The following is a 72,089-nucleotide window of genomic DNA, read 5'->3' on the forward strand; positions in this document are numbered from 1 at the left end:
TTAGACGAGTATAAATATTGGTTACTAGCAACCAATTCAATAAGCTCAATAGTCTCCTTCGGTGTCTTCTTCTTATGCAATGAACCTCCTGCAGAATTATCTAGGCACATCTTGGATATTTCACCCAAGCCTTCATAAAAGATGTCTAGTTGAGTCCATTTGGAGAATATGTCCAAAGGGCATTGCCTAGTCAGTAGCTTGTATCTCTCCCAAGCTTCATACAGAGTCTCACCATCCTTCTGCCTGAAGGTCTGAACCTCCATCCTAAGCTTAGTCAGCTTCTTTGGTGGGAAAAATTTTGTGAGAAACTCAGTAATCACCTTGTTCCAAGTATCCAGACTTTCCTTGGGTTGGGAATCTAGCCATAGCTTTGCTCCATCCCTCAGAGCAAACGGGAAGAGCATGAGTTTGACACATCTGGGTTTACTCTATTTGTCTTCACAGTATCACAAATTTGCAAAAAACTAGAAATAAACTGATTTGGATCTTCGTGGGGAAGACCATGATACTGGCAGTTTTGTTGCACTAGAGTGACCAGTTGGGGCTTCAACTCCAAGTTGTTCGCAGTAATAGGAGGCACCACGATGCTCTTTCCATAGAGATCTGCAGTAGGAGAAGAGTAAGAGCCAAGTACTCTCCTTTGTTGTTCATTTTCATTCGGATTTGCTGCGTTGGCATTCTCAATATTAGTCGGATCCATAGTGGATTCTGTAGCCTTGTAAAGTCTTGCTTGTTGTAAACGCTGCCTGAGAGTCCTTTCAGGTTCATGGTCAAAGTCTAAGAGATGTTCTTTGTCTCTGTTCCTACGCATAAACAACCAGAAAACAAGAAAGAATGGAAATCTCTACGTCAGAGTGCAGAGAATTCCCAGTGAGGTAACCTGTGTAAAGAAATAAAAATAATACTAAAGAAAATAAATAAATAAATAGAACAAATAACCAGGTAACACCAAACTTAATTTCAGAAATTAAGAAAGAAATTAGTGCTATTTATTTATTTAAAAAAATAATTTTTTTGAAAAATTTTTTTTTGAAAATTTAAAATTTAATTAAAATATATTTTTTCGAAAATCAAGTAACAAAAAAAATTAAAACGAAACAGGGGAGGGGGTTCGCGAAAATAAGAGAAAAAATATTTTTTTAAATATATTTTTAATAAAATTAAAAATAAAATGGCTAATCTAAACAATCAAACAACTAATAGTTGTTAATCACTATCAATCCCCGGCAACGGCGCCAAAAACTTAATGCGAAATTTTACAACCCACACTACTAACCGGCAAGTGCACCGGGTCGTACCAAGTAATATCTTACGTGAGTAAGGGTCAATCCCACGAGGATTGATGGATCAAGCAACAATAGCATTTGATAGGATTAGTTAGGCAAGCAGAAAATGGTTTTGAGATATTCAAAGAACATTAAACAGTACTTTAAGAATTTCATAAAGCAAGCAGCAATGAGTTGGGAATAAATATTTGAGAAAGCAGTTAAGGTTTCAAAGTTATCTAATTTCCGGATTAACTTTTATTACTAATTAATTTAATCATGCAAGATTTAATTTCATGGCAAACTATATGTGACTAGACACTAATTCCTTAGACCTTCCTAGTCTCCTCTAAAATTCATTAATTGCCAATTCCTTGGTCAATTAATTCCAATTAGAAGGTGATGATCAATTTCTAGTTTATATGCCAAAAGAATCCTAATTATCCACAAATAAGGGGATTATATGTCACGTATCCCTTTAAACACAAACAATTAAAAATTCAGTATAATATGTTTTCAAGCTGTTGTTCAAGTAAAAAGCTTTTCCAAGTTTTACGAGAACTCAATTAGAACATGGATCATACTTCCGTTCCACCCAATGTTCATAGAATCAAGAACGAAAATAATTATTGAAATATAAATCAAGACATGAATTAAATTAAAAAGATTAAATGAATCAATCCATGAAAATAGACAGAGCTCCTAACCTTAACAATGGAGGATTAGTTGCTCATGGTTCAGAGAAGAAAAATAAGGGTTCTCGTAACAATATGTGTCCCTGTCTAAATGTACAGAGTTCCTATTATATTACTAATCCTAATTTAAAATCTAATTATCTAAAAATAATATCTCTTCCTAAAAGATAAGATTTGAATTTAAATTTGAATTAATTAACAAGTCTTTAGCTGATGGGTGGGAACCACTTGCTTTGTCCATTCTGCAGCTTCTAATCTGTGTTTTATGGGCTGGAAACTAGGTCAAAAACAGCCCAGAATTCATAACCGGCATTTTCTGTATTATTGCATATCGCGCATGTGACGCGTCCGCGCCATCCACGCGCTCACGTCATTTGTGCATATTCCAGTCCACGCGTTCGCATCAGGCACGCGATCGCATTATTGCGATTTCTCCATTCCACGCGGTCGCATGAGCCATGCGTCCGCGTCGGTCTTCGCTGGTCATTTGTTTGGTTTCTTCTTTTTCTTTGCAGAAACTTCATCAAATCCCTCCGAATGCTACCTTAAATAAATAAAATTGCACAAAACTCAAAATAGCATCCATAGTGGCTAAAATATAATTAATTCTTAATTAAACTCAACAAATTAGATGCAAATTAACTAGGAAAAGATAGATAAGATGCTCACGCATCAATAAACGTCCAATCTAAGGTAGAACGAAAGTGGTTGTCAGGTACGCGTTCATAGGTTGAGAATGGTGATGATTGTCACGGATCATCACATTCATCATGTTGAAGTGCGAACGAATATCTTAGAATAGAGACTAGCGAGATTGAATAGGAAACAGAAATACTTGCATTAATTCATCGAGACGCTGCAGAGCTCCTCACCCCCAACCATGGGGTTTAGAGACTCATGCCGTCAAAGATACAAGTTCAAATGTAAAAATGTCATGAGATACAAAATAAATCTCTAAAAGTAGTTTATATACTCAACTAGTAACATAGGTTTATAGAAAATGAGTAAACTAAGATAGATAGTGCAGAAATCCACTTCTGGGACCCACTTGGTGTGTGCTGGGGCTGAGCATTGAAGCTTTCACGTGTATAGGTCATTCTTGGAGTTAAACGCCAGTTTGTAACCTGTTTCTGGCGTTTAACTCTGCTTTGCAACTTGTTTCTGGCGTTTGACGCCAGAATAGGACAGAAAGCTGGCGTTAAACGCCAGTTTGTGTCATCTAAACTTGGGCAAAGTATGAACTATTATATATTGCTAGAAAGCCCTAGATGTCTACTTTTCAACGCAATTAAGAGCGTGCTATTTGGATTTCTATAGCTCCAAAAATTCCACTTTGAGTAAAGGGAGGTCAGAATCCAACAGCATCAGCAGACCTCTATCAGCCTCTGAATCAGATTTTTGCTCAGGTCCCTCAATTTCAGCCAGAAAATACCTGAAATCACAGAAAATACACAAACTCATAGTAAAGTCCAGAAATGTGATTTTTGCATAAAAACTAATAAAAATATACTAAAAAGTAGCTAGATCCTACTAAAAACTATATTAAAACACCCCCCAAAAAGCGTATAAAATATCCGCTCATCAATGACCATAGGATAAGTTGGAATGTATGTGAATGTTGTGGTTGAGTGTTTTGTTATTAAATATGGATTGATGTGGTATTGATTATTTGAAGAATTAATGAAATGTTAATCAATGAGTTAAGGACACAAATGTGTAATTCATAAATTATGGTTTAATTGTGAGACTTGGCTTTTATATATAAGCAATTGTTGTTGGTGGTTTTGGCTTATTATGATAATTGTGAATGTAAGTATGATATTTATGGTGGATATGGTGTTGAGGAAATAGGACTTGTTGATATTAATATGTGCAGGTGAATGTATTGGGACTATGAAAATTGTTGGAATAAGAAAAGAGGTTTGCAAGTTTTTTCTAAAAAGTTGGTTTTTGGCCGAACTTCGGCAAGGTATAACTTGGCTTTCGCCCCTTAATTTGTTCCCAACTTGTTTCAAAATGAAAATTGGGTTCGCGATGTTTATGCCACTTGAAGAACAGGTGAAAAATATTGTAAATTGAAAAAGTTATAGAGTTTGAAAGTTATGCTTGCAATCTATTCTGTTTTGGCAATTTTGATTTTTCCTACTACTGTAAGCTAGCTTCTGCATCAGCTTTATTTTTTTTAAAGAAAGTACGCCCACGCGTACGCGTGGAGTGGATTTTTGGCGATGCGTGCACAACGAGTCCATGCGTGCGCATAAGGAGTAAACAAGCATGTTCACGCGTACGCGTGACATGAAGATTTCACCTACGCGTATGCATGACGAGGGACGCGTATGCGAGCTGCGTTTTTACAATTCCACACGTACGCATGGCACCTGTTCCAGCAAACATAATTTTTAAGGTTTTTAAAACCTATTTCAAGCTACTAAGTCCCTATTTTCATTCTATTGGTCATAAATAATAGTGTTAAACCTGATAATCAAATGAAGTTAGAAAATGAGGAACTTGAAGGTGAAGCAAAGTTGAAAAGAGATGAATTGATTATGAGATGTTATGGAAGAGTCATATATGATACTTGAGAGGATATTCTGGTGAAAAATTATGTAAGAAACTTGGCTTGAATGATTAAATGATCTGAGATACGAGGTTCCCTGGATAAAGTGTCGTGGCTTGCCACCACGTGTACTAGGTTGAAAAATCGATACTCTGTTGAACCTACAACGTAAGTGTGACCGGACACTATATAAATTTCCGGGAATATAACCCCCATTGAGCAATATTGATTATTTGAGAAAAAGCTATGCATAGACTCATGGGGATGCACGTCGAGGGACAGTCTAAGTATTTTCAGACTTATCGGGTTGACTAGATAACCGACAGATGAGCCTCATCAGCCATAGGACAGGCATGCATCATCTACATATTACTTGAATTACTTTCTTGTGCATTAGTTGGGTGTGCCTAACTGCATTTGCCATGTTAAATGTGTAATTGTTACCTGCTGTATTTGTAACCTTCTTGTGGTTGCTTTTATCTGTTTAACTGTCTGTGAAATACTGATGGAAATGGAGGTATAGAGGAAGGGCAATATAGGGTTTAGATTTAAGGTTAAGTTAAGTCAAGTTTAGGTACTCTTAGAAAACTACCTTTTATGGCTTCTGTTTAATACTTTAAGCTCTATAATCTGAGTGTCGGCGTTCTAGGATTGCCTCTGGCATTCCCAGGATCTTATATTTTATGTGTGTGGTACCTTTACCATACTGAGAACCTCCGGTTCTTATTCCATACCATGTTATTTTTCAAATGCAGGTCGAGAGGCATCTCGTTAGGCGTCTGGACTCTTGAAGCGGAGTGGTTACTAGATTATTTTGTTATATATATATATATATATATATATATATATATATATATATATATATATATATATATATATATATATATATATATATATATATATATGTACTTGGCTTTCACTCCGCATAACTTATTCTTTTTTATCCTCTTAGAAGTTTATGGAGAGGCAGGATTGTGTATATGAACTTTTGGGTTTTTGATATGTGTATATGTGTATATGTGTGTATATGTGTGTGTGTAAATATTCTTCGGCCAGTCTTGACTTCACGGGCTAAGTTAGAAGCTTGTTATTTTATATTTTTGGCACTCTATTCCTACTTCTGTTATCCTATGTTTAATAGTTATGGTTTTCTTAGCATGCAAGTTAACTCATTCCTTGAGCGTTGCGCTTTTATTTCGCGATTTTTATTTCCTCTATTCTTCAAGGCTCCTAGTATATTATAATTCTTCTGCTATTATATGTACATATTTTATTTTAAGGGTAGTAATACCACACCAACTTTGTTTTACGACTTAAGCGTAAAGTTTAGTGTGATAGAGTATTACACACACAATAATAATAATAATAATAATAATAATAATAATAATAATAATAATAATAATAATAATAATAATAATAATAATAATAATAATAATAATAATACATTAATTAAATAACTATTCTATTATATTCTAATATTTACACTTCCAACATAACAAACAATCTCAACTAATTATTCTATTATATTCTAACAACACACGATAATAAATCATTAATCCTTTATTAAATATCTATATTATACTCATAATAAAAAATAATTAATTCAATAATTTTTATATATCTTTTATATTACACTCATAATAATTATTTTGTTTTTGTACTTAGATCTTAATAAAAATTATTATTACAATAAATTTATTTATTACTAACAATTAATACTAATTAATTTATTTATTATAACACGTATAATCTTAATAATAATTATTACTATATTCTTTTAATAATTAATTTATTATCATACGTGTATAATCTTAATAAGAATTATTACTACTATAAATTTATTAATAACAATTAACATTAATTATTTTATTTCTTTATCATACCTACACATTTTAATAACAATTATTACTATAATCTATTAATAACAATAATTAATTTATTATCATACATTGTACCATAATCTGAATTTTTTATTTTTATAAATTAAATAAATGTAATAATTATCGAAATAAATAATTTTAAAAATATTTACCAAAATAAATATCCCTTTCTTATCTCGTTTACACTGATAATTTTGCATGTATCTCGTTTACAGTGTAAACGAGATAAGACAGGTGAACGCGACACGTGTATATTTCGTTTACACTATAAATAACATACATGTTTTTTTTTTAAATTTAAGTTAATAAAAATATTAATAATATCAATAATCCAAAATTTTAGTATGCAATTAGTACATAAAAATGTTGTTAGATGAGATTAAAATGAAAAGATGGGACACGATAAATAAAACACAAAAAGATGAGATAGTGGGAAGAGAATTGAAACGATTATCTCTCACGTTATTTTCCACTATCCACGTGGGAGATAACCGTTTCAATTCTGTTCCCACTATTCCAATAACCTCTTCTAACAATGGGCAAACGGTTATTTCATCTTTTTGTGTTTTATTTATTGAGCATCAACCTCACGCTTTCCATTTTTTAATTTTTAGAAGTGGGCACAATTACGTATTTATTCTCATCCTGGAACTTTCCTTGAACACGTACCAATTTTTTATTTTTTAAATTTAAATCAATCCAATTGAAACATAATTTAATCTAAATTTTTTTATGTACTCTTCTTGAGTAGTAATTGATCAAACATATCTATTTTAATCTCTTCTATCAACCTTTTTATGTATTAATTGCAGGCCAAAATTTTGGATTATTAATATTATTAATATTTTTTATTATTTTCAAAATTTTTTAAAAAAAATACATGTATCTCATTTACAATGTAAACAAGATATACACGTGTCGCGACCACCCATCTTATCTCGTTTAAACAGTAAATGAGATACATGTAAAATTATCTCGTTTTCAGTGTAAACAAGATAAGAGATAGATATTTATTTCGATAAATATTTTTAAAATTATTTATTTTGATAATTATTATATTTATTTAATTTATAAAAAAATCCTCGTAATCTTAATAAAAATTATTATTACACTAATCTCTAACATTATCACTATAATTTATTACTGTTAATTCCTAAAATTATTTTAATTAAATTAAAATATTTAAAAATTATTATTACACTAACCTCTAATATTATCACCATAATAAACAACTAATCTCTAACATTATCACTATTATTTTAGTTAAACCAAAATATTTAAAAATTATTACTACATTAATCTCTAACATTATAACTATTATTTTAATTAAATTAAAATATTTTAAAATAAAAACTTACATAATTAGGATAATCAAGATAATTAATAATGTGGAGCTCCGAACGATTGACGTCTTTTATTCTCCTTCTTCTTGGCATTGTTAAAGGTTAGTGGTCCAATTTTTTTCTTCAAAGGTCCGATTTCATTTCATTAAAAAGGGAGAATGAAAGTGAAGGTTGGAACGAAAGTGAAAGGTTGAGAAATGAGGTATTCAGTTTGAAGAATATACAATCAGAAAGGGCTCGGCTGCATGCATGTTTGACGTGTGGCTAGGGGCGCAAATCGAACGGTCCGATTTGTGTAACTTCCCAGCCCCTAATCGGACCGTCCGATTTCTTGATCACAGCCGTCACATCCACGTGATGTCCCGTACACTCTTATAACCCTATTATACTCCATGTTTCTCCCGATATCAAAAATAAAAAAGTAACAATACCCTTGCAATTATCACAATACCTATAATTATAAAAACTTTTAAAATGGAGCCGTAATTTAAAATCTCAATAATTTTTTAGAATATATTCTTCCACTTGTAAACGACTATAAAGCATGGCTAGCAGCCTAGCAACAGTGCAACACAATCCATATTACATAGAGCCAAATAATACGAACATTTATTTTCTTCTTTTACATTGTTTCTTAGCTTCTACCATTTGTTTATATCAGTGGGAGTATATAGTGTGAATGATTATTGGTTAAGGATTAGCTAATCTGCATCCTGAGGTTTAAATGACAATTAGTTTGTTGCATTTTAGTCCTTAGGCTGCAGATTATCACTTCCTTTTTAATCAATGTGGAAGAGTTAAATCAGTTACACATATCATGATAAATTAACCTTATGCTAGTTGTTATGTACTTCAACAACCACTACATATTCTCAAAGGTAACTGAGATAAATGGAACAACCATAAATAATCTTTGAGAAGCATCATAGTCATTGTATTTATATGCTCCTTTAATAAATAATCTTGTATTTTTTATAGAAATGGAAGAATATAATACACTCATATAAATCAAATGTGTAATGCAGGATCCAAATTAAAGTCCTCGCAAACCAAAGAATTCCATGCTGGTCCATATGCTTCATCAGGTTTCTATGATTCAAAGCATTTTATTTTAGTCTTTGGTTAACACACAGAGCCATGCAGTATTAATTATGCATATAAAATAATTAAACTATATATATAGCATAACTTAAAGACGACTAAGCAAGCAGCATTTCTTGATAGATTGATTCTGTTTTCTACGATTGGTGACTCATATTTGAAAGAACACTCGTCGGATGGGATCGCTAATTTTGAAGACAGCAAAATCCTAATTTGTTTATCATAAAACTTTATAGCTAGATCAGATCTTGAACCACAGATACCAAATTTAATACCTCATGAAAACATTTAGCTTATTTTTGTTTTCTTATTGTTTTTGGAAAAGGAAGTAAGAATTGAAAATGGATGTTATGAACTGTTTGATGAAATAAGCAATGGAAATAGAATCAGGCATCAAGAGCTTGGTGAGCCGAATCCATAACATGGTTCTGCATATAACCTCTTGCAAGTCTGTTTATTCACTTCCTTTGCAGTAGTATCACAACAAACACAACTGAGAAGAGGTTTATTGTTATTGGCTAGCACTGTATCACTACTTCTCCCAAAAGTTTAACAGATAAAGAAGACAATATAAATTATTATATCTCTAATACGTGTCTCTTTTTTATTATTTTTTTTTCAGAAGTTTTTTTTTTAATTAGTCTTATATTTCTTTTTTTTTGGAATTCGCTAAATATTGAACTCTAGATTTTTTGAATACAGAACTCTGATATAAACGTCATAAAATTATCTTTTCTTGATATTTAATTTCTAACACAGTGACAGCAAGGTGGATATTTATTTAGTTTTAGAGTGATAAAATATTCTTGTACATGTTAGTTAACTTATCTTTGTTTTGTTTAGTGTATGTTGCTACCAAACTTGTGGTTGTACTTTTTCTTTCCACATAGAAAATAAGATTTTGTACTCATGGAAATGTTGCAGTCTAATGATAATCAATTATGATTGAAAGTATCTCTTCTTATGAATAGTAAGCTTATATATATATATAAATATATATATATTTCCACTTATAGTTTTGCTTTCTTGATGTCAATAAGCTAGTATATTTCCAAACACCACATGTTGCTTACTGACATTTTTATATTTGCTTGCTTCGTTTAACACCTTGCGAGCTTTAAAATTGCAATCGCAGTCATAGTGCGTGGCAGTTGTTTATGAAAGTTGTGCATTGCAGCCATTACATTTTATTAGAAGTGTGATTGTGTAGATTTAATTCAATTTCAAGAATTAGTTTATGATTAAGAAAATATATGATATTATACAAAACGATTATGTTAAGTATATATTAAAATTAGTTATTAAAATCAATTATTAGTATAAAATACATATTTAAAATATAAATACATATTAAAACTAAATTAAATCACATATATATTTATATACAAATATATTAATAATTGATGATTAATTTTAATACTTAATTTTAATATATAAATAACATTTTTTATTAAAATTGAGACTTAGTATGTCTAACTTAATTCAAAAGTTAGCTAAAGTATGAAAAATGCTTTACATACATTTGTAAACATGTTGACACCTTATCTTTAAGATAGCGTTTGGAAGAGAAATTGAGACTGGAAAAATGAGACTGGGAGATAGAAATTTAACCAAAAAGGGAAGAAATCCTCCAATTTTCTCTGCCGTCGGCAACATTACTAAGGATCTCGAATGACCAAGGCGCGTATGCAAGTTTTCAATAAATCAGCTCATGCAAACTCTTCTTTATCTTCTGTGTGTTTTGCATTATTATGAAAATTAATTAGTAAAATAAAGGATTAGCCAATATTTTGTATTTTAAGTCGTCAAGTAGCACCTTCAATTATTTAGAACAACAAATTACACCCGTTTAAAACAACAAATGAGGACACAAAAATTCAACAATAAAAAATAAGAAAAAAAACTAGGATACAAAAACCTAATTTCATGAAGACATAAATTTAGATTATGCAATAAAATTAAGCAGATTAAAATATTGTATGAATACGACATCAAACTACAGTAAGCAAGGTAAAACAAAACGACAAAAAAATGAATGAAATCAGAAAAAAAATTTGACTACAACTAACCTAGGTCACAGAAACTACGACGACGACAAGGTGGCAATTGACCTCGACAGCAATAGGGCAAAGGTTGCAGCTGGGTTCCTTGATCGTTATTGTAACACCCCGGATTTTTAAAAAATTAAATAATAGTTTACTTACAATTTATTATATTTACTTAAGATTATATTTTTAAAGATTTTTATATATAGGTTGGGTAATTTTTTATTTATAATTTAGAGTTTTAATAATTAAAAAATAATCAAAATTTTATGTGCTTTAATTTGAATTTTGAACTTTATTTTTTTAATTAAATAAAAGATTGAGAGGGGAAAGGAGGAGAGGACAGCGTTGGTGAGCATTACTGCTGTCGCGCCATCGTGTCTCACCCAGGAGAGAGGGAGGGAGGGAGAGAGAGAGAGAGAGAGAGAGAGAGAGAGAGAAGCGACGCGCCTGCCACAAGCTTGTTGTCGGAGGAGTTGTCGTCGTCGTTCCACAATCGCTGTTGTAGAGAGGGAGATGCACGAGGAGAGAGATCGATGGGAGGAGGCGCTGAGAGAGAGAGAGAACCGTGTTGCGAAGGTCAACCCCGTTACTGTCATGCTCCTCGCCGCCACCGCCGAATGTCCATCATCGTTGAGCTACCACGAGAAGAACCAAACGAGATGGAGGGAGAGGCATCGCGTTCTACCTTCCATTCATCATTTTCTGCGCCGCCGTGGAGCTCCATCACCATCAGATCCGTCTCCACTGCTAGCGCTATGGCCACCACCATGCTACCGTCGCCGATCTATTGTCCATCGAAGCCTGGCTGCCGTCGCCGTTGAGGTGCACCGCCACCGTTTTGGTCATCGTTGTGGCGTTGTTGTCATCAAAACCGCCGCTGGAGCCTATGTCTTCTTAGTAAGTGTTTTTCATTCCAGACCCCTTGAAAATCAGTATTCTGTCATGTTTGGTTAGAGATTATGAGGTTTTAATAGCATAGGATTAAGGATTATTACATGTAGGGATTGAAACTATCGTTGTTACTGCGAAAGTGGTATAGAGTTGTGGTTGCTGCCGCTACTATGGGCCGATAGAAAGGGATTTTGACACGTTTTATAGCTTTCGGGTTTCGACTATTCGAGATAGGGGCTTTTCATAAACTTAGTTTATTTACGAGAATTGTTGTAATTGGATATCGATACAAAAAATATGTTTTGTGATTTTATTCCAAGTCTTCTGGATTGAAATGAGTTTCTCTCGATAAATGTAATTATTTGCCTAGTTGATTTATTGACTATTTGAGAAGGTTGGGTATTCTGGTTTGTTGGTTGACTTTGTTGATATATTTTTTTAAGTTGATTTGATATTGGAAGTGAATTGATATTCGAAAATAGTTTAATATTGAAAATGATTTGATATTGAAACTGAGTTAACATTGAAAATAATTTATTGTTGCAAATGATTGGATATTGAAAATAATTTGATATTGAAAATGATTTGAGATTTGGAAATGATTTTGATATTAGAATTGGTTTGATTTATTGGAAATGATTTGAGTTTTGGAAATAATTTGATATTGGAATTGGTTTGATTTATTGGAAATAATTTGAGAAGAGTTTGAGAAATTGTTTAGTTGGGATGCGGAAAGGATGGAAAAGTTCGAGTTTTAGAAGAGATGCTATCAAAATTTTATGAGAATTTAGAAGTTTTATTTTGGTTAATTTGATTGACAAATCATTTTATTTCATTTTTTATTTAACTAAAGAAAAGAGTATGATTTGGGGTGTTTTAGCAAATTCTAAAGTGATCATTAAAGAATAAATAGTTATGTTGTTTCAATTAAGATTTTGATTTACAAACAGGATAGTTTTGATGTTTTTGAGTCTTTTAAAGGAAGTTTAAACTTAAAAAGATTTTGAAGTCAGTTTGGGAGTTTTGGTTGAGTAAAGATGAGTAAAAAGTGATTTTTGGTTACTTGAAAATGAGTTTTTAGAAGAGAAATGATTTTGAAGTTAATTTGAGACTTTTGTTTTGATGAAAATAAGTTTTATGAGAGAGATTTGATTTTTTTTAGGCTCTAGGTAGATGCAAGGGTGTGGTTCACCCCCACTTACTCCGGGTTGAGAATGATACCTCCATGGGTAGATGCAATGGTTCACCCCACTTGTTCCGGAATGAGAATGATACCTCCCAGAGTAGATGCAAGAGTGTGGTTCGCCCCACTTACTTCGGGTTAAGATTGAGGCTCCCTTGATAGATGCAGTGGTTCACCCCACTTGCTCCAAGTTGAGATTTGAGACTTTGTTGACCCTCCATCGCAAGATGTGGCCAGACACTTAGACCTTTCTGGATAATTTCTCCAAGAAAAGTGAATTCCTCTTGGGGATGCACGCACCAATGGACTGTACAAGGTTCGCTACCGGACATGTCGGGTGATGAACTCATTAGCCATAAGGCAGTCATGCATCATTTGCATCTATGTGACATTATTTGGGTGTGCATATTATTTTTGGTTTGCTTATGTGAATATTTATATTTAACTGCTGATTGCCATACTTGCTGTAATTGTTCTTGATTGTATTTGAATTTTATTACTTTTATTTGTGAACGGTTGGTTCATATTATGGTGGTTGGGTGTTGATTGATTATATTTTGGGCCGAAAGTTGTGTTTGATAATGTTTGGATCGGAGGCCCTAATTTGAATACGTTATAGGTCTTGGTAAGTTTGATTGGAATGGTTCTCTCGTAAGTAGTGGAATGTTATGGTATATTATATTTGGTTTGGAGTTTTTACAAATAAACTACGAATTTGGATTTTCGGATAATTAACTGTTAATTTTTAAAAAGATTCATAAGGCGATCAATAATCACTGCGGTTGAAAACAGTTTTCTTTCATGACAATTTTTAAACTCTCTACTGAGAATCTGCGAGGACGATGTTCTCACCCCTTACAGACTTCTCTTTTTAGGACGAACGATAAAGTTTATGAAGTTTTTATTAAGTTCTTAGCTGTGCTATTTTTGTTTGCATATATTAGTTATAGTTTTTCCGTTGTTTTTTTTTTACTTTTATGTTTCTGTAAAGAAGAATAGGAACTGTAATAATATGTATATTTATAATATTCGTAAGTTACTTGAATGAAAAGTCTCGTATGTTTATATATATATATATATATATATATATATATATATATATATATATATATATATATAGTTATTGAATTTGTTTATATATGCATATTTGTAAAAAGTGAAAAAGAATTTTCGATTTTTCAAAAAAAAAAATAGCGATACAATTTTGAGAGTTAAAGGTTCCTATTTTATTAATAAATATATTTAAAATCGTTATAATACTCCTCACTATTAGAATAGCACAGTTGGAAGCGTGGCATTCTGATAGTAAGGGTATTATAATTATCCTATGTAGGAGAAGATGAGGAGATGAAACAGAAGGATTAGGAAGATGAACTTCGAAGACAACTCACCTACCTAGCGGTGGCTACGATGGTAGCAACGAAATGGCCGTCCTGGCACTGGTGATGCAGAGACTGCAACTGGATGTCTTCAAAAACGGAATGAGAAAAAGAAGTGAGGGACTGCTAAGAATGAAACTCTAATTTGATTTGTACAAAAAATAAAGTTAGAATTAATTAATTAAAATAAAAATATTTTAAGTATAAAATATTATTAAAATTGCAGTCTCTATTTTCAAAAATTTTAATCTTCTATGTCCCTAACCTTTAGAGATACTGAAATATTAAAATTTTAAAAACAGAGACTAAAATTTTAATACTAATCTCTAATTCAATAAACATAATAGTGAATTTGAATCCTTTTATTTTCGTTTCAATACTTCAAAACGAAGGCAATCTAACAAATGTGAGAATTGTAATATAATCCCTTTTCTTCTTTTTAATTGCTATTTAATAGATATAGAATAGGTGGATAAGATTACATAATTAAATATCATAGAAGCTAATTGAGGCAAGTGTCCTAGCTGTGCTAATTCATGCTGCATCGATGATGGCTATAAAAGTTTCCAGTTCCAGCCAAAAAACTTACAGGTAGCCAAAGTGGTCCGATTCCTAGCTAATTGCATGGACATGGCCCAGCCTAACTACGCAATAAGGATTCTTAGAAATTGCATGTTCCTCGAATCAGAAACCGAATCGTGATCATCAATGCAATCATTCTAACCATTGGTACACCAAAAAAGATTGTTTCTGTATTATTACTTTTTAGAAACGGTGAATTTTAGCCTAAGCCGCACTGAACCAGGCTCACAATTAGCCTGTACTTTCTGACACAAGTTAATGTGTGGTAGGTGTTTTGTTTAATTCGATTTTGATCACCCAGAAAGTGTTATATGTTGCATAAGCATGTTAAAAACTGAAAATTCTAAAAATGACCCCGTATTTTTGGCAAATGGGCCGGCAGATGAAATTTCACTCAATGGGTTCATGAAGTTTCATTTAATGGATTTTTAGAAGAAATAATAGGCTTTATTATCGGTGAATACTTGTATGATAACATCTTTACATACAAATAATATTATAGATTATTAGATAATTTAATTTTAATTAAATATATTTAACAAACCTTCTAAAAATTCACAATACTATTTGCATATAAAAATGTCATCGTATGAATATTGTCTTTTATTATTATATGCATTTATATTGAGTCTATCTTGCATGATTAGTTTTTCCATAGCTATTTACTATATTGGTATATTTTATCACATAAATAATGAAACGAAGGACCCCATATTTTTTATTAATTGGCTCCCCTAGATTTTAACTATAGCTTGAGTTGTTGTGATAAAAAATTCGTTCTCTTCTTTTAAAATAATACTTTCCTCTTTTTTATTTGTAAAATATACAATTTTTTCTTTTATAATATTTAAAAATTTTTTTTAATCTATTTTAAATTTTTTTGTATTAACTAATGTTAACTTTATAATTTTTTAAGAAAAAATAAATTTTTTTTACAAAAATACTCTTTAATAAAAATTTTATTTTTTGTCATTAAATTTTGCTTACCAAAATACCCTTTAATAAATTATTTTTTATTAATTAATTGTATTTTTATCAAAAAAAGTTTTAAATAAATTTAATAATTAGTTTATTTTTTCTAAGATATCTTTCAATAATTTTTTAATTATTAAATTATGATTTTACCAAAATTTTTATTAACAATTACTTTTATATTTTATTATTAATTTTTTTATATCAATATATATTATTTTAATATTAAATAAAAACTTTGCTAAGATTATTTTTCAATATCAATATATATTAATTGTTATACATATTAATAGTGATAATATTTTTTTATTTAATATTAAAATAATATAAATTAATATCAGAAAATTAATAGTAAAATATAAAAATAATTGTTAACAAAAATTTTAGTAAAATCATAATTTAATAATTAAAAAATTATTGAAAGGTATCTTAGAAAAAAATTAATTTAGTTATTAAATTTTTTTAAAAATATTTTGATAAAAATATAATTTAGTCAAAAAAATTTATTAAAGAGTATATTTTGATAAAAAAAATTTAATGACAAAAAAATAAAATTTTTCTAAAAAGTATTTTTGTAAAAAATAATTTATTTTTCTTGAAAAATAGATAAAGTTAATACAAAAAATTTAAAATTGATTAAAGATGAGATTTTTTAAACGAATAAAAATTATAAAGAAAGAGAATATACATTTTATAAATAGAAGAAAAAAGAGTACCATTTTAGTATTTTTTTAGAAGAAGAGAGTAATTTTTTTTTAATAATAATAATAACAATAATAGAGTTATAACTTCTTTTCAAAATATTTAATTTGAATTTGTAAAATTACTTGGTTGCTTTATAATATATTTGTTTTGTAACTTTATTTATCAGCTTTTGTTTTAACCAATGAGACAATATATATTAATGATATTTTTAACAATTTAATGAAGAAGAATTTAGTCAACTGCACTTTTTGAAAGAAAATTAATAGTAATTCAGTCAACTAATTAGCCAATAATAAAAAAATGTACATAAAATACACGCATCTAAAATTAAAAAGGTGATTTTTTTGATATCCAACTAATTTAAGGGTATTACATATCTTTTTTAAATGTTTCAATTAATTAGTGATAAGTGTATTCATTAATTTCAATCAGCAAATAAATTCTTAATTTTTAAAAATAAAAAATAATAAATTTAATACATATATTAAATACTTTATATATATATATATATAGTAAACCTTAATTAAATTATTTAAAAGAAAAAAATTAGAATTGGGCCACATTCTATATGCTGCTGGAAAAAAAGGAAAGAAGATAAAACCTTAATCCTTTTTATCTAATTTCGTCTTCTTTTCTTTTCTATATTCATAGAAAAAATTTATTTTCATCTTCTTTTCTCTCTTTCCCTCTCTTTCACTCTCAGGATATACTTTCTTTTTTCTCATTCTAATATTCGAAAATCGTCGATCTTGTTGCTGTAACCCAAAACAATCAATCGTTCTCAAAGTCGTCGATTTTGTTGTTGGAACCCAAAACAATCGATCGTTTTTTTTACCGATCTTCCATTCAAAGTCGCCAACATAACAAATTTATGTGAATATAGAAAACAGAAGAAGACGAAATTAAATGAAAAGGATTAGAGTTCTATGTTTTTCCCTCTTTCTTCAGCAGTATATAGACTCAATTCTAATTTTTTTTCTTTTAAATAATTTAATTAAGATTTACCACATATAGTGATTTGATTTAACCAAAATTAAATGTATGTACAGTAATATTAAGATATGTATATATAAAATATTTAATACATGTATTAAATTTATTATTTTTTATTTTTAAAAATTAAAAATTCATTTGTTGATTGAAATTAATGAATATATTTATCATTAATTAATTGGAACATTTAAAAAGGGTATATAAACCCTCAAATTAGTTGGGTATCGAAAAAATCACCAAAAATAATTGAAAACAAAAAAAATTTGACATATACTTAAAAATCAAATTCGTACTTAACCCTTCTTTATAAATAAGTCAAATACTTATTTATAAAATATGTGCTTTAGTTATCCCACATTACAGGCTTACTAATAATAAAACCCATTTATCTCAAATTACGATATTCAAAAAGGCTTAATATAGCACTTGAACGTGTAAATAAAAAATAAAAAAAAGACAAATTAATCTTTAATTTTTTAGTTTGCGTATATTTAAATTTTTAAAAATTTAAAAATATGTTTAAATTTTTATTTTTTAATTTAGACACATCAATCTCTCAATTTAATTTATTTTATTTTAAAAAATTTTTTACGTGTCCATTCTTATCGATCAAATTAGCATAACAAAAATTACGTTTGATTTTTTTATTAAACTGACAGACCCAAATAAACATAAAGAATCAATATATCTAAATTTTAAAAAATCAAAAATTTAAATTTAATTTTAAATTTTAAAAAGATTAAATACGAATAAAAAATTAAAAAATCTATTTATCATTTTCTTAAAAATCTATAAAAACCTGTTACATAACAATCCCAAGCCCAAAGACATTAAACATATATAAAAAACTCAAAATTTATTTGAATACTTTACAACACTTACAAATTCAAACAAAACTTATTCAACCATTACCATGTCATAAAGGTAAATACGCGTCCTAATCTCCAGCTGCCAGAAACCCAAAAAGGACGAGGCTCCTAGTTCTAGTTAGCCTCTTTCCCAAAGGCTTATGCTAAAACTCACCTTTAGAAACTGTGTTGTGTAGAATCCACGTCTTTTTTGGTCAAGAATCCCCACTTTTTTTGTATGATTGCCTAGTGTAGAGGATGCACTAAAAATGCCAAGTCCAAATAATCTGACACTAGTTGGATACTGGTTTTCATTATCTTATACAAAATAGTATAAAGATGTGTACAAAAAAATAAAGAAAATTGTATAAAGATAAAAAAAATAATGCTTGTACTATTTTTTATGTAAATAATTTTCTCACACTTATAACATGAAATATAAATTTTTTATTAATCGTTTTTAACAAAAGATAAAAAATATACAAAAAATATGTATACAAAAATAGTAGATATAATATTCTTTCATAGATTATTAGACCACTTATTTAGAAAATTATGCCACTGGAGGCTTGTAAGTTACTATAAAATTCACCTTGTCTTCAAAACAATTGGCAAGTTATTTTTAAAAGTTTATCATGGCCAGCAACTATAGTTTATTCACGTTATTGTAACCAAATAGTCCAAAATCCGAAAGAGAAAAAAAAACGGATAATATTTTACTGAGATCATAGACTTGCATAAGTAACTAAGAGAAAATCTTAAAAACTAACATTTTTATTAAATTTTTGTCAGCATTTAATTAACAAAAAAAAGTAAATAATCTTAAATCATTAGATATAATCTCATATTATTAAAAATACTAGTGATAACTAATTAAGAGTTACAAATCACATAAACTATTGAAACTGCTGGTCCTTAAATAATCGAAAAGAAATCTGAATGAATCAAAAGTGGTAAGTTATTCAATTACAAAATTTTGAGAGGCAACAAAAGTTGGAAATTGGAAATTGCAAGAGATTCCATGCTCTTCTTCGTTCAAATCCTTTATACACATTGCTAAAGTCTATAGAGTATAGACAATTTTGAAAGAATATATACAATACAATATAACCAGCTGAGATTTGTCCTAGAAAAACCCATCAACAAATCACATGGGCAACAACACCACAATTATAACCTAGCATACTCTAACCCTCTATCCCAAAAAATAAAAAAATAAAAAACAACAAAAAGAAAAGAAAAATATACAACACCCAGATCTCACTAATCACACTACAGAGTACAAGTCCAACTCATCTAAAAAAAATCCAGCAAAATGGAAAATAACCAACACACTCAAAAAGTCAAGAAAACCAATAGTTTTCTTTTCAATTCTATACCCCGAAAGAAAAAGAAGAAAAATTTTCTTACTGAAACTCTGTACTGGAAAAGAACTCCAAATTATATAAATTACACCCCAGAAAGCGGAGAAAAAAAATTCTCTTTCTTTTTTTCTGCTGAATCCAAGAACTGGCACTACCGTACCGAGTTAGCTCAACGATCCACGCCGAGTCCGGATCGGAGCAAGAACACACTGAGTTCCTGACCCGGTCCCTCGTCCGGGTTAATGAGATGAAACGACTCGGAGTCGGCGCTCCCAACCACGTGCTCAAAGTTCGCCCTCATATACATAAGCTCCTCGGATCTCGAGACTTTACCCGAATGTTGACCCGACCCGAATCCTGCTGGTATGACGCCCGCCCCAACAGTTACGCACCGCATGGTCTTGAGAACACACCGGACGCGCTCCCCGGCGCGGCGTCGTGCCGCGAACCCGCTTTTTCGGCCATTGCAGAACACGGTCCAGACCGGAACGGAGCGGAGGGGACACCTGGCGAGGTCTGGACGGTGGGGATTGCATTCGAGTGCGATGCGGAGAAGGCCGTTACGCATTTCGCGAACGAGGTCGTTGGTGGAGATGGGGAATTCGAGGAGGAGGGAGGGTTTTGTAGAGAGGCGGTCGTGTTGGACGCAGAACCAGACGTGGCCGCCGCGGTTGCCGAAGATGGTGCCTATCACCATGGATTTGGAGGGGCGAGGTGGTGCCATGGTGGCTGCGGCTCTGGAGGAGGTGGAGGAGGAGGTTGTGGAGGACGAAGGAGAGGTTGCTGTTGTGGTGGTGGGAGGGCGGTGGCGGAGGGAGGAGGTGCTGAAGCGTTTCTTGGTTGAAGTGGCGGAAGAGAAGGGCGTTTTGGGGGTGGCAGGGGTTTTGGTGGTGGTGGAGGTGGTTGTGTTTGCGGTGGATGATGGGAAGAAACAAGGGAGGAAGAATCGACGGAGGAAGTCGATGGTCATGGTGGGTGGTGCAATGAGGTTTCTTGAAGGAAGGGTTTGAGTTGAAGCGAATGGATGTGAGATAGCAGAGCTGAGAGTGTAAGAGAAAGAGAGTATGTGTGTGTGAATTGTGAAAGGTGGGCTGGGCATGTGCATGGGTCGTGGTACGGTCCGTGCATGTAGGTTTTATTAACTTTTTTATATTAATATTTAATTTAACATTTTATTTAATTATTTTTATGTATATCCTGATATAGTACATGACTATATCTTTTTTTGTGACAATAGTACATGACTTATATATTACATGATCGGAAATTTTTTAAATAAATAAAATAAATTCGATATTTGTTTAGAGTTTATTTTTGATGTATTTATAGCGTAAAATATTTTACATAATCATCTAATTATATTTATTTTTTTAATAATTATTTACTTAATCAATATAAAATATAATTATTTTATTAATGTGGTAGCACACAATTAGATATACTATTAAATGATATTTGATCGTATACTAAAAGGTTTATTAAAAGAAAAAAAAATACTTACCTTTTGATTTAGCACGTTTTATTTATTTTATTCAAATTTTAATTTATAAGAATAATTGGATCAGATTATAGCTAAATGGATAACATCTCCCAAATTTGATCTAATATTTTTCAGTAAGACAGATTATGTTTTTGACCCATAAATGAAAATTATAATAATAGTAGTTTCTAAACTCAACTTATTAGATTGAAAAGAAAGAAACAAGAAAAATATTAGTAGCGAAGAAAATATTAGTAGTGAAAAAGTTATATTAAAAGATAGTGAATGATTGAACAGAAATAGATAAATAAATAAATAAAATGTCTGAAGGCGGAGCTTAGTTAAGATAATGTCCTTCCAAATTTTTTATAAAAAAATTAGTAGTACTTTTTAAAAAAATAAAAATAGTTCAATTAGTTTAAATACTTTACTAAGTCATCAAAAAAATACTTTACTATGATTCAATTCTCATATCTTAGTTTTAAACATTAAAAACTTGTTGAATTTGAACTGAACTGAGTAGGTCTTTGTTGGCTTTTACAACACATCAAAATTCGTATTTCGCATCTCTCTATTCAACAAGTAACACTCTCTCTACCTTTGAGTTCAAATATAAAAAATTATGTATTTTTATTCATTTAATTTAATATTATTTTATATTTTACTATTTATTTAATTTAATTTTTATATGATAAAAAAATATTAGAATATTTAATAAGTATTGATATTATTGTATTTGTATAAATTGATGAAAAAAATTCAATATATATTATAAATTGTTAAAAAGTTTAATTCTGATTCAGTTGTTGAAGATTTTAAGTCACTAAAAACTCAAAAAATAACATTATAAACTATTTTATATTTTTTATCTGTAAAATTATTTATTTATTATGTTATTAGTAACAAACTTAAAAAATAATTATATTTATAAATTTTATTTTAATATAAATATTATTATTAAATTTTTATGTTAAATTTTTGCCCCCAAAAATTTTGTTCCAAACTCCACCACTAATTATATCTATCTATAAATCGGTTATGCAATGAGTGGTAGCTCCCAAACTTAGTCAATTATTATGTCGACACTTATTCAAAAAAAATTTAAATAGTAAAAATTATTCGATCAATTATATTAAGAAGTTTACTTAGGAGTTAGGAGATAACCAGAAAATAAAAGTACAAACTTTTCCATTATCAAAACTTACCACACAATTTTAATATGAACATTTATTTCACATACCAAATAAATTCTATTGTTTCTCATGATTATTATGACACATTCTATATTTTATATTGTGATTTCTTCTTTTAATTTAATTCTTTTAGTTCGATAAGAACTTATTTGTTATAGATCTAAACTTCATTTAAACATTTATCATAAGCCATAAGCCAATGAATTACTGTATATATGAGATAAAATTCAAATTCTCGACTTACTTAATTGAATTAGTAAACTAACCACTAAATCAATCTAAGTTGGTTCATTTCCTCCCTCTAATTAATGCATACTAAGTACATTTTAATTTTTACTTATCGACGCAAGTGTGCATAATCAAAGCTACGCATAAAGTGCTTTTTTTTCTTTTTTGTTAATACTATCAGTGCATATATATAGATAGATAGACAGATAGATAGACACATACAATAAATGGAACCCTCCAAAGGAGAGAAGAATGTGAAATGCTTTAACTAGAATAATGCTAAAGTAAGGTAGCTTACAAGAAAATAGCAGCTCATGCTTTTGAATTATTGCCTAAATACTTTATAATAATCCCACAAGGAAAATCACTTTCCAATATCAAACTCAAATCATGCAACCTTAGACCAGGCACTAGCACAAGAAAACCCCTTTGGTCATCATGGGACTATCAATGAACCTGTGGTGGAAATTTCAGCAATGTATGGTTTTCATTGATGGTTCCATTTTACTAGAAACATACATCTTCAAGCTACATTAAAACAAGATAAAGCAGTTACTGCACTCCACTCCACCTAGCCCAGTCAACAAACTGCATACCACCATACACATTGTTGGCGAAACGCACACCAACGGTGAAAGTCATGGCAACTGCGGGGACTTGTTTCGCCACCGGTGACGCTTCGACCAAGCGTTCTAGTCCATTAATGATCTGGTATCGGGTGTTAGAAGACAAACCGAGGAAGACACCTGAATGTTGATGAAGACAAGAATCAAGTTCATTACAGACAGGAATAGAACAGAATAGAATACAAGTCAATATTAGTGTATTATCTACGAATAAGCAATGGTCAAAATAGAAGCTATTTAAAGAAAAACAGAATCTTGGAAAAGAAATCGACTAGATTGCACATAATTGAACCAATGTAAAACGGCAGTTCCAAAGAGATGAAATACAAGTTTCTAAACAACTATGGTAAATAAGTTGTCCAAATAATATTACTAAACACTCCCTAATTGCCCGTTTGGAAAGTAGCAGAAGCTACCTTTTTTTTACTTTTGAATTATGAAAAATCAAAATACGCGTGTTTGGGAAGTAGCAGAAGCTACCTTTTTTTTTTCCTACTTTTGTCCAAATCATGTTTCTACCATTCATATTAAAACATTTAATTTAAATAACAAATCCTTCTAGTTTGCCAAACATGGGTAAATTTTATCATCTAGCAATATCACTATGGAGTATGGACAGTCAAGGGTATCAAATTTGGTCTCATAAACGAATTCATTGGCAATGAAACTGAAAATAGTCATACTAGCACAACAAAAACAGAGATATTTTCTAGTAGCATAGTGAAGAAAAGCTAGAAAACATGAACCAATTTTAAACAATGAACATTTGCATACCCCAAAGAGCTGCACTCTTCACAAGAGGTGGCACAGGTACATGCTCCTCTGATTTCTTTATGTTCCTGATATATCATAATAGCAGGTCAGAAATTTTTCACTAAAGAAGGATTCATACACTGCAAACTGCATAAGTATCATCTACTAATTTAACTGTATTCTGCCTTGTATTAGATTTTTTTCATTAATAAACATTATGGTGCCACCTGCTCAAAAATCCACTATAACTTCTCATTTCAAGTGAGTATCCTTAATCTCTCCAATGATTTTTGGTTTATAATTTACATACTGTAGAGTTTTAAATGGATGAATAGTGGATCAAATATATCATAGAACTTAGGACAATCAGCCAACTTTAAAATCATATTATTGCAAAGAAAAGAGAAGAAAATAATGATTTCAAGTTGAATCTTTTATTTATGACAGAAACATTAGTTATTAGAAGCCCAAATGTCATATACATAATTACAAAATCCTTACAGAACTTTTCTATTGAGGCCAGGGGTAGAAGTGATTGATCGAGGCGGGGTCAGAACAGGGAAAGTAACATTTGTTCCTATTGCCACACAGGTCATCTAAAAATGAATTCTAAAGAGAACAAAACCATACCGTTTTGCAGTCATGATCATATTGGCAATGCCTTGGCCTATAATGCCACATCCAAATCCAACGGCTCCATACATTATGCCCTGCAATTAGAAACATGCTGAAAAATTAACTGAAATGAAACTTCAATAATAAATGGACCAATGAGATGACTCGTCCTCACCTTGAAGAAGTATGTTCCGAGTCTTTGTTGTACGGAAAACCTACATCCTGGCCTTTCAGCTTCAAATACACTGTAAAGAGAGCAGAGAAGGTTAGACAAAATTCATGCGGTAAAGATACAAGCAGTTCATATATGAAAAATATTATTTCCAGTTGTCTTTGTTAGATGGGCAACAATTGATACTCCACACAAAAGAAACCTATATAAAAAGTTATCGATATGAAAGGAAGCCATTCAATGGCGTGTGAATTCTTAGATGGAAACTTCTTCACATTAAGAAGACACTATATAAGACATGGAAAGCATTACTACAATGTCTTTTGTAGATAGAGACCTGTTGATATCTCAATACGTAAGAAACGTACACAAAAGATAATGACATGAAAATAGGTCATTTAATGGCATGATGTGTAACCTGCTAGGCAAAGAGGCATAGGCTTTCTGTAGTCTTCCAAGGAATCCACTAGATACTGATGGTTTCCCGATTCTGGCATAGGGTGCCAACATACCTACCAAGGCAATGTTGACAACCAAACCAACCAAAAGATCCGCGACATACAACTCAAATTCAGACCAAAAGTCGTCACCTCTCTTTTGAACTTCGGCAAAAGTGGCACAACAAGAATCAATGACAATCTGCATATCACAAGAGAGTAAAGTTTAAATTTGAAATAAGCATTTTTACAAGTAAAAAATCTATTGAGTGGCAAAGAACACATGAATAAATTTCACATAAAGCAGACGGCAAGCGTAATTATTATGTACTACTAGTCACAATCTCTAATTCGAGGGATATAGCTCATTGCTTTAGCATATAAATACCTTATTGACTAGGTAAGTTGAGCAGACAAAGAACGAGTAAAGCATGAACTAGTTCCTCAATAAATCATAGCAGGTTATTATATGATAATTCTAAACATTGATCACTAAAAGTTATACATTGTAGAACAGTTAGATAATTCAATAACTTTAGTCAAGGAACTGCAACATGCAAAATATAAATTCTGGTTATTAAGTGATAAACCCTACCAACCTCTGAGCCAATTTTGAAAAGAAACGACGGATCAGCCAGCATTCGATTGCGAAGTGCAGACCAATATTTCATGGCAAATCCCAAAGGCCAGAAAGATCCCTGCAGTTCAAGTATCAACGGAACAACAACATTAAGGTCTAAGGTCCAAGAGACTTTTAATCCTGTCTTACTCAAGATTTGACAATCCATTAGATAATTGCTACCATGAAATAAAAGGGAAAGAAAAGCATGGATATTGGAAACTTTACCTGCATGTCCAAATATCTAAGAAGAAGCACCTTGCGGATTCCCACAGTCTTAGCAGCCTCCAACATATCCGAAGGAAGGGTAGCCCCACGAGCCTGTGTCTCTCTCATTACCTCCTCGTATTTCAATATTGGCCCAAACTCATCTTCTTCTTTGTTACCTCCATCATCATCACTACCGCCACCACCACCACCACTTCCATCTCCAGCTCCACCACCTCCAAAGCTCCCGTTACCACCACTACTATCAATCACAACTCTGTTATTATCATCTCTATTAGTTAAAGAGTCCCCAAATTTATGGTCATTATCCATGACACTCTCGCCTCCCCCTTCCGAAACCTTTATTGTAGTTACATCGGATTGTGATTCAGGTGGCAACTGTGACATACTCATTATGAAAAATGTTTTTTTCTTCCGTAGAGATCTATTGCACTTGTTAAGACAAATGATTGGAAATGCAGATTCTTTCAAAACCCCCCTGAAACTCAACCTGTCCAAACTTGAATCTTGACTTACCAGTTTCATCAAAACGGATTCTCTCCTTACACTAACCGCATGTGCCACCCCAAAATTCGAAGAACAACCTGCCATTATCCTCAAAGATGGTAGCTTTGTAACTTTGTAGCTCTAACCCAGAAAAGTCGACGAATTCTTAGTTTCTACTTAGCATTCAGCAGCTTAACCAATAAAATTAGGAGAAAAAAAAAATTCAGAACACGCACCAAAACTACTTGAGGCATTGACAGATACTCCAACAAAAACACAATGAGTGAACCAAAAGGAAATGCATGTTTCTGGGAATATTCTAAACATTAACTAGAGCTCTCAAGCAATGCAATATTTTTTCAAGCGATATCTCACTAACAGCGTAAAATAAAACAGCTGAATAACATGATTGAAAACTGCAAATGAATAAACAAACAATTAGAAAGGGAGAAAAATGGTACCTGGTTGTGGAGGAATAGTGGGAAATGAGTTAGGGGAATATGCGGCGGAGTGAGTGGTTCCCCCTATTTCAGAGTTTATATATTTGGGAAATTCGCCATGAATTATTGAATTGAAGTACTTCATACTTCATAGTTCATGCTACTGAAATATTCAGCAATAATTAATTGTAGAATCCAACACGTGGGGTATGTAATGTATTGTTGATTTCTTGGCCCGCGTGAGATATTTATATCCCAATTTGATTTGATTTGATTTGTACAGGCAGAGAAAATAAAATGATGTTTTTTTATTGTAAGGAAGAAGGACTGGTGTGGGTGTCAGTTCTGTGGGTGAATTTTGAAGAAAAATTTTTTTTTTGAGTTATATTTTAAAAAAGATAAAAATAATTTTAGATTTAAATATTTCATATAAAAATATTATTTTTATTATTAAAAATTTGTTAAACACGTTCAAAAATTAATAATTTAATTGCACTCAAATAAGTTCAAAATTCCTTACGTTATTAAAAATAATTCACAACATTAAACCAAATACAAAATATAAAAATCACAAACACGCTCAAGCAATCACAAACAAATCACAAACATGCTCATTTGTCTATTTCGACCCGCACTCGACGTAATCCAACTCGTAAGTGGAAATAACCTCTGCAAGTTTCTACTTCTTGCAGGCACTGATTCTCCAACTGAAGTATGTCAAACATGATCTCTGCAACTGCAAGTACTTGCAGGCGCTGATTCTCCTGAAGCATGTGATCATTTCTCTTGAAAGTCATTTCATATTTACGGGCGTCCCCGCACAATCATTCACATACAAAACCCGCGACTTAACATTTTCACTTCGGCACCATATTATTTACTTTCCATCACTCTCTTGTGACCTTTCAATTATTCTCATAATCACATGTGCCAATTTATCTTCTCTTTTTCTTTTAAAACCAAAACCACCTCTTTGTGACATTCTCCAAAACCTTTAAAACAATTTCAGTTGAACCAATTCTTTTTTTAAAAGACAAAGAAAAACTATTTATTAGTTAAACCTCTCAGCAAGCCCTTTAGACTTTAGGGGAGTGACAACCAATCTTATTTTCTTAAATTCATTAGAAATTCTTAACAATCATTGTTTTCTTAAATTGAATTTAATCAAATAAAGTTTTTAAATCAAATCAAAATCAAATCATACAAATAAAAAATTTCGAACCAATTTCAAAACAAAAAACAAATTCTAGTTTCGTCCTTAAAACTATTTGTTTAATTTTTTCCAAGACGTTGCAAAACATAATCATTCAATCAAAATTCAATTACGGTTAAAGTTTACTAAAACTCCTCCGAATGAAATTCTTAAGTCAAATTCAAAACATAAGCCCTTTTCATATTTAAATCAATCTTAAAACATAATAATTTTCTTAAATCGAACTCAAAAGATATACTTTTCTTAAATGAATTTAACTCGAAACATAACTATTTTTTTCGAACTCAAAAATCAAATAATACAATTTTTCAAATCCAATCTTTTTCTAAATAACATTTCAAATAAAGTCTTAAATTTTATAACAAAATTTTGGCAGCATCTCCCCTAAAACTCGGCCTTTGCCACCCTTTTCGGGTCCCATCCAAACTATTTCTCAAACTCTTTCAAATCGTTTCCAATAAATCAAAACAATTTCTAATATAAAAATATTTATAAAATCAAACCAATTAAAAATCAAACCGCTTCCAAAATCAAACCATTTTCATATCTCAAATCATGTCATCAATTCATTTCTTATTAAATCTCAATGTCATCATCAAATTTTACCAATTCCACTTGATTACCAACAACATTCTAGCCTCGAAATTATTAAAATAATTCGGTTCTTGACTGTACTTAAACTGACCAAACACCAAACTAATTACAAATATCAATATATCACAAAAATTTAACATAAATTCAGTCAAATTCAATCAACAATAAATCATAACATCAATTCACTTATCCAATACCAATTTAACCGGAGATAAATTACCAAAATCCTACTTCCGTATGAAATCAAAATACTCGAAGCTCTGGAAAAGCTTTTTGACCGAGTTGCCGAAGAATAAAGCGTCAGAAATCGTCTGTGCCTCCTAGAACTCCAATTGGTCGAACTCAAGAAGAAGGGACTATGTTACTGTCAACTTATACCGAACAAAAATAATACCATCGTGTAGAGAAGAAAGATACAAACACTTTTTATCGGATTATATTTTTTATTAAAGTTACGAAACTCAAACAATCGAAGCCAAAAGATTTACGTTTCCATGAAATTCACGTTCTCTTTCTCTCTATTTTTTTCTTTTTTCTGTCACGGTTCCTTCTCTTTTTTTCCTTTGCTTAGTTTGGTGATTGGAAGAAAGAGAAATAAGTGAGGATGATGTGATCGTAAGAGAGGGGTGTGTGTTACAAAACCAAGCTGCTGAGTCAGCAATTCAAATTATAAATATTCTAAACGAATAATTATGAAAATTGAATATATTAAACACAAGTAATAATATATATGAGTTATTAATATGAATGACATTAGCAACATAATGATAAAAGATATACGATAAAGTATTAGCAAAAGTAAGCTCACTGAAAAGTACCGATATTTACTCGTATCGATAGATTTTGAACTCAATAATAATAATATTAACTAAACATTATTTTAATCAAAGCAAGTAAAAAATATTAATAATAATAGTAATTTTATCCTTTCTCGAAATATCTTTTTATAAAAAAAATTATATAAAATCCTAATTAATTTAAACTATAGTTATTATAAATTCAATTATGTAAAATATTTTATTATAGAAAAATTATATAATAACCTTAATTTATCCAAATTCAAATGATAATAATAATTATAAAAATTAATTTAATTTTGCCTAATAAAATAATTTTTAAAAAATAGTTTAAATTAATAGAATAAATCATAATTAAGTTAAACTTTAATAATCATAAAATCAATTTAATTATTCTTAGTAAATTAGTTTCCAAAAAATAAGGAGCTCCGATTAATAAAATAAATTATAACTTATTTATATTTAAATTTTTCAAATCAGTCATGCTACACATCTATGTAATTTTGTATCCAAATCCATCCAAGTTGGCCCAACACAAAAAAATTCAATATCATTAAATGAAACGTGAAATACACGCGCCCAACACACATGAAACTGCTCTTGCCCAACGCTTCCTCTTCTTCTCCTTCTCCTACTTACGCTTATTTACGCACGAAGTGTCTTCTTCTTCTTTGCCTTCTTCTTCGCGTTCCTCCTCCTCCCCATTCTCCTCATTCTTTTTCGTGTTCCTTCTTCTTCACGTGTTTTCTCCTTATCATCTTTCTTTCACGTTCCCTTGCGAGCTCTCTCTCCCTCTGGTTCTAATTTCCGACAGCGACAGTGGCTCCAAACCTTGCTGGCGCCATCCCCCTTTTCCCGTCTTTCTTTCTTTCCTTTTTCTTTCCTCCCCCTCCTTCTTCTTGTTCCCTCCCTTCGCGATTCCCTTTCCCCTCCCCGTTCTCTTTTTTTTTTTCTTTTTCTCCCTTTTTTATTTATATTTTATTTGGTTAGAAATAATTTGGTAATAAAAATTAAAATTTTGGTAAAAAAGACGATTTTAAAACTAAGTTAAGTGCTTGTTTAGGCGTTATTATTTTGATAAAAAAGATCTTTTTTCATTGATAAAAGATTTTTTTAGGGTGTTTGGCAAATTTCCAGTAGTAAAAGTAAAAGCACTAGAAAAATAAAAAAATATTTTTTTAGAAGTTATAATTTACATCTTTTTTTAAAAGATGTTTTTCATGTAATAAATAAACAAAAAAGTACTTTTATATCGTTATACCCAAACATAATTGATAGATAAAAAGATCTTTTTACATGAAATATCCAAACATAAAATTACTTTTACTTTTATATAAGATCTTTTGAAAAAAGATAACTCGAAATTTTTTTTTTTAAAAAGCTTAAAGACGATTTTGTATGCCAAAAAAAAGTTGGAAACAAAAAAATATTTCGATCAATATGTTAGAGATCAAAATCGTATTTAACCCAAAATTTATTTTTGGCACAAAAATGATGTATTTTGAAAAATTAAAAGTACATTAAATTAGATAAATTATTATAGATAAATAAATGATAGGTACTAAGTACATTAAGTTAATTAGAGTACCTAACACAAAATGTTGATGATAGACGTTCTGGGTATATTTGTGACATCTAATGAGTTTGTCATATTAGATGGATCACTTAATGTATCAATTTGCTTTTCTCATTTAATATTTTCTTGGTAACTTGCATGTCTTTTGGTCAGGTGTTGCTATTTCTGTTCTTCGCTTATGTTTTGTCTTCGTCGCTTGGCATAGTCTTGCCAAGTCGGTTGACGACTTCCATGTGAATCTTTCATTGATATATTTGTCACTGTAATTCACCAAAACATCCATGTAAGCATAGTTATATATTTTTGTTTAACGACGAAAAACAAATAAAAATAGGTTTTATGTTATATTTATGTGAAGTGAGAAGGAAGTAAGAGAAGATGAATAAAAGAATAAAAAAGTTTTTCTACCATATAGTAAATGTGAGATGAGAGATAGTAAAGTAGAAAAGATATAAGTATAGAAGTTTCGTGAACGAGAATGTATGAGGTAAGAGAGAAAATAAGGTAGTGGAAGTATAAAAGTTTGTTTAACGTGAATATATGTGATAAGAGAGAAGATGAGGTAGTGAAAGTTTTTTAACATAGAATAAGTGAGATATAGTGCAAAAAATTAGTAGGAAAGACAAAATTGAAAAAGAATTTTGAACATTAAAACTGTTTTGCCATTCTATATTATTATAGATAAAAAATTTTAGAATTTTTTCATATTAAAATATTTTATTTGGTGCTGATGAAAAAATTAGGATGAATACCCGGGCTTTCCACAAAAAAATATTATTTTTCACTCTTGATATTTAACTTCGTGGGACTAATTAATCCTTATGTTAATAATCTCTTCTTAGAACATATACATCTAAAACGTTAATTACTAATATATTTTCTATTTAATTTTTGTAGGTAAAAATAATTTAAAAATCATTAATACTCCTTAGTTTTACATTCTAAATTGTTAATATATTAAAAAAAGTAAAAAATATAAAAATTAAACAATATTGACAATTATCTTTTAAAAATAACGAAATATGTAACAATTTTTTTTTATCAATCTTAGTTAATTTTTATCGAAGAAATTAATAATTTAATATATTATGTAGACTTATTTTATTAATACAAATAAGTAAATGTTATGATGCCTAAAAGTTGGTGCCTATTTACTAAAAGGGGTTAAAAGTTATTATTTAATTTAAAAAATATAAGAATAAATAATTTTTAAAAATCAAAATTTACTACAAAAAAATAAATTAAACAAAATTTAAACAAAAATTTATAGGCACCATAAAATTGTTCATACAAAAAATATTAATAAAATAATTAATCAATTTCATAAAAATAAAAATTAAGCCTTTAGGTTTTTTCTAAAAAAAAATTAAAGCGATTTAGCTTCTTCCTAAAAGAAAAGAAAGAGCTTGGTAAGTTGGTAATGGTATAGTCAAGAACTCTGGCTTTCTGGCTTTGATCATCGCTTTTGTTCTCCTTCATATCTGCCTCTTCCCCTCGTTTTCAACATGCGTCACACTCGCCGCTTATTCTGTCACGTGCCTGCAGCGTAAGGGGAGGGAATCGACCACTTGAGTGTAGGGCTTGCCGTTGTTGATGAAGGTATGTATTACAATTTTGAGGTTAGAGCTCAGTTCCATTACCAACTCTGATTTCAATTCCTTGACTTACATTGATTGCAAATAGGGACTTAATTAGTTTAATAAGAATTACTGGGGTTTGCAAACGCCGTGTCCGGGCGAGTTTAGTAATGATAAAAAAATACACGAAGATTTGGCCTTTTTTTAAGTAATGACAAAAACATATTGAAAAAGGAAAATTCTTGGAGGCAGCAATTTTTAGTATTTTGGCTCTCACTTGACCACCACAAACATTAAATTGCTTTTAACAAATAAATTTTACTAATTCATGTGTTCAACCTCGGAAAAAATGTGGGTGCAAACGGTATTAGTTCATGTATGCAAACTCTGATAAATATAGTGCAAATTTTATGCTTTTTGTGTGCGAAACTCCTATCAATATAGGTGCAAATTATTACTGGTTAAGTACTGGCAAAAAAAATGATAATATTTGCTGGCTATGTGGCATTGCTCATTAAATAAAAATAATTGCTTTTTTCATTGCTAGAGAATGGAGCATGGATACATTCTTGCATTGCCTGCCCCGAAACAGAAAGAAGGAGATGTGATTACTGAGGTGAAGTCCAATTGGAAGAAGAGAGTAGTGGATTCCAAGGGGACGACACCAGTTGAAGATTACATCCAAAGGAGTGGCAATGAAATTGGAACTGGAGAGACCAAACCCAAAAGAGAGTTTGAATCAGCCACATGGATAAGTGCAACTCCAAAGTATGGAGAGGAAGTTGCAACAGGAAGCAGAAAAGCCAAACGGAAGAGATACACTAAGAAGAATGTGTTGGTGGAAGATAGCATGGTTCTTCCTCTCTTTCAAAGCAACAACGAGAATGTTGATGCTGATTTAATAGATTATGACACTGAGGTTGGATCCATTGCATTGCCAGATTCGGGTATAAGCTTCCTTAAGGATAAGCCGCTACAGGAGATTGGAAGTGAAGTTGAAGCTGGAAATGTTAAATTTGAGAAGGAAAAAAAGAAGAGAGCTGGTGACGGGAAGATGCAAGATAGTGGGAATGATGCCGAAGAGGCCGACGCTAAGAAAGCAAGACCACTTGCTACTTTTAGATACGTCTCCCCATACTTTCATAATGATGGTGGGAAGAAGATTAAACAACTGGGATTTGAAAGTTGTGATGATTCTGTTGCTCTGACTACAACTTCTAGAGACTTCTCTGAAAATGAACAGCGAGAAAGTGGAAAAGATGTTGCAAGCATTGCAGTTAGGCCCAAAGGGAGGAGAAAGCCCAAGTATGAAGAAATTTCCAAGGAGCATTCTGAGGTTCGAAGAGTTTCTCCATACTTTCAGAATAATAATATGAAGAAAACAGTTTATGAGGAAGTGGCTGACAAGAAACATGATTTTCAGCTTGTCCCTTCAGTGGGTACCCATGGAGACATCTTACAAGACAATTTGGGTGATAATGAAGATATACTTGTAAATAGCATGATCAAATCGAAGAAGCATGAGCCTGTGGAGGAGCATCAAATTCAAAGGGTGTCCCCTATCTTTCAAATTAACAGTGAGAAGCTTGATTCCAAATCACATTGGCATGACTGTGAGACTAGATCCGTTTCTTTATATACCAATGGGTGCTTCCTTGAAGATAATTTGACTCAGAATGGAAAGATTAAATCCAAAAAGAAGCAAACAGCCACCACAGATAAGCTGCATGAGAACAGAAGCGCTGCTGAAACAAGTGGTGTTTCACCGAATACGAAAATGTTTGATCAGAAAATTATAGCCCATGATGCTGTTATACCTGTTTTCCCTTGTTCAAATAAAGATGGGGTTGCAATTAAATCTTGGAAGAGGAGAAAGTCTGTGAATCAGCGAACTGATGTTGAACAGGATGAGATCCGGAAGGTTTCTCCTTACTTTCTTAATGACAATGAGAAGAAGACTGTTAGTGTAGAATCACTTGACCACGAAGGTAAATTTGATTCTGTTGCTTCAGGTGCTTGTGGAGTCATTATACAAGACAATGAACATATTATTGCAAAAAGGATCAAACCCAAAGTGAAGAAACCTTCTAAGAAGCACACTATGTTACAGCATGCTCATACTAGAAAGGTTTCCCCTTTCTTTCAAAGTGGCAATGAGTGGAAGGCTGATGATGAATCATGTTATAGTGGTGAGATTGGATCTATTGCTTTGTCAGGTTCTGGTGGAAGCTTCCCCAAAGATATGCTGCTGGAGGATCTAAATGGAAAGATTAAATCCAAAGAGAAGAAGAAAACCATTGCAGATAAGCTGCAAGAGAATAGAAATAAGATCGAAAATAGTAATATCAATTATAAGAAGAAAGTACCTAAGGTTAGGAAAATTTTAGTCAATGGTGCTGTTATATACGTCTCCCCATATTTTCATAATGCTAGTGGGAAGAAGAATAATGTTAAAACCTTGAATGATGAAGGCAAGTCTGAAGTTATTGCTTTACATACCTCTCAAAACATAATGGATGATATATCTCAGGAAACTCATAACATGAGGAAGCATAAACAACGGGGCAAACATGAAAGCCATCTGGGTTCTGTTGCCTTAACTGCCGCTTCTGGAAACTTATTTGAGGCTGGACAACAAGAAAGTAAAAATGAAGTTGGAACGGTTAAAATTCTCCCCAAGAAGAGAAAAAGTAAAAGACCAAAAGCATTGCAAGATGCAGATATAAAGGTTTCCCCTTACTTTCAGAACCAGTGGTTAGTAGGATGTGAACAAGTTGACAAGGCTAAGAAAGGACGGAAAAAGTGTAACATAATTAATAAGCAACTTTCAGCTGAAGAGAAGAAGGATGAGGCATACAAAAAAAGAACTCCTGATAATACATGGAAACCACCACGTTCGCCCTTCAATCTCCTTCAAGAGCCTCATGCTTATGATCCTTGGAGGGTGTTGGTTATATGCATGCTTTTGAACCGTACTACTGGTGGACAGGTACATTCTTATAATTTTCTACTTATATAATACCAGGTGGAGGCTCTGATTCTTTGCATTATTACTTCCCTAATTAGTCCCTATTGTTTGTGAATGTATACATATTTTCCTTGGCATATATTTGGTGTGAAGCTTATGATCTTCATAGGGGAACTTCCCTCTCAAACATGTTGAGATATTGGAATCCAATGCTTTTGTAGTTCTTCTTCCTCTTCTTCTTTTTTTTTTTTGTTTTTTTTTGTTTTGGTTGCTTTGCTTTGCTTTGCTTTTGTATAGGGAAACTCTTATTCCAATTTTGTATTATCCTTCTCCTCATCCTAATGAATATTCTTTACACAAAAAAAACAAGATTCCTGGGCATAAATCGAGCTATTGCTTTTTTCATATTAGCAAGAATATTATATGTAGGAAGAAGTCTGTTTTTCAATCACATACTCCTTGCAGTGGTTTTTAGCCATTCCATTTGTTGCTATGCTTTAGGGGCGGTATAAATTTGGGCCTAACTATTAGAGCTAAGAGAAGTAGATATTCTTATGAGAGATACTAAAAGGATGTTTATAAACATGTAAACAGTCTTAAGTGAAAACATTAAATACAGGAGCTTGAAAGTTGCAATATCTATACCCAGATGGGAAGAACGTAAGGTGCGATTGTCTTGAGTTCTTGGGTAGAGGTGGATTTCAAAGTGGTTTCTCTCCCTCTCTCTTCTTTCAGACTGTAAGAACCTGATACCACAGCAAACAGACTAGATAGAAGTAGCAGAACATGAGAATCAGAGTGTATAAGATAGAAATATAGAGAAGAGAGTAGAAGTGAGAATGAAGGAACAGAGGAGCTGGAAGGTTTCATGGCGGTACCATTCCATTCTATGTGAGTGTATTAATGTAAGTAAGAAATGCAGACAAATAGAGAACAAGGTAGCATTACAATGGCTTCCACTCTCTTAGAGTCCTCTCTTAAATACATTGTCGATGCTCTCCCCTATAACCAAATTCACCCCTCATCCATGATCTTCCCACTAACTTTTACAGCTGTCTTATTTGTCGCAACAGCTGGTTCCTCTCTGTTTTCGCCCACAACTCTCTTTTCTTCCAAATTAACTCTGTCTTCATTTGGGTGTTTAATGCAGACATTCATCATGATGGAAGTTCTCTCTTTAGTCCGTAAAAGAGAAACTTAAATATGTCACTCAATTTGGAAAAGAGAGGACTATCTTTGTATGTGTCTATCACTCAATTTGGAAGAGAGAGGACTTTGTATGTGTCTATCTTTTAATCTGATGTGTCCACCAAAGCGTTGGCATCATGTTAGGACCCCAAATATTAGTATTGGTAGTAATTCCCATTTACAAGTTGCAACTAATGTTCTCCCATTTGAGAGTATTTTACTGTTAGGAACCTGTTAGAAAGAGAAGAAAGTGGACTGGTGTCAAAGGGGCCTTAATTGTAATTAAGTGTAAGTTGGGATGGGTTTTGTAACTAACTGGAGAGAGAATGTTTAGCTTTCAAGGGAAGGTGGATGACTGTATAGGTAAGGGGAGAGATATTGAGGGGAATATCTTAGAATTCGATTTGGAACTCTTTAAAACCTAGCAACTTTTTATTCTAGAGTAATACAAACACACAGATGCTTCCATTTTCTTCTTCATCTGATACTAGGTTCTTATCACACAGATGAGATTAAATCATAAACTAGTGAGCATAGATCACCAAAAGAAGTTATTTAAATGATAACTACGAACATTACCGGCATATTTATTCATTTGTCCTCTTTGTTCATGCACTCGGGTAATGTGTGGGTTCTAGAAAATTGATGGAATAGTTTTTGTTTTTGGCTTTCCAAACTATTTATTTAGGTATGCTACCTATTAATTCTTGGAAAAGAATGCTGTATTCAATCTGAGATTGAAATGAGATATAACCAGTTGCTGTTTTATTCTCTCCAGTTCTTGTGCTAAGTGGTAGAATTGTCTCTTCCAATGGACATCTAAGGATGACTTAATGGTTTTAGTTCTTATTAATGTTGATGTAATTAATTGCCTCTTAGTTCTTTCTCCTTTTTTGTCAACATTAGTGATATGCTCCAGCTTTGGAATGTTATGCCTATCACAAGAGAAATACTTTGTCTCCATGATATATTATTGTAAATATATCAAATTTAGGGATATGTATTGTTTTGGTCCCTAAAATTTGCGGTCAAAATCAAAATCGTCTTTAATCTTTTTTCTAATTCAAATTCTAATTCTAATTCAAAATCGTCCTCAATGTTGCATTTCGAATTAAAATCACCCTTTTAACAATTTTCAGACAAAAATGCCCTCTTCTTTGTTCTAACTCCAATCTGATCATCTACTACCACCCTTACCATCACCAATACCAACGCCCCTTTACCCCACCACATACCAGCACTCAAATTCAAGAACACAGCAACAATATAGCATTCAAATTCAAACATCTATCTATTTCATCCATTATCAACAACGGCACAACATCCAAATTCAAGAACAACATAATCTATTGCAACCTAATCTTTTAAATTTAACAACAACAACACAGCAGTCATTTTTTTTTGAAAGAAAGAAAGAAAGAAAAAATTAGTACAGAGAGAGACAAGAGAGAGAGAGTGACGGAGGAAGAAGAAGAAGGAGAAATGGAGAGTTGGGCAGTGGCGGTGATGGAATCCGCTGCCACTGCCACTGGTTGGGTCACTAGAAAGACCTGCTGAAATCGCCGCTACCACTGCTGCTGAAATCGTCGTGGTTGTTGCTCTGGTTCTCTGAAATCGCTGTCGTAAAAGGGAAGAAGAGGACACCACTGCTGCTGAAATCGTCATGGTCGTTGCCCTGATTCTCCGAAATTGCTGTTGAAAAGGGAAGAAGAGGAAATCTAGAACCAAAGCCGCCTTTGCTCTTGCTCTCTCTCTCTGATTGCTGCGTCAATGGGCACGGCGACAATCAATTCCACCGGCGCCATCCCTTCTCCTCTCTTCTTCTTCTTCTTCCTCCTCCTCCTCCTCCTCCTCCTCCTCTCATTCACGCTCTCTTCTTCTCTCTTCTTTTCTTCTGATTTCTGAATGTATGTGAGTGAGAAGAACATTAGAAGAAGAAAGAATGGGTGATGGAGATGGTGATAGGGTTAGTGAGGGAATGGTAAAATAGTCAAAAGGATGATTTTAAAAATAATTTTAACATTGAGGACAATTTTGAATTAAAAAAACAACAAACCCCAAACCTTAGGGGCCAAAATGGTACTTATCCCTCAAATTTATTATATGGCTTCATTTTGTTTCAAAGTTTGGCGAAATCTTCTTAGTAATAATGTGCTAAAGCTTTATATACTCTGTTTAGCAAATATCCTTGATTTCCTGTACACCAGAGCTATAATTTATAATAAGCAATGCACTTTGTATCTTTGTCCAAACATTTCATTCATAAGGCCTGCTTAATCTTTAGCTGATGCGTATTAGATGTGGTTCTGGTGTCTTTGAAAATTGTTTTCCTAAATATGTTTACTGCCATATAGAATTACATTTAATCATATTGGACCATGTAAAAAGTTGATGTAATCATGTATTATTTTGCACATTGCAGGCAGGACCGGTTATATTGGATCTGTTCAATTTATGTCCGGATGCAAAATCTTGCACTCAAGTTGAGCAAGAGAAAATAGAAGAAATAATAAAGAGCCTAGGTCTCCAAAAGAAAAGGTCAAGAATGTTACAGCGCTTTTCTGAGGAGTACTTGAATGGAAATTGGACTCATGTAACTCAATTGCATGGGGTTGGAAAGTAAGTGGGCACATCTTGTTTATTCAGTTAGTGCATTCCATTATTCTTCCCTTTTGTTGATATTGGTTCTCTTTCAATCAGGTACGCAGCTGATGCTTATGCTATATTTTGTACGGGAAAGTGGGATCGAGTAACGCCCACTGATCACATGTTAAACCATTATTGGGAGTTCCTTCATGAAACCCATGGGATGGGATATGATGAGGAGCTTGATGAAATGAAAATATCAGAGGAGAATGTAATTTCTAACATGTGAATCACTCATGAAAATACCACATTAAGGTATACCTGATGCAGTTGTGTTATTGTTAATAACAAAAGTCATTATCCCTTCCCCCCTGTTTTAGTTTTTTTTTTCCCCCCTTAAAACTTAAAAGTAAATGTTTGGTTTTCATATATCATCAATGGCCAATGGGTCCCCCCTCCCCCAAGAACTTGAAAACGTAATAACTTATGATATAGTATGTGTTTGGATTGATGTATAAAATTGATTTTACAAATTTGATTCTAATTAAAAATAAGTTGATATTAATGATTTATAATTTAATAAATTTTATATTAAAATAAATTATAGTAAACTAAATATTGTGTTTATTTGAGTGAGTTTTTATGAAAATTTTTTATTCAAGTGATTTAGATATCTAATGAAAAAATATTTTATTTAACAATTATATTTGGATACAATAATATAAAAATATATTTGTTTATTTATTTGTTAAAAATATTTTTTTAAATAAAAAGATATAAATTATAGTTTTTTAAAAAGGTTTTTTTTATTACTAAAATTTTGTCAAAACACACTAAAAAATAAAAATAAAATATTTTTCTTTGAAAAAAGTTTTTTTTTTCTAGCAAGTTAATAATATTCAAATAAGTTCATTGTTTGGATTATATTTTAGATAAATTGCTGAAAATGACATGAATTTAAATAGTGATTTTATAGTATTTTATTATTTTAGAGTAATTCTCCAAATTAGTTTTTTGAAATTTTTAAAATCAAACACTTTAGTCATTCAGGTTTTAAAATACATAAAATAGTCTCTAACATTTATTTTTATTAGATAATACAGTATTCCTCGTTGTTCTAGTTTGGATTGGTTTTTTTTGAGTTAAAAGGGTACTTTTCTTAAAAAAATAAAATATTTTTATTCAATTTAAAATCTATTTGGATACGCCTTTTAAAAAAAGTATTTTTATTAAAAAAGCGAATTATTTCCTTTTTCCAAAAGCTAATAAGTAATAATACCTTGTTTTAAGAAAAGAAACAGAAGTAAAAGATGCTTTTAATACTTAAAAATTTCTTTTAAAAGTCTATGTAAATGTAAAATAATTTGTTTGTAAAAAAAATCTTTTTTAAAAAGATAAAAGGAATTAAGTACTATTTTTTTAAAGTCAGTCCAAATTGACCTAAATCGTACACATGCTCTTTAAATGTTTATGTGTACGAGTTAAATAAATCAATTTTTAAGGTAATACAATAGATTTGGACATCAAACATAAGAAAATGAAAAAAAAAACGGCAAAAATAAAAATTTCTAACATTTCACTGTATAATAGTACATTGAAGAATATAGTTTGAATGTGAGTGCTTATCTACAATTATCATAAAGTGACTTTTTAACATTCACGGTATAAATATGCTAATATGCACACATATCAAATTCATAGTATTTTAATAAAAAGTTAACCTATTCATTCATTGCTTTTCGTAAAATCAAAACCAAGAATTAAATTTAAAGATTCAAGACTAGCTTCTCTTATAGCAGAAATAATCTAAAATATAAACAAGTCGATTCAAAATATATCCGGACGAGAGCTAATTCGATTCACAAATAGTGATTATCTTTGTAATACAAGATCAATACTAATTATTCTTTTTAAATCATTAAGCAAAAGAGTAACCCAAACCTCTTTCAAAGATGAATTGGTTAGTTATAAGGTTGTGTTTGTTTCTGAGAAGAGTACAAGACAAGACATTAAAAATAAAACACAAAGAATAGACACAAAATTGTATTTTTGTATTCTGCATGGTGATAAACTAAAATAAATTATAAAAATTTAATTTATTTTTTTATTAAAAAAATTTGAGAATAAAAATATAATAATAAAAAATATAATTATAAAAAATTAACAAAAATAATAAAAAATAAAAAATAAGTTTTGTTAATTGTTAGTTTCTCTGCGTCCTTTTCGTCAGGATGGATACTGTTACGGTGGGTAACCGGAGATTGCCTGAATGGACGGTGTTTGCTGGCCCAAATACGTGAAGGAGGAGGTTTCCGTGTGAGTGTGCAACTCGGGGGACTCCTTCCGACTTGTGCTCGTGAGTGAATGGGGGTGGTACCTGCAAAGACACTCCGATGCCTAAGTTAGCAAGAGTGTGAGCAGGTCTAGAGAGTATTGGGCTTAGAGATACCTGAAGGGTGTCAGTGTATTTATAGTGGTGAGCCAATAACCACCGTTGGTGTAGTGCCGTATCTTTAGGATATTAACCGCCCCATTATTTTGGGGATGTTAAGATATGGCTTTAGGAAGCGGTTAGAGAGATTTTAGGGGCGGTTACTCATTTGAATGAGTGTTTATCTGCCAGCTAATCTCATGCCCGACTTCTTTAAAGCAAGTCGTGGTTGATACCGACTTCTTATGTGGAGGTCGGTACTTAGAAAGGCTTGATCCTTTAGATTAGGCCTTTTATTTGGACCTGGGCCTTTGACATTGGGCCAGGGTATGAACATTGCCCCTACTTGAGCCCAAAGTCTCTTTAGAGCTTGGGTTCAAGTATTTAACTCGGGTTCGTAGCCGACTTTCACGGGTTTTTAAACCGACGTGATTTTCGCGACTTTTTGTTTTCTGACAGTTACGTCAATTCAAATGTCGTGTCCGTTAGGGATGCATTTAGGGATTGATGGCTTTGGTAACGGTGCACTCTCATTAATGACTGCTTTGTTTTTACCATTATGCCCCTTAGTATGTTTATAAGTACTTTCCCTCTCTTTCCTTTTTCCGTTTCTGCAATCTTTCAAACTTCCTCTTTCTTTGTTCGTGCTGTGTTCATACGTACTACACTTTCGGGCTTCAGAGACTTCTGCTTCTTTATTTTCAGAAAGAGGTTAGTTTCTTTCTTCTTCTTGGCATGACTTGACTTTGTAGAGGGATAGTTTTGTAGATTTTTGCTCGGTTTCTTTTCTCCTTTCTAGAGACCTTTTTGATTTTTTCTTTTTCTTTTTCCTTTTGTAGGTTTTCTTCATTTACCTTTAGAGAAAGAAAAATGGCCTCCGTAGATTGGGTTGACGTTACAGTTCTGGGGGAGGAGCCGTTGGTTGATGCGGAGTTTATTACTCACCTTCGCACCCATCATCGGCTCTGTACTTCGGAGGAAGATGAGCCTAAGTACGAGTTGCTTGTTCCCGGTTTAGAGGACCGGGTTTGTCATGGGAGAGCCAACAAGATGGCCCCCACTTCTTCTTTATGTATGAGTGCATGATCACCCGTCTGGGCGTCTTTCTGCCCTTTTCGGATTTTGAGATGTCTGTTCTACAGCATTGTCGTGTTGCCCCTACCCAGCTTCATCCCAACTCCTGGGGTTTCTTGAAAATTTACCAATTTATTAGCCATGCTCTGGATTTCCCGACTACTCTGAAAATCTTTTTCCATCTTTTTCATATGACCAAGCCTTTTAGCGGGCTGAATAATAAACAACAATGTGTTTCCTTCCGAGCCATACAAGGTCGGAGGATTTTTACCCTTTTTGATGAATCTTTCCATGACTTCAAAAATTTCTTTTTCAAAGTGCAAGCTGTAGAGGGCCACCATCCCTTTTTCTTGGATGATAACTCTTTTCCTCGCTTTCCTTTATACTGGCTGGAGGCTTCCCCTTGCGAGAAATATAGTTTAGATGACCTGGATGAGGTAGAGGCTGCCGTCGTGGGGTTCCTCCGAGAAGTGTGGGGGAGGGCCCCCTATTTGAATACTAAAAAATTTCTTCAAGGGTCTCCGACCTTTGTCCAATCTCAGCTAGGTAGTTTTTATAGTATGTTGAATTCCCGACTTGTTAACTTAATATTCCGACTTGTTTGATTCTTTAGCTATTTGTTTTCCTTTTCAGAAATGGCAAAGACAAACGCTCAAGAATCTTTTCAGAGGGTCCAGGAGGCTAAAGCTAAGTCTCGCGCTCGATCTGGTGGCGCCAGGGTTATCTCTCCTCCTCCTCCTCCTCGTAATGTTGGAACTCTTTCCAATCCTATGATGATTTCTTCTTCAACTCCCTCTCAGCCGTCCTCCGTCGTCCGACCTTCTCCCGATCCCAAGAAGCGCAAGCTCTTAGAGTCTGGCTCTTCTGGGGAGGTTAAGGCGGATGCTCTTGCCTTTGTCCGAAAGAATATCTATCCTTATGCCCGTATAGGCATGGATGATATGTCTGTTCGGAGCCACCTTACCACCATGGTCGAGGAGAGCCTTAAGGCGGCGGGGGTCTGCGGCAAGCTCTTAGATATTTTTGATAGGGCTCCTCTCAGCTCCTTAGGGGCGACCTCGAAGGTCGAGGAGCTGGAAGGGAGGCTCCGTGTATATCAAGAGCATGAGGGAGAGTTGAAGAAGGAGATTGCCAAGTTAAAGGAGGAGAGGGATACCCTCCGGGAGAAAGGGAAAGCTTTGCAGGCCCAATGTAACATGGAGACGGAATTGAGGAAGACGGCACAGGCCAGCTATCAAAGCCTATTCAAGGATCTTGTGTCCGTGAAAACTGACCTGTTCAATTCTCGGAGAGGATTTTTCTGGAGCAGGTCAGAGTTATTGCTCCTGACTTGGATCTGTCTCCTTTACATCCTGACAAAGTTGTCATCGACGGCGCCATTGTAGATCCTCCTGTCCCCAAAATTGTTTCTGAATCAGAGTTGAAGACTCGGGGGCAGAGGATCATCGAGTCTCCTCCTCACTCCAAAGATGCTCCAAGTACTTCAGTTGTTCTTCCGACTTCCTCTTCTTCTCCTATGGGTGCTCCTCTTCCTGGTCCCGGCGACGCTCCTCCTGACTCTTATGCGTGTATGCTTTTCTGCTTTTGATATTTCAAAACCCTTTTGAGCTTTCTTCTGAAAACCTTTTCTTTGGCTTGTCTTGTTTTTTCGAGCCCTTTAGCTTGAGGGCTTTTATGCAGCCTTCAATCCTAGGTTTTTCAATCTCTTTTTGTCACCCTTTATACTCAACTTTGCTTTAGTGAGTTTTTATGACTTAGGTTATTTTTGCGATGCGTTTTTCTTCTACTCGGAGTACTTCCGAGTTCGTTTTACTAGGATTCTTATTTCGACTTAAGAGTCGGATTGTTCCCGAGTTTTTACGATCAACTCATATAACCTCTTTACGCCGACTTGTACCTCGTCGTTTTATCCTGACGACCATCTAGGTCGGTTCATGGGATTTTCACGTTTTGTCGAGCTTAAGTCGACGCATTTCGTAGAAAAACTTAGAAAAATAAAGAAGGATATTATAAGAGATATTGTAAAAAAGATCTTTATTAATTGGGGAGGTACCTTCTTGCTACTAAGGGTCTTGATAGCCTTTTTCCCTTAGCCTCTACTATGATGCCTCGTTAAAAACCCTTCTCCAGAAAAAACCCTTTTTGGGAAAAAATCATGAAGTTGGGAAAAGAGTACATCAGGGAGTAGAGTTCGCTTTTAACTGTAGTACCTTTTCATATTACAAGCATGCCACGACCTCGGTAACTCAGTTCCGCTCAGGTCGGTTACTTTATAATAACCTTTCCCTAATACTTCTTTGATTTTGTATGGCCCCTTCCAATTTGCGGCGAGCTTTCCTTCTCCTGATTTGTTGACTCCAATGTCGTTTCTGATTAGGACCAAGTCGTCCGGTGCAAACGTTCTTCGAATGACTTTCTTGTTATATCTGGCCGTCATCCTTTGTTTCAATGCCGCTTCTTTTATTTGGGCACCTTCTCGGACTTCGGGGAGCAAGTCGAGCTCCTCTTTCTGTCCCTGTATGTTTCCGACTTCGTCATGGAGAATTACCCTTAGGCTTTGCTCATTGATTTCTATTGGAATCATAGCTTCTACGCCATAGACTAGTCGGAAGGGTGTTTCTCCTGTGGCGGATTGGGGAGTTGTCCTATAAGCCCATAACACTTGAGGGAGCTCTTCAGCCCAAGCTCCCTTTGCTTCCTGTAGTCTCTTCTTTAATCCTGCCAGTATGACTTTGTTGGCTGCCTCGGCTTGCCCATTGGCTTGTGGGTGTTCCACCGAGGTGAACTGATGCTTGATTTTCATACTGGCTACTAGACTTCTGAAGGTGGCGTCGGTAAATTGGGTTCCATTGTCTGTAGTAATGGAATAAGGTATTCCATATCTTGTGATGATGTTTTTGTAAAGGAACCTGCGACTTCTTTGAGCGGTGATAGTGGCTAGCGGTTCTGCTTCTATCCACTTTGTGAAGTAGTCTATTCCCACGATCAAGTATCTGACTTGTCCTGGCGCTTGGGGAAAAGGACCTAACAAATCCATTCCCCATTTTGCAAAAGGCCATGGAGAAGTGATACTGATGAGCTCTTCTGGTGGAGCTACGTGGAAATTTGCATGCATCTGACATGGTTGGCATTTTTTCACAAATTCTGTGGCATCTCTTTGCAAGGTCGGCCAATAGAATCCTGCTCGGATTACTTTCCTGGCGAGCGACCTTGCTCCGAGATGGTTTCCGCAGATCCCACTATGCACTTCCTCCAACACCTTGGCGGTTTTTGAGGTCGGTATGCACTTTAACAATGGTGTTGATATCCCTCTTCTGTAGAGGACATTTCTCACCAAAGTGTAATGTTGTGCTTCCCTTCGGATCTTTTTAGCTTCTTTCTCCTCCTTAGGGAGGATGTCGAATTTCAGGTATTCGACTAAGGGATTCATCCATCCGAGGTTTAAACCGACTACCTCAAATACCTCTTGCTTATCTTCTGTTTTTGCTACCGATGGCTCTTGGAGGGTTTCTTGGATCAGGCTTCTGTTGTTTCCTCCTGGTTTGGTACTCGCTAACTTGGATAGGGCATCCGCTCTGCTATTTAGATCCCGAGTTATGTGTTTGACCTCGGTTTCTGCAAAGCGCCCAAGGTGCTCCAAGGTTTTTTCCAAGTACCTCTTCATATTAGGGTCCTTTGCCTGATATTCTCTGCTTATCTGGGAGGTCACCACCTGTGAGTCGCTGTATATCATCACCTTTGTAGCACCGACTTCTTCTGCCAACTTTAATCCGGCGATCAAGGCTTCATATTCTGCCTGATTATTTGAAGCCGGAAATTGAAATTTTAAGGAAACCTCTATCTGGGTTCCTCTTTCATCCACCAATATTATGCCTGCGCCGCTCCCTGTTTTGTTGGAGGATCCGTCTACATAGAGTTCCCATGTAGTCGGCTTTTCCTCTTGATCTCCTGCGTATTCTGCCACAAAGTCGGCGAGGCATTGGGCTTTGATTGCTGTCCGAGTTTCATATCTCAAATCGAACTCGGAGAGCTCTATTGCCCATTGAACCATTCTTCCTGCAACATCCGTCTTTTGGAGGTTTTGCTTCATGGGTTGGTTTGTGCGGACTCTTATTGTGTGAGCTTGAAAGTAAGGTCGTAGCCTTCGTGAGGCTATCACTAAGGAGTAGGCAAACTTTTCTAGTTTGTGGTACCTTAGTTCAGGGCCTTGTAGGACCTTACTGATGAAGTAGACCGGGTGTTGTCCGACCTCGTCTTCTTTTATCAGGGCTGACGAGACAGCCCTGTTTGCTACGGATAGGTATAGGACGAGGTCTTTCCCCGGTATTGGTCGGGTTAAGATAGGAGGTTGGCTTAAGAACTTTTTGAACTCTTGGAATGCCTCCTCGCATTCCGGAGTCCATTCGAATTGGCATCCCTTCCTTAATAAGGAAAATAGTGGAAGGGATTTTAGTGCCGATCCTGCCAAAAATCTGGAGAGGGCTGCAAGTCGGCCATTGAGCTGCTGAACCTCTCTCAAACAAGTCGGGCTTTTCATTTCTAGGATGGCTCTGCATTTATCGGGATTGGCCTCAATCCCTCTTTGTGTTAGCATGAATCCTAGAAATTTCCCTGCTTCGACCGCGAAGGCGCACTTTGCAGGATTTAGTCTCATCCCATGCAACCTTATGGTGTCAAAGACTTGTGAGAGGTCGGTTAAGAGGTCGACTTCATCCTTGGTTTTTACTAGCATGTCGTCGACGTATACTTCCATTAGGCTCCCCAGGTGGGGAGAAAACACTTTATTCATCAACCTTTGATATGTGGCTCCCGCATTCTTTAATCCGAATGGCATGACCACGTAGCAATAGTTGGCTCTGGGTGTGATGAACGATGTTTTCTCCTGGTCGGGCTCATGCATCGGGATTTGGTTATATCCCGAATAGGCGTCCATGAATGATAAGTATTGGTACCCCGAGCTGGAGTCCACTAGGGTATCAATACTTGGTAAGGGATAAGGGTCCTTAGGACATGCCTTATTTAAGTCGGTATAGTCGACGCACATTCTCCATTTACCATTCTGTTTTTTGACTAGCACTACGTTGGCTAGCCATGTTGGGTACTTGACCTCTCTAATAAAGCCGGCTTCCAGGAGCGCCTGTACTTGCTCTTCTACTATTAGGGCTCGTTCTGTGCCAAGCTTGCGTCTTCTCTGTTGTATAGGTCGGGACCCTGGGTAAACCGAGAGTCTGTGGGACATGAGCTCGGGATCAATCCCGGGCATGTCGGAGGCTTTCCAGGCAAAGAGGTCGGAATTGTCTTTTAGGAGTTCAACCAGCCCTTGCTTTAGGGTTTCCCCTAGGTTGGCTCCTATGTAAGTGTTTTTTCCTTCCTCTTTACCAATCTGTATCTCCTCGGTCTTTCCTCCCGGTTGTGGACGCAGCTCTTCTCTGGCCCTTGTGCCGCCGAGCTCTATGGTGTGGACTTCTTTGCCCTTTCCTCTCAGATTTAAGCTTTCGTTGTAGCATTTTCTTGCCAATTTTTGATCTCCCCTCACCGTTGCTATTTCCGCTGGGGTCGGGAATTTCATGCAAAGGTGGGGAGTGGATACCACTGCTCCGAGGCGATTAAGGGTAGCCCTGCCAATTAAGGCATTATAGGCTGACCCTTCATCAATGACTATGAAGTCTATACTCAGAGTCCTTGATCTTTCCCCTTTTCCAAAAGTGGTGTGAAGGGGCAAGAATCCCAGTGGTTTTATTGGCGTGTTCCCCAATCCATATAGGGTATCGGGGTAGGCTCTCAACTCTTTTTCATCTAACCCTAGCTTGTCGAAAGCGGGCTTGAAAAGGATGTCCGCCGAGCTTCCTTGGTCTACTAGGGTTCTGTGGAGATGGGCGTTGGCTAGGATCATAGTTATCACCACGGGATCATCGTGCCCGGGGATTATCCCTTGCCCATCTTCTTTTGTGAACGAAATAGTGGGGAGGTCGGGTGACTCTTCCCCGACTTGATAGACTCTTTTGAGATGTCTTTTGCGAGAGGATTTAGTGAGCCCCCCTCCCGCAAATCCTCCTGAGATCATATGGATATGTCTCTCTGGAGTCTGTGGTGGTGGGTCTCTTCTATCCATATCATCTCGCTTTCTCTTTCCATGACTGTCCGACCTTTCTATGAGATATCTATCAAGCCGACCTTCTCTAGCCAGCTTTTCTATCACATTCTTAAGGTCGTAACAGTCGTTAGTGGAGTGACCATATATTTTATGGTACTCACAATAATCGCTGCGGCTCCCCCCTTTTTTATTTTTAATAGGTCTAGGGGGTGGCAGCCTTTCAGTGTGGCAAATCTCCCTATATACATCCACTATAGAAGTTTTTAGAGGAGTATAAGAGTGATATTTCTTGGGCCTCTCGAGACCGAGTTCTTCCTTTTTCTTGGCTTCCCTTTCCCTCTCCTTAGATGAGGGAGGGGGTCCAGGTCGCTAACTCAGGTCCCTTAATTTGGCATTCTCTTCCATATTGATGTACTTTTCAGCCCTTTTTTATACATCACTTAGAGAAATGGGGTGCCTTTTAGATATGGACTGTGAGAAGGGACCTTCTCTGAGCCCATTGACTAACCCCATTATGACTGCCTCTGTGGGCAGGTCTTGGATCTCCAAACATGCTTTGTTGAACCTTTCCATATAGGCTCGTAAAGACTCCCCGACCTCCTGTTCTATTCCCAGGAGGCTCGGTGCATGTTTTACCTTGTCTTTCTGAATTGAGAACCTCATCAAAAACTTCCTTGAGAGGTCTTCGAAGCTAGTGATTGATCTCGGGGGAAGGCTATCGAACCACTTCATCGCCGCTTTTGATAAAGTGGTCGGGAAGGCTTTGCATCGAGTAGCGTCGGAGGCATCAACTAGATACATCCGACTTTTGAAGTTGCTTAGATGATGCTTTGGATCCGTGGTTCCATCATAGAGGTCCATATCAGGGCTTTTGAAGTTTCTCAGAACTTTTGCCCTCATTATGTCCTCGCTGAAAGGATCTTCTCCGCCCGAGAGTTGTTCTTCTTGTTCGTCGCGGGAGTTGTGACTCTTGAGGGAAGATTCTAGCTGTAAGAGTTTTCTTTCTAACTCTTTTCGCCGCTCCATCTCCTCTTTGAGGTACTTTTCAGTTTCCTTTTGCTTCTCCCGCTCCTGCTCCAATTGTTCCAGGCGGCTGTGGACTAATCCCATTAGTTCAGCTACGTGGGATGGTCCACCTTTTTCTGAGTCGCGCCCATCTGAGGAATTTGCCTTCGGGTTCTTCACTCCGGAGGTGCCTTCTCTATGCTGATTATTAACTTCCTGGTGTAGGGCTAGATCCGCATCGTTATTACTCATGTCCAGATTCTCTTGTTCGGAATCTGTTTCTACATGGCCTTCTTCGTGGGGTCTGTCCGCCATCAATGGGTGATCTCTCGGGTCCCCGGCAACGGCGCCAATGTTACGGTGGGTAACCGGAGATTGCCTGAATGGACGGTGTTTGCTGGCCCAAATACGTGAAGGAGGAGGTTTCCGTGTGAGTGTGCAACTCGGGGGACTCCTTCCGACTTGTGCTCGTGAGTGAGTGGGGGGTGGTACCTGCAAAGACACTCCGATGCCTAAGTTAGCAAGAGTGTGAGCAGGTCTAGAGAGTATTGGGCTTAGAGATACCTGAAGGGTGTCAGTGTATTTATAGTGGTGAGCCAATAACCACCGTTGGTGTAGTGCCGTATCTTTAGGATATTAACCGCCCCATTATCTTGGGGAGGTTAAGATATGGCTTTAGGAAGCGGTTAGAGAGATTTTAGGGGCGGTTACTCATTTGAATGAGTGTTTATCTGCCAGCTAATCTCATGCCCGACTTCTTTAAAGCAAGTCGTGGTTGATACCGACTTCTTATGTGGAGGTTGGTACTTAGAAAGGCTTGATCCTTTAGATTAGGCCTTTTATTTGGACCTGGGCCTTTGACATTGGGCCAGGGTATGAACAGATACCAAATATACTAATTCAGTATCCCTGGACATAATATTTCTGTCCATATTTCATCTGTCAAACACAATTTTATATTTCTCTATCCCTGTCTCAGTGTCCTTGAAAACAAATGCAGCCTAAACGTTGGTCATGTGAAAATAGTAACCCGGACATTAAGCACGGTCTCCTTTTTACTTCCTTCCGAATCCTTTTTTCTCAAGATCCTGAAAAATTATGAATAGCGCAATTGATCAGAAATTCAGAATTCAAAAATCAATAATTGGTTATGCAAAACCTTAAATCCCAACAAATTCCCAAAGCATAATTCAGTTGATTATAAATACGTAATAATTAGTATTCAAAATAAACAAAAATAGTTCATTGCTCTGATCAAATTTAGCAAAAATTATTTAAAAAATAAAATATATTTAAAAGGTATACCTGAAGGAGAAAATTTGCAAAATGATAAAGTCAAAAAATATTTTCTATTGTTATCCTTGGAAAAGACACTCCCATCTACCCCCTATTTTTTCTCAAAATTAGGTTAATGACATATTTGAGAAGTTAAAAAGTCAAGAGTTTTCTCAACATTATCAATATGAATTCATATAACATGAGACAAAAACAAAAACAAAATAAACAAAAAAAGTTCAAAATCTGAAATTAATCCAATTACAAAAATAGAAAAAAATTATGAATTTGGGAGAGAGAAATGTACCCAAAAGCTTATAGAACTATAAGGGATATCTTTTGAATATACCAAACACTAATATAGCTGATAATCTATTGCGCGCTCTCTCCTTGTAGTCACCCCCGATACTTTTTAAGGTAGCGTTTGTTTTGCAGTACTGGGACAGAGACTGAGAGACTGAGACACAATATCATGTTTGTTGGCTCAGAGACTGGTACTAAAGTTTCTGTCTCTGTCTCCAAAATTTCAGTATTTCAGTGCCTCCAAAATGTAGAGACATAGGGGACTGATATTTTTAGAAACAAAGACTGAAACTTTAATAACATTTTATACCTAAAATACTCTCATTTTAATTAATTAATTCCAATTTTATCCTTTGTGTAAATTAAATTAGAATTTTATTCTTGTTTCAATTTTTGTCTCTCACTTGGCACCAAACAGAATACTAAAACTTATTTCAGTCTCTGTCTCTTAGTCTCTGTCTTTCAGTCTCAGTCTTTCAGTATCTGTCTCTCTACCATACGCTACCTAAGAGTTGGGGTAATCAAATAAGTCTGTTTTTAGTAACCTCAAGTCTTTTAAATTTTTTTAATAGAATAATTTATAAAGGGTCACGCTACGGTATAGATTTGAATTTACAGATATTTACTTTTCTTCCAACACGTGTATTTTGTTTTTATGTTAAAAAAGCAGCTTGATAAACTTTGATAGTTTAAAAAGTGCCGGCGGCTTGGTTAGATATAAGGAAAGAGAAATCACTTATGTTGGACCCTTCTTTGTATATGAGTTGGTTCTTGATTCCTTGAAACTTTTTTTCCTTAACGAATCCTGCAACAAAAATAGAGAAAGAGTTTTAATACCAATAACAATATTAATTAGCTAAACTAACTTGAGTTGGTCGAGTGGTCAATTCATTCGTCTGTTTAAACAAGTGTTGAAAGTTTATGATATTCTATTAATTATTTAATTTTTATCTCACGGAGACAAATTTAATAATTTACTTATTTTTTTTGTTCTCCTTTAGTATTTTTTGGTTCTCTTTTTGTTTTTGGATTACTTTTCAGGAATGTACATTCATCGATGTCGCTACCACCCTGGAGGCGGAGAAAACCGCCGCCGAGAAAGCCTCCGAACGCCGCCGTCGCATTCAAAAACCCCTAGTACGTCCCTTTATACGGTTCCGGAGTTCCTGCATGGTCGTTAGTTGTTACAGAGTGCGCTTGACTTCGCTCCTCGCATCTGCTCCAATCCACGACCCTATTGTTTTGGCTTCGTTGTATTTGAATTCGATTTCAGATCCGAAGACCCAATTGAAAAAAGATGAAAGCTTTGCAATAAAAAAGAACACTTGGCATCTGGGTTTTGGAGTTTGAGCAGAGAATAAGGTTTGAAGCTTCTGGCTCGGCAATTCCGTGATTATTACCTCTACATATGTGATTGCCTTGAGTGCTTGTTTCATGGGGTGTTTGTGGATTTGAAGCTGTAACAGTTTGAAAGTATTTGAGGGAAAGCTAATCGAGAAAGGAAAAGGAAGAAATTAAGAATAAGTGGTTAACAATGGCGATATTAGATGTAAAGATGAGGTAAAGAAGAAAGAGATGGAAGATAATATGGTAGGAGTAGTTTGGGTATTTTAATTAATTTTTTAATGAATTTAATAAAAATTAATGATTAGTTATTTTTGTCGAATAAAATTTATTTTTTATGGATACAACTTTAGTTTTAATTTTTTGTGGTTAATTTCATCGGCGTTTAAATTTTTTATGGTCAGAAATAGGTATTTACTTTTAATTAATATCTTTTGATTATCAATGAATATACACATTAATAATTGAAGATCACTCATATTTCTCACCCAAGCCAAAAATAAAAATCTAATCTATAATAATTAAGTCAAGTATTTTATTAAATAGTTAGAGCGTATAAATATAAAACTTTATAAAGGACAAAAAATAGTAAAAACTATGAGATTAAATTCAACATGAACAATGTATTTATATTTTTAATTAGTCAAAGATTTATTTATATTCGAATTAAAAAGTTAAAAATTTATTTGACTATTCTATTTAAATAATCCAAATAACTATAAGATTATTCATGGTATTTATGTAGTTTATAAAAGATAAAATTTATAATAAAGAATGATTTTATGTTATTGAAATAATTTGGCTTTATTTCAGAATTTGTAATTTGGATTTTATTTTTAAACAATAGAATAACATTTTAAAATTAATCATTATTGAAGGTGATAAATATTTTATGATTGAAAATTATAATTAATATAATGCATTGTGAATGATATTTTTTATAATTGGTAAAAATGTCAAACTAATGAAGAAAAGGGTAAATAAAATTGGATAGTTAATTTTTTTATTTAAAATTTTTTATTAATCATATATATTAGATATAAAAATGAAAAAAAATGTTTGAAATAAATTCAATTAAAATATATTACTGAATAAGTACAAAATAGCTAAGAGGAGGTGAATTGATAATTACAGATGAATAATATTAACTAATTTTTACAATATTAAAACAAGAAAAATGAAATAAATTAAATACGACCTAATTAAATAGGAGAAAAAATTGAAGGAGTTGAAATAAACCAAATATGACACAAATTTTTAACTCCCTCATATGACTAAAACATATTATAAGGGTGTTAAATTGTGTTTTTTGGTCTAATTAAGAATCAAAGACAATATATATTTTAAATACATAACTTTTTAATTTTTTATTTTAAATTTTTCACTCATGTAAGTATTTCACTTAATTACGAATTAAAAAATTTTTTTAAGTCAATTTCATTACAGTCAAACCCAAGATCCATTTACATATAAACATTACATAATTAAATTTTTCTTATAAAATTTCTCTTTGTTTATATTTTTTAGTCATTTTAATACATGTACCAGTATATAAATTAAATACTATTAGAATTTAAAAACTTTTAATAGATTAATAAAAAATAGTTAAATAAGTATGTAAAAATAATTAAAAATATGCCAATTTTTAAATGTACTTAATAATTGAATAAATAAAATATTATTATTATTAACAATTTTAAGCATTATATATATACGACACAATGTAAATATATGAATAAATAAATTTGCAAGTAATTAAAAGGGATACAAAATTATGGATAGAGAAATGGTAATAGGTTGAATTAGAATATGAGTAATGCTATATAACTATTAATAAATATTATTATTTTTTAGCAGTAATAATTTGCATCTATATTTATAGATATTTTATATATAGAAGCATATAATTTATATCTATATTTAATTATTTATTAAAATTTTATATACATAAACTAATATAGTTTGTATCCATATTTTTTAGAATTTGTATATATAAATTAATAAAATTTATTTGTTAAAGGTAATTTAATATTTATACTGATTAAATAATAACCAAAATTATTAAAAATTGGTAACCCAAAAAATTCTCTTAAAATATTAATTTATAAATAAATTAAAAAAAATCACACATAACTCTTTTTTACTTTTGAGTTATACAAGAAAAAAAACCTCTCTTTGATATATAATATATGAAATTAGGCACCAAATTTCTCCATCAATTAAAAAGCGCATATGCTTTAATTTTTTTAAAAAATAATTATATCAATTAAAATTAAATTCATATTTTAGTTAATTAATATTTTTTTTGTCTTAACTAAGTAATATTATTATTGATATTAAAACTCTTTCTTTATTTTTCTTTGGAGGACCTCTTAAGAGGGAAAAAAAAAACAATTTAAGGAGTCAAGGACTAACTCATTACTCATATACAGAGAAGGTCCAACATGAATGACTTCTCTTTTCTTGTGCTTAACTAAGCCGCCAACTTTGTAGATGACCGCGACTTGCCAAGCTGCTTCCCACTATAAAAACAAAATTGTACACGTGTTGCAAGAAGAGAGATGTTATGAGAATATCTGTAAATTTAAATCTGTACTGTATAATTCACCATTTATAAATTATAAATATATTTCACATAAGATTTAATAATAATAATTATTTTTGTATGTTTACCATAAATATTTTTTAAATTTAATTAATAAAATCCTAAACTCATCCCATTCCAAATTTAGCCCCACCCCAAACTCACCACACGGTAAACAAACTCCGAAGTCACCCTAATTCCTAATTCCTTTTTCTGTTAACTCACCACCACCTACTCTACTCTCCGCTGGTCTCAGCCTTCACCATCGCCGTTCAGCCGAGCCATCACCGTTGCCGTCCAATCCATCTCCCAGCGTCGTTGGTAGGCTTTCCTTCCCCGTCTCCTCTTCTCTCTTCTCTCGTCGAGTGGTCGTCAGCGACGTGGTTCTCTATCTTCCCCCTTCATCTTCCACTTTCAGAGTAACAATGGAGCCTCAGGATAAGGTAAATAATCAAATTGAAAATTGTTTCTCATGTACAAGCTCAAACAGAGAAAGTTGGGGCAAATGTTCTTCTTCAGGTGGCAATGATGAAGAACCTTGTGCAGATTTAAAGGTCGATAACCTCCCTCAGGAATACGTATATTGCATACAGACATGTGCACACGTGCATGCACGCACAATGTTTATATGTTTCTCTTCTTATTCTTGGTTTTATTGATTGAACTAAGGGTAATATTGAAAATGATGTGTAACTGAAGTGAGATTCTAATTTGAATGTTAGTTTATATCAATGTGGTTTGTTGTCGTTGCTTCTCATGCTTATTTGTAAAGTTTGAGTACGTAATGATATCATTGATGTTAACAATTTTAGAATACAGTATAGAAGCATGAAAGAAAAGTGTTCAGAGCCAAAAGAAGATGAAAAGAAGCTCCAGAAGAACAAGAACAAGATCAAGAAGAAGAAAAAGAAGAAAGGCGAGATAGCCGACAAAAAGGGAAAGGGTGACAGGTTTGAGAAGTTGGAGGCTCTGAGTAGACGACTGCAGCATTGCCTTCTAAAGGGATCAACCCATTGAAAACACTAGTCCTCTTGAACATTTGTATCATACTGACTGATTGACTTATAGATAGATATTCTTCGTGTCTACTTCTGATGTTCATGTTCTTAGAGCATCAGTGTGATCCTATATTTGTTGTAGCCACCCCTTGGAATTTGGTTTTGTTGGTTTGTAATTGTAGGCAGTCAATCCTTGTTAATATTAACGATTTTTTAATTTTATTTTTATAAAATATTCTTTTTAATAATTAAATATTCTTATAAGTCTCTTGTAACAATTTTCTCAATAATAATTACCACCATTAAAAATACTAAAACAGAAACATGTAGATGAGAACCCAAGTGGGAGCAAACTAATATTACTATTAAAGTGAAATCAATAATATGCTTCTATTGAAAATTAAAACCAGTCATAAAATAAAATTACATGGAAGACCCTACAAAAGCATATACAAAATCCTGACCTTCTAGTCTCTCCAAGGAAAGCAAATAAGAGAGAGCCAGAATAGAAGCAGACATGGAAGACATTTGAGTAATCCCTATAAGTTCTATACAAAGCCAAACCCAAAATCTTATATACTAAAATACAAAGAAATCACCAACAAGATGAGAACCTAAGGGAATGAGATTCAATAACCAGTAAGCAACTGCTTAAGGCTATATACCTATCTCCTAAGCTATAATAATGTTATGATTTCCAACATAAAATTGATAGTCAGTATCTCTATCCTCTACACACTTCTTTTGCCACCTCCTGAAAGCTGCAGAGTGCCACTGGCTGAATGTATTATTATATTGACCGGCTGAGATGATACAAATCTTCAGTTGTAGATTTTTACCGGCTTTTCGAATGCATGATGATTCTGCAAAATTGAGAACTAATCATTGAAAACGTCAACAGACCTTCAAATAGAATTATATCCAGTGATGCATATTCTATGCATGATCTCAAGCCATTAATTCAAAGAATTTGATTTCAAATTGTCTTCACCTTTAAAACTTGAGTAATATTTAGAGATCTTTTTCTACTACTGACTTTTAGCTTTTCTATATCTGCTGCAAATGCTCTTCCAACAAGAGAATATATGGGCTTTAACTAATCTGTTCACCAACATAAAAAATCAGTTGTCACATTCCAATCACCAAAATCTGTAAGAAATTTTAGATTTAAAAAGCATTGCATATATATATATAGGCAGAAAATATATTGTCACATAAAATTTTTCTCAAGATCATTAGTAATGCTATACCAATGAAACTAATCAATCACAGTGAACAACCACCACAATGTTCATATGTATCGCCATTCAACAATTGTGCATTCACTATAGTTAAACCTCACCAGTAAAAAATTGGAGGCCAAAGAAAAAGTCAAATTTGCATTTGAAAGCTACAATCATATAGTTACATAAAAAAACAAAAATAGAAAACACCATTTTTCTAGAGACTGTTTTCAGTTCATGGTGCGCGAAATTGTGAACAATACTTTTCACAACTCTCATAATCCCCGGTAATGAATCCAAAAACTTGGTGTTCAATACCATGGCATAAACACAATTTCGCACAACTAACCAGCAAGTGTACTGGGTCGTCCAAGTAATAAACCTTACGCGAGTAAGGGTCGATCCCACAGAGATTGTTAGTATGAAGCAAGCTATGGTCATCTTGTAAATCTTAGTCAGGCAAACTCAAATGGATATGTGTGATATACGAATGAAACATAAAGATAAAGATAGAGATACTTATGTAATTCATTGGTGGGAATTTCAGATAAGCGCATGAAGATGCTTGTCCCTTCCGTCTCTCTGCTTTCCTACTGTCTTCATCCAATCCTTCTTACTCCCTTCCATGGCAAGCTTACGCAAGGGTTTCACCGTTGTCAGTGGCTACCTCCCATCCTCTCAGTGGAAATGTTCAACGCACCCTGTCACGGCACGGCTATCCATCTGTCGGTTCTCAATCAGGCCGGAATAGAATCCAGTGATTCTTTTGCGTCTATCACTAACGCCCCGCCTTTAGGAGTTTGAAGCACGTCACAGTCATTCAATCATTGAATCCTACTCAGAATACCACAGACAAGGTTAGACCTTCCGGATTCTCTTGAACGCCGCCATCAGTTCTAGCCTATACCACGAAGACTCTGATCTCACGGAATGACTGGCTCGGTTGTCAGGCGAGCGCTCGGTTGTCAGGCGATCAACCATGCATCGTGTATCAGGAATCCAAGAGATATTCACCCAATCTAAGGTAGAACGGAGGTGGTTGTCAGTCACACGTTCATAGGTGAGAATGATGATGAGTGTCATGGATCATCACATTCATCAAGTTGAAGAACAAGTGATATCTTAGAACAAGAACAAGCGGAATTGAATAGAAGAACAATAGTAATTGCATTAATACTCGAGGTACAGCAGAGCCCCACACCTTAATCTATGGTGTGTAGAAACTCCACCGTTGAAAATACATAAGAACAAGGTCTAGGCATGGCCGAATGGCCAGCCTCCCAAAGAGGGTTCAATCATAAAAACATGATCAAAAGCTCCCTAATACAATAGTAAAAGGTCCTACTTATAGAAAACTAGTAGCTTAAGAATTACAAAGATGAGTAAATGACATAAAAATCTACTTCCGGGCCCACTTGGTGTGTGCTTGGGCTGAGCAATGAAGCATTTTTCGTGTAGAGACTCTTCTTGGAGTTAAACGCCAGCTTTGGTGCCAGTTTGGGCGTTTAACTCCCATTCTTGTGCCAGTTCCGGCGTTTAACGCTGGAAATTCTGAGGGTGACTTTGAACGCCGATTTGGGCCATCAAATCTTGGGCAAAGTATGGACTATTATATATTGCTGGAAAGCCCAGGATGTCTACTTTCCAACGCTGTTGAGAGCGCGCCAATTGGGCTTCTGTAGCTCCAGAAAATCCACTTCGAGTGCAGGGAGGTCAGAATCCAACAGCATCTGCAGTCCTTTTTAGTCTCTGGATCAGATTTTTGCTCAGGTCCCTCAATTTCAGCCAGAAAATACCTGAAATCACAGAAAAGCACACAAACTCATAGTAAAGTCCAGAAAAGTGAATTTTAACTAAAAACTAATAAAAATATACTAAAAACTAACTAGATCATACTAAAAACATACTAAAAATAATGCCAAAAAGCGTACAAATTATCCGCTCATCACAACACCAAACTTAAATTGTTGCTTGTCCTCAAGCAACTGAAAATCAAATAAGATAAAAAGAAGAGAATATGCAATGAATTCCAAAAACATCTATGAAGATCAGTATTAATTAGATGAGCGGGGCTTTTAGCTTTTTGCCTCTGAATAGTTTTGGCATCTCACTCTATCCTTTGAAATTCAGAATGATTGGCTTCTTTAGGAACTCAGAATCCAGATAGTGTCATTGATTCTCCTAGTTAAGTATGATGATTCTTGAACATAGCTACTTATTGAGTCTTGGCTGTGGCCCAAAGCACTCTGTCTTCCAGTATTACCACCGGATACATACATGCCACAGACACATAATTGGGTTAACCTTTTCAGATTGTGACTCAGCTTTGCTAGAGTCCCCAACTAAAGGTGTCCAGGGTTCTTAAGCACACTCTTATTGCCTTGGATCACAACTTTATTTCTTTCTTTTTCTTTCTTTTTCTCTTTCTTTTTCTTCTTTTTTTTTCGTTTTCTTTTCTTTTTTTTATCCACTGCTTTTTCTTGCTTCAAGAATCATTTTTATGATTTTTCAGATCCTCAGTAACATGTCTCCTTTTTCATCATTCTTTCAAGAGCCAACCAATCATGAACCACAAATTCAAAAGACATATGCACTGTTTAAGCATACATTCAGAAAAAAAAAGTATTGCCACCACATCAAAATAATCAAACTGTTATAAAATTCAAAATTCATGCAATTCTTTTCTTTTTCAATTAAGAACATTTTTCATTTAAGAGAGGTGATGGATTCATAGGACATTCATAACTTTAAGGCATAGACACTAAGACACTAATGATCACAAGATACAAACATAGATAAACATAAGCATAATTTTCGAAAAACAGAAAATAAAGAACAAGGAGATTAAAGAACGGGTCCACCTTAGTGATGGCGGCTTGTTCTTCTTCTTGATGATCCTATGGAGTGCTTGAGCTCCTCAATGTCTCTTCCTTGTCTTTGTTGCTCCTCCCTCATGATTCTTTGATCTTCTCTAATTTCATGGAGGATGATGGAGTGTTCTTGATGCTCCACCCTCAGTTGTCCCATGTTGGAACTTAATTCTCCTAGGGAGGTGTTCAGTTGCTCCCAATAGTTTTGTGGAGGAAAGTGCATCCCTTGAGGTATCTCAGGAATCTCATGATGAGTGGGATCTCTTGTGTGCTCCATCCTCTTCTTAGTGATGGGCTTGTCCTCATCAATAGGGATGTCTCCCTCTATGTCAACTCCAACTGAATAACAGAGGTGACAAATGAGATGAGGGAAGGCTAACCTTGCCAAGGTAGAGGACTTGTCCGCCACCTTATAAAGTTCTTGGGCTATAACCTCATGAACTTCTATTTCTTCTCCAATCATGATGCTATGAATCATGATAGCCCGGTCTATGGTAACTTCGGACCGGTTGCTAGTGGGAATGATTGAGCATTGTATAAACTACAACCATCCCCTAGCCACGGGTTTGAGGTCATGCCTTCTCAATTGAACCGGCTTCCCTCTTGAATCTCTCTTCCATTGGGCGCCCTCTTCACAAATGACTGTGAGGACTTGGTCCAACCTTTGATCAAAGTTGACCCTTCTAGTGTAAGGATGTTCATCTCCTTGCATCATGGGCAAATTGAATGCAAACCTTACACTTTCCGGACTAAAATCCAAGTATTTCCCCCGAACCATAGTAAGCCAATTCTTTGGGTCCGGGTTCACACTTTGATCATGGTTCTTGGTGATCCATGCATTGGCATAGAACTCTTGAACCATTAAGATTCTGACTTGTTGAATGGGGTTGGTAAGAACTTCCCAACCTCTTCTTCGGATCTCATGTCGGATCTCCGGATATTCACTCTTTTTGAGTGAAAAAGGGACCTCGGGGATCACCTTCTTCAAGGCCACAACTTCATAGAAGTGGTCTTGATGCACCCTTGAGATGAATCTCTCCATCTCCCATGACTCGGAGGTGGAAGCTTTTGCCTTCCCTTTCCTCTTTCTAGAGGTTTCTCCGGCCTTGGATGCCATAAATGGTTATGGAAAAACAAAAAGCAATGCTTTTACCACACCAAACTTAAAATGTTTGCTCGTCCTCGAGCAAATGAAGAAAGAAGAGATTAGAAGAAGAAGAAATGAGGAAGAAGGGAATGGCTTTGTGTTCGGCCAAAAGGGGGGAGAAGTGGTGTTTAGGTTGTGTGAAAATGAAGGAGTGAAGGAGGGTTTATATAGGAGGGTGGGGGAAGGGTTTTGGTCGGTCAAGTGAGGGTGGGTTTGGGTGGGAAAGTGGTTTGAATTTGAATGGTGAGGTATGTGGGGTTTTATGAAGGATGGATGTGAGTGGTGAAGAGAAAGATGGGATTTGATAGGTGAAGGGTTTTTGGGGAAGAGGTGTTGAGGTGATTGGTGAATGGGTGAAGAAGAGAGAGAGTGGTGGGGTAGGTGGGGATCCTGTGGGGTCCACAGATCCTGAGGTGTCAAGGAGAAGTCATCCCTGCACCAAATGGCATGCAAAAATGCGTTTTTAGCCATTTCTGGCGTTAAACGCTGGGCTGGTGCCCATTTCTGGCGTTTAACGCCAGCTTCTTGCCCTTTTCTGGCGTTTAACGCCAGTCTGGTGCCCCTTTCTGGCGTTAAACGCCCAGAATGGTGCCAGACTGGGCGTTAAACGCCCAACAGCTAGCCTCACTGGCGTTTAAACGCCAGCATGCTCTCCTCCAGGGTGTGCTGTTTTTCTTTCTGTTTTTCATTCTGTTTTTGCCTTTTTCATTGATTTTCTGACTTCTCATGATCATCAACCTACAAAAAAATAACATAAAATAACAAAAGAAAATAGATAAAATATAACATTGGGTTGCCTCCCAACAAGCGCTTCTTTAATGTCAGTAGCTTGACAGAGGGCTCTCATGGAGCCTCAGAAATGCTCAGAGCAATGTTGGAACTTCCCAACACCAAACTTAGAGTTTGAATGTGGGGGTTCAACACCAAACTTAGAGTTTGGTTGTGGCCTCCCAATACCAAACTTAGAGTTTGACTGTGGGGGCTCTGTTTGGCTCTGTTTTGAGAGAAGCTCTTCATGCTTCCTCTCCATGGTGACAGAGGGATATCCTTGAGCCTTGAACACCAAGGATTCTTCATTCACTTGAATGATCAATTCTCCTCTATCAACATCAATCACAGCCTTTGCTGTGGCTAGGAAGGGTCTGCCAAGGATGATGGATTCATCCATGCACTTCCCAGTCTCTAGGACTATGAAATCAGCAGGGATATAATGGTCTTCAACTTTTATCAAAACATCCTCTACAAGTCCATAGGCTTGTTTTCTTGAGTTGTCTGCCATCTCTAGTGAGATTTTTGCAGCTTGCACCTCAAAGATCCCTAGCTTCTCCATTACAGAGAGAGGCATGAGGTTTACACTTGACCCTAGGTCACACAAGGCCTTCTTGAAGGTCATGGTGCCTATGGTACAAGGTATTGAAAACTTCCCAGGATCTTGACTCTTTTGAGGTAATTTCTGCCTAGACAAGTCATCCAGTTCTTTGGTGAGCAAAGGGGGTTCATCCTCCCAAGTGTCATTTCCAAATAACTTGTCATTTAGCTTCATGATTGCTCCAAGGTATTTAGCAACTTGCTCTTCAGTGACATACTCATCCTCTTCAGAGGAAGAATACTCATCAGAGCTCATGAATGGCAGAAGTAAGTCCAATGGAATCTCTATGGTCTCATTTTGAGCCTCAGATTCCCACGGTTCCTCATTGGGGAACTCATTGGAGGCTAGTGGACGTCCATTGAGGCCTTCCTCAGTGGCGTTCACTGCCTCTCCTTCCTCTCCAGATTCGGCCATGTTGCTGGCCTTGCACTCTCCTTTTGAATTTTCTTTTGTATTGCTTGGGAGAGTACTAGGAGGGAATTCAGTAATTCTCTTGCTCAGCTGACCCACTTATCCTTCCAAGTTTCTAATGGAGGACCTTGTTTCAGTCATGAAACTTTGAGTGGTTTTGATTAGATCAGAGACCATGGTTGCTAAGTCAGAGGTATTTTGCTTAGAACTCTCTGTCTGTTGCTGAGAAGATGATGGAAAAGGCTTGCTATTGCCAAACCTGTTTCTTCCACCATTACTATTGTTGAAACCTTGTTGAGGTCTCTGTTGATCCTTCCATGAGAGATTTGGATGATTTCTCCATGAAGGATTGTAGGTGTTTCCATAGGGTTCTCCCATGTAATTCACCTCTTCCATTGAAGGGTTCTCAGGATCATAAGCTTCTTCCTCAGATGAAGCTTCCTTAGTACTGCCTGGTGCATTTTGCATTCCAGACAGACTTTGAGAAATCATATTGACTTGTTGAGTCAATATTTTGTTCTGAGCCAATATGGCATTCAGAGTGTCAATCTCAAGAACTCCTTTCTTCTGACTAATCCCATTGTTCACAGGATTCCTTTCAGAAGTGTACATGAATTGGTTATTTGCAACCATTTCAATCAGCTCTTGAGCTTTTGTAGGCGTCTTCTTTAGATGAAGAGATCCTCCAGCAGAGCTATCCAAAGACATCTTGGACAGTTCAGACAGACCATCATAGAAAATACCTATGATGCTCCATTCAGAAAGCATATCAGAGGGACACTTTCTGATTAATTGTTTGTATCTTTCCCAAGCTTGATAGAGGGATTCTCCTTCCTTCTGTCTGAAGGTTTGGACTTCCACTCTAAGCTTACTCAATTTTTGAGGTGGAAAGAACTTTGCCAAGAAGGCATTGACTAGCTTTTCCCAAGAGTTCAGGCTTTCTTTAGGTTGTGAGTCCAACCATACCCTAGCTCTGTCTCTTACAGCAAAAGGGAATAGCATAAGTCTGTAGACCTCAGGGTCAACCCCATTAGTCTTGACAGTGTCACAGATTTGCAAGAATTCAGCTAAGAACTGATGAGGATCTTCCAATGGAAGTCCATGGAACTTGCAATTCTGTTGCATTAGAGAAACTAATTGAGGCTTAAGCTCAAAGTTGTTTGCTCCAATGGCAGGGATAAAGATGCTTCTCCCATAGAAGTTGGGAGTAGGTGCAGTAAAGTCACCCAGCACCTTCCTTGCATTGTTGGCATTGTTGTTGTTTTCGGCTGCCATGTGCTCTTCTTCTTTGAAGATTTCTGTTAGGTCCTCTACAGAGAGTTGTGCTTTGGCTTCTCTTAGCTTTCTCTTCAAGGTCCTTTCAGGTTCAGGATCAGCCTCAACAAGAATGCTTTTGTCTTTGCTCCTGCTCATATGAAAGAGAAGAGAACAAGAAAATGTGGTATCCTCTATGTCACAGTATAGAGATTCCTTTAGGTGTCAGAGGAAAAGAAAAATAGAAGACAGAAGTAGAAAATTCGAACTTATCAAAGAAGATGGAGTTCGAATTTTGCATTAAGAAATAGTGTTAGTCCATAAATAGAAGGATGTGAGAAGAAGGGAAGTAATTTTCGAAAATTAAGTGAAAGATTTTGAAAACATTTTGAAAAACACTACTTGATTTTCGAAAATAAGAGTGGGAAAGAAATCAAGTGATTTTTGAAAAAGATTTTGAAATTAGAAATCAAAAAGATTTGATTGAAAACTATTTTGAAAAAGATGTGGTTAAGAAGATATGATTGGTTTTAAAAAGATGTGATTGAGAAGATATGATTTGAAAAACATTTTAAAAAGATTTGATTTAAAAAAATTAATAACTTGGCTAACAAGAAAAGATATGATTCAAACATTAAACCTTTCTCAACAAAAAAGGCAACATACTTAATATGTTGAATCAAATCATTAATTGATAGCAAGTCTCTTTGAAAATGGAAAGAAATTGATTTTGAAAAAGATTTGATTGAAAATATATGATTTGAAAAAGATTTGATTTTGAAAAGATTTTGAAAACTAAAAAAATTTGAATTGAAAACAAAATCTTCCCTCTTGTGCCATCCTGGCGTTAAACGCCCAAAATGGTGTACATTCTGGCGTTTAATGCCCAAAACACTACCCTTTTGGGCGTTAAACGCCCAACCAGGTACCATGGCTGGTGTTTAAACGCCAGTCTGTCCTTCTTCACTGGGCGTTTTGAACGCCCAGCCTTTTCTGTGCAATTCCTCTGCTGAATGTTCTGAATCTTCAATTCTCTGTATTGTTGACTTGAGAAGACACAAATTAAAAATATTTTTGGATTTTTAATAATCAGGAAAAATCAAAATGCAACAAGAATCAAATAACAATGCATGCAAGACACCAAACTTAGCAGTTTGTATACTACTGACACTAATAAAATGAGAATGCATATGAGATACACAAAACACTCAAGTCAAGAAAATTTAAAGATTAGAGTAAGAAATCATCAAGAATTATTTGAAGATCCTTAAGACACATGAATGAATGCATGCAATTGACGCCAAACTTAACATGAGACACTAGACTCAAACAAGAAATATTTTTGGATTTTATGACTTTATAAATTTTTTTTTTGTGCTTTTTTCGAAAATTAAGTGGAAAAAGAAAATAAAGGTATCAAAATTCTCAATGAGAATTCCAGGAATCAGTGCAATGCTAGTCTAAGACTCCGGTCCAGGAATTAGACATGGCTTCACAGCCAGCCAAGCTTTCAAAGAAAGCTTCGGTCCAAAACACTAGACATGGCCAATGGCCAGCCAAGCCTTAGCAGATCACTGCTCCAAAAGCAAGATTGATAGAAATCAACATGCTCTTGTGATGATAAGTTGAAACCTCGGTCCAATGAAATTAGACATGGCTTCACAGCCAGCCGGACTTCAACAAATCATCATGAAACTCTAGAATTCGTCTTCAAGAATTCCGAAAAAAAATACCTAATCTAAGCAACAAGATGAACCGTCAGTTGTCCAAACTCAACAATCCCCGGCAACGGCGCCAAAAACTTGGTGCTGTTGCCAGATTTTGGCACTGATGTTACCGGACCAAAAGCTTGCTCAAAACTTGAACAATCCCCGGCAACGGCGCCAAAAACTTGGTGCGCAAAATTGTGAACAATACTTTTCACAACTCTCATAATCCCCGGTAATGAATCCAAAAACTTGGTGTTCAATACCATGGCATAAACACAATTTCGCACAACTAACCAGCAAGTGTACTGGGTCGTCCAAATAATAAACCTTACGCGAGTAAGGGTCGATCCCACAGAGATTGTTAGTATTAAGCAAGCTATGGTCATCTTGTAAATCTTAGTCAGGCAAACTCAAATGGATATGTGTGATATACGAATGAAACATAAAGATAAAGATAGAGATACTTATGTAATTCATTGGTGGGAATTTCAGATAAGCGCATGAAGATGCTTGTCCCTTCCGTCTCTCTGCTTTCTTACTGTCTTCATCCAATCCTTTTTACTCCCTTCCATGGCAAGCTTACGCAAGGGTTTCACCATTGTCAGTGGCTACCTCCCATCCTCTCAGTGGAAATGTTCAATACACCCTGTCATGGCACGGCTATCCATCTGTCGGTTCTCAATCAGGCCGGAATAGAATCCAGTGATTCTTTTGCGTCTGTCACTAACGCCCCGCCTTCAGGAGTTTGAAGCACATCACAGTCATTCAATCATTGAATCCTACTCAGAATACCACAGACAAGGTTAGACCTTCCGGATTCTCTTGAACGCCGCCATCAGTTCTAGCCTATACCACGAAGACTCTGATCTCACGGAATGGCTGGCTCGGTTGTCAGGCGAGCGCTCGGTTGTCAGGCGATCAACCATGCATCGTGTATCAGGAATCCAAGAGATATTCACCCAATCTAAGGTAGAACGGAGGTGGTTGTCAGTCACACGTTCATAGGTGAGAATGATGATGAGTGTCACGGATCATCACATTCATCAAGTTGAAGAACAAGTGATATCTTAGAACAAAAACAAGCGGAATTGAATAGAAGAACAACAGTAATTGCATTAATACTCGAGGTACAGCAGAGCCCCACACCTTAATCTATGGTGTGTAGAAACTCCACCGTTGAAAATACATAAGAACAAGGTCTAGGCATGGCCGAATGGCCAGCCTCCCAAAGAGGGTTCAATCATAAAAACATGATCAAAAGCTCCCTAATACAATAGTAAAAGGTCCTACTTATAGAAAACTAGTAGCTTAAGAATTACAAAGATGAGTAAATGACATAAAAATCTACTTCCGGGCCCACTTGGTGTGTGCTTGGGCTGAGCAATGAAGCATTTTTCGTGTAGAGACTCTTCTTGGAGTTAAACGCCAGCTTTGGTGCCAGTTTGGGCGTTTAACTCCCATTCTTGTGCCAGTTCCGGCGTTTAACGCTGGAAATTCTGAGGGTGACTTTGAATGCCGGTTTGGGCCATCAAATCTTGGGCAAAATATGGACTATCATATATTGCTGGAAAGCCCAGGATGTCTAATTTCCAACGCCGTTGAGAGCGCGCCAATTGGGCTTCTGTAGCTCCAGAAAATCCACTTCGAGTGCAGGGAGGTCAGAATCCAACAGCATCTGCAGTCCTTTTTAGTCTCTGGATCAGATTTTTGCTCAGGTCCCTCAATTTCAGCCAGAAAATACCCGAAATCACAGAAAAACACACAAACTCATAGTAAAGTCCAGAAAAGTGAATTTTAACTAAAAACTAATAAAAATATACTAAAAACTAACTAGATCATACTAAAAACATACTAAAAATAATGCCAAAAAGCGTACAAATTATCCGCTCATCAGTTCATCCAAATCTCAAACCTTGATAAGCAAAAAAAGGATGAACACAAGCCAGTCAATTAGGAATTGAAAAACAAAAGGATGGGGCATGGGAGAAAGGTTTGAAAAACTAAAAACCCTGTATCATGAACATGGGCCTCTTTATTTTGATGAAACACTTGAGCAAGTGCTTGAAACAAAAAATTCGGTATCATAATCCAAAATCATTCACCGTTCTAGATTACAGAGCCATCGTAATCATGATTTAACAAAAAAGAAAATGAAAAATCATGGAATTTGAGAGAGGAAGTGGAAGGAATGGAAGAAAACGAGAGAAGAAGCTAATAGGTATTCACTAATCATTTTCTTCGTCGTCGCAAGGACGAGAGAGGAAGAATCGTTGCCGGAGATCTTCTTTGTCGTTGTCGAAGGGTTTTTTTGTGCTGGGAAAAGCCTTTCAGCGGCAATCTCCAGCTAAAACGAGGGTTTCATTCCTGATGCTCTCTTATTTTATGATGGGGCAATTTTAAAATATTAACACATTTATTATTTTTATTATAATTTTTAATAAGTTATTTATATATTAAATATAAGCCATTGGATTATTTGTCACTCTGATCTAATGCTTCAAATTCAATAGCATCAGATATGTCTAAATAACTTGCACTCCAAATTAAACAGTCGACACTGAATTACATGATCACAAAGTAAATCTTAATTGTAGGATGTGCTACAATGCCCTGCACCACCATCACGATGACGGATTGAAAAAAATAAGAAACGGGATAAACAACTAAAAAGATTTAGTGAACAATAAAATCAAGGAGTTATAAATAAGTAAGAGTAACATATAATGTATGGTGGTTAAATTCAAAATTTGAAAATCAATAAGAAATTTGACAAATAGAAAAAAAGGAGGACATTAATTGAAATAAGAAAAGAATACAACACACTATTGGTAGTGAAAGAGAATAAGTGGAAGAGTTATGCGAAGACATTAAAGACATTGAAGGTAATATTACTTCATCATAATCCAATAGTGATGCAGAAGAAATAAAGGAATAAGAGACCATATATGATACAATTCTGCATAGAGAGCACCATAATCAATGTAACTCTCAAGCCTTCTCTTTTAAGATATCTTAGATTTTCACTACTTGATAACTATATATTAATAATTTCGTATTAGATTTAACTATTTATTATTATTATTATTATTATTATTATTATTATTATTATTATTATTATTATTATTATTATTATTATTATTATTATTATTAGAGTAAATTATCATTTATATTCATGAAAGTTGAAAACGCTGACATATCTACCCATAAAAGATGGAAATTATCATTTGCACGTATAAAAAAAATTAGATTTTGCAAGTAAAATTATCCAAACCTTAAATAATTAAATAAAATTTTCAAACTACCTTTGATGAATTTCATCCTCTTCAATTTTTCATCTATGGCTCTCTCCCTGTGTCACAACTAACCCACAGCTAAAACCTTTCATCCCAATTTATTTTTCAATTATTCACTCGGATGAAGGAGAAAAATTGAAAGAGGAGAGAGAAGGAAGAGGCGAAGCAGCAAAAAGCCACCATTATAAGACCCATAAAAATTATAAAAGGATTAATTGGATAATTAATCATTAAATTAAAATAGTTAAATGCTCCCGGATGGGTGAAAAATTAAAACTTAGGAATTTAAAATTGCAACAATGATATTTGGATTTGGAGAATTTTTTTGAGTGGAAAAATATAATTTTTTGCAAAAAACTGCGTAAAAATGCGTATTGGTATTTTAGCCGGCAAAACCGGCTTAAGTCTGTCCGGTACTACGTATGAGAAAAATAAAATTGCTGAAATGACCAGAAAAATATTTAGAATAAAAATCCAAACTCTTATTTTAAAGATTTTGACCCAAGATAGGGTCAATGGATAGAAACCACAACATGCTCATATTCGGGTCCAAGCCCACACTATATGAAACACCATTTAAGCACAAAACAAACCATTCTCCCCCATTTCTTTGAGAGATACACGGTTAGAGAAGAGAGAAGAAAACACAAAGCCCTAACTTCACAAATTTTAATCTTCCATAGTTTTTGATCCGGAATTTCGATCGCCGCACCATTTGTGGCCAAAATTTTGGTAAGCATCTCCCTCACCAAACTGCAATTTTGTTTTTTCCTTGAGAATCATATTTAGGTTTGTGTATTCATGAAACATGGTGATTCTTGTATTTAGGGGAAGCTTTAGTTTGAGTTCTAGTTAGGTTTCATCACCAATTTTAGTGGGTAAAGGTAAGAGCCACTATTCCCATGTGTTCATAAAATTTTATAAAGTTCTAGAGATTGAGTATTATGTGTTATGTGAAAATAGTGTAGATTGGTATTAGAGGCATTAAGTTGATCATTAGTGGTGCTTGAGTTTGGTGGAGGTGAACTTGGAGCTTTAATTTGGTGAAATTCAAGAATTGAGGATTTGATCTTGGCTTCCTAGAGGAACGGTTTAAGTTTTATTAAAAATACTATGATATGAAATCCTAGGTTAGATGCCCCTAGAAATAAGCTTGAATTTTGTAATTGGACAGAATTGATATGTTAAAATTGATACATTGTTGGATTTGATTTGGTTAGTGATTGTGTGTTTATGAATTACGAGTAGAGTTGATGAATTTTGGGTCGGAGGCTGTGAAAGGTAAGTTTAGTAAGTTGATGAAATGCATTGAATGTTTATGCATAAAATTGAGGTGTGAAAATGATGATTTAGAATAGTAATATGTAAATTAAGTAGGCTTGAACTTGGTTGATAGTAAATGAGTGAATTGGGATAGTTGGGAGGTATTATATTGATGTAGAAAACTGGTGTGACTTGTGAACCTCTTGAAAATTAGTAAATTCTGTTTTTGGGTAAAAACTTATTTTTGGCCAACTTTAGTGGGTCGTAACTCAGTCCTCGAAGTTAGAAATTCAACGAAATTAGATTTTTATGAAAACTTATTCAATGATCTTTCCATGCGCTCATAACCCGAGGTGGTATGGGATGTTCTGTAGAGTGACGGTGCACTCACCTCATAACAGATGAAAAGTGTGCGTTTCCGGACGCCAGCGTTCCACGAATGTCATGATCAGGGAGTTGTCAAATACGAAATCTCTAAGAGGCACCGTATGGCCGAAGCCAGCCTTGTTCAAATAAGGGACAATGGCATCTGATGAAGCAGGTGTGTGACTCACTCGTTTAGAAAAAAATAATCGAGACCTCTAATAAAAAATAAAAAGTTGAATAAAAAATCTATAAGTTATAAAACTAGAATAATTAACACCAAAAAACACTTCTAATTAACATTCACATAAGAAATTAACTTAAATAAAAAATTTTACTTAATAAATTAACTTAAAAAAATATTTATTTAATTAATTAATAAATTTATTAGTACACATGTAGTTAATAAATAACTTATGTTAAATAAAAAATTGTAATAAATAATTAATAACTAAAATACTACGCAACTAATTAATTAATAACTAAATCAATAAATA

The 72,089-nt window shown here is 34.3% G+C and overlaps 3 protein-coding genes across 5 annotated transcripts; 1 reads left to right on the forward strand and 2 right to left on the reverse strand.

Annotated features, from left to right (window-relative positions):
- Positions 1–19,469: 19,469 nt before the first annotated feature.
- Positions 19,470–20,905, reverse strand: LOC112796896 (protein MIZU-KUSSEI 1). Its single transcript, XM_025839567.3, has one exon. It carries the CDS (start codon positions 20,903–20,905, stop codon positions 19,976–19,978), a length of 930 nt encoding a protein of 309 aa, XP_025695352.2. The 3' UTR covers positions 19,470–19,975.
- Positions 20,906–22,931: 2,026 nt separating this feature from the next.
- LOC112796897 (protein RETICULATA, chloroplastic) lies at positions 22,932–27,443 on the reverse strand. 2 transcript variants are annotated; one of them, XM_025839569.3, is made up of 8 exons: positions 27,105–27,443; positions 26,158–26,834; positions 25,910–26,008; positions 25,292–25,512; positions 24,877–24,946; positions 24,717–24,796; positions 24,108–24,172; positions 22,932–23,453 (listed from the first exon to the last, which is right to left on the reverse strand). In XM_025839569.3, the coding sequence occupies exons 2-8, from the start codon at positions 26,746–26,748 to the stop codon at positions 23,260–23,262; spliced, it is 1,320 nt and encodes a 439-aa protein (XP_025695354.1). In that variant the 5' UTR covers positions 26,749–26,834; positions 27,105–27,443; the 3' UTR covers positions 22,932–23,259. The 2 variants fall into 2 exon arrangements, with proteins under 2 accessions (XP_025695354.1, XP_025695353.1); XM_025839568.3 differs by having other exon boundaries at positions 26,158–26,741; positions 27,105–27,364.
- A 5,124-nt stretch (positions 27,444–32,567) lies between these two features.
- On the forward strand, positions 32,568–40,020 carry LOC112796898 (uncharacterized). 2 transcript variants are annotated; one of them, XM_025839571.3, is made up of 4 exons: positions 32,568–32,862; positions 33,388–35,829; positions 39,419–39,615; positions 39,697–40,020. In XM_025839571.3, the coding sequence occupies exons 1-4, from the start codon at positions 32,857–32,859 to the stop codon at positions 39,869–39,871; spliced, it is 2,820 nt and encodes a 939-aa protein (XP_025695356.1). In that variant the 5' UTR covers positions 32,568–32,856; the 3' UTR covers positions 39,872–40,020. The 2 variants fall into 2 exon arrangements, with proteins under 2 accessions (XP_025695356.1, XP_029153720.1); XM_029297887.2 differs by having other exon boundaries at positions 32,623–32,882.
- The last annotated feature ends 32,069 nt before the right edge of the window (positions 40,021–72,089 follow it).

Source organism: Arachis hypogaea, chromosome 4 (assembly GCF_003086295.3).
Source record: "Arachis hypogaea cultivar Tifrunner chromosome 4, arahy.Tifrunner.gnm2.J5K5, whole genome shotgun sequence".
NCBI lineage: Eukaryota > Viridiplantae > Streptophyta > Magnoliopsida > Fabales > Fabaceae > Arachis > Arachis hypogaea.

What these genes read in the sequence shown, in the direction of transcription:
- LOC112796898 (XM_029297887.2), top strand. An exon ending in ACCGTACTACTGGTGGACAG is followed by an intron (nt 35,830 to 39,418) that starts GTACATTCTTAT and finishes TGCACATTGCAG; the next exon opens with GCAGGACCGGTTATATTGGA. An exon ending in CAATTGCATGGGGTTGGAAA is followed by an intron (nt 39,616 to 39,696) that starts GTAAGTGGGCAC and finishes TCTTTCAATCAG; the next exon opens with GTACGCAGCTGATGCTTATG.
- LOC112796896 (XM_025839567.3), bottom strand. Translation starts at nt 20,905, where the DNA reads ATGCCCAGCCCACCTTTCACAATTCACACACACATACTCTCTTTCTCT.
- LOC112796897 (XM_025839568.3), bottom strand. Translation starts at nt 27,228, where the DNA reads ATGAAGTACTTCAATTCAATAATTCATGGCGAATTTCCCAAATATATA. An exon ending in TTTTCAAAATTGGCTCAGAG is followed by an intron (nt 25,513 to 25,909) that starts GTTGGTAGGGTT and finishes TGTGATATGCAG; the next exon opens with ATTGTCATTGATTCTTGTTG. An exon ending in ATGATCATGACTGCAAAACG is followed by an intron (nt 24,173 to 24,716) that starts GTATGGTTTTGT and finishes ATGATATATCAG; the next exon opens with GAACATAAAGAAATCAGAGG.